Genomic DNA, 72,089 nt, shown 5'->3' on the forward strand with positions numbered 1-72,089 from the left:
GTAGGGTGAGGGTGATGTGGGAGTGAGGGTGGTGTAGGATGAGGATGGTGTAGGGTGAGGGTGGTGTAGGGTGAGGGTTGTGTGGGAGTGAGGGTGGTGTAGGGTGAGGGTGGTGTAGGGTGAGGGTGGTGTGGGAGTGAGGCTGGTGTAGAGTGAGGGTGGTGTACGGTGAGGGTGGTGTAGAGTGAGGGTGGTGTGGGAGTGAGGGTGGTGTAGAGTGTGGGTGGTGTAGGGTGAGGATGGTGTAGGGTGAGGGTGGTGTAGGGTGAGGATGGTGTAGAGTGAGGGTGGTGTAGAGTGAGGGTGGTGTAGAATGAGGGTGGTGTAGGGTGAGGATGGTGGAGGGTGAGGATGGTGTAGAGTGAGGCTGGTGTAGGGTGAGGATGGTGTAGGGTGAGGGTGGTTTGGGAGTGAGGGTGGTGTAGGGTGAGGGTTGTGTAGGGTGAGGATGGTGTAGGGTGAGGGTGGTGTAGGGTGAGGGTGGTGTAGGGTGAGGGTGGTGTAGAGTGAGGGTGGTGTAGGGTGAGGGTGGTGTAGGGTGAGGATGGTGTAGGGTGAGGGTGGTGTAGGGTGAGGGTGGTGTGGGAGTGAGGGTGGTGTAGGGTGAGGCGGTGTAGAGTGAGGGTGGTGTGGGTTGAGGGTGGTGTAGGGTGAGGATGGTGTAGGGTGAGGGTGGTGTAGAGTGAGGATGGTGTAGGGTGAGGGTGGTGTAGGGTTAGAGAGGTGTAGAGTGACGGTGGTGTAGGGTGAGGGTGGTGTAGGGTGCGGGTGGTGTAGGGTGAGGATGGTATGGGGTGAGGATGGTGTAGAGTGAGGGTGGTGTCGGTGAGAGTGGTGGAGAGTGAGGGTGGTGTAGGGTGAGGGTGGTGTAGGGTTAGGGTGGTGTAGGGTGAGGGTGGTGTAGGGTGTGGGTGGTGTAGGGTGAGGGTGGTGTAGGGTGAGGGTGGTGTAGAGTGAGGGTGGTGTAGATTGAGGGTGGTGTAGGGTGAGGGTGGTGTAGGGTGAGGGTGGTTTAGGGTGAGGGTGGTGTAGGGTGAGGGTGGTGTAGGGTGAGAGAGGTGTAGAGTGACGGTGGTGTAGGGTGAGGGTGGTGTAGGGTGCGGGTGGTGTAGGGTGAGGGTGGTGTAGGGTGAGGCTGGTGTAGGGTGAGGGTGTTGTCGAGTGACGGTGGTGCAGGGTGAGGGTGGTGTAGGGTGAGGGTGGTGTAGGGTTAGGGTGGTGTAGGGTGAGGGTGGTGTAGGGTGTGGGTGGTGTAGGGTGAGGGTGGTGTAGGGTGAGGGTGGTGTAGAGTGAGGGTGGTGTAGAGTGAGGGTGGTGTAGGGTGAGGGTGGTGTAGGGTGAGGGTGGTGTAGGGTGAGGGTGGTGTAGGGTGAGGGTGGTGTAGGGTGAGAGAGGTGTAGAGTGACGGTGGTGTAGGGTGAGGGTGGTGTAGAGTGAGGGTGGTGTAGGGTGAGGGTGGTGTAGGGTGAGGATGGTGTAGGGTGAGGGTGGTGTAGGGTGAGGGTGGTGTGGGAGTGAGGGTGGTGTAAGGTGAGGCGGTGTAGAGTGAGGGTGGTGTGGGTTGAGGGTGGTGTAGGGTGAGGATGGTATGGGGTGAGGATGGTGTAGAGTGAGGGTGGTGTCGGTGAGAGTGGTGGAGAGTGAGGGTGGTGTAGGGTGAGGGTGGTGTAGGGTTAGGGTGGTGTAGGGTGAGGGTGGTGTAGGGTGTGGGTGGTGTAGGGTGAGGGTGGTGTAGGGTGAGGGTGGTGTAGAGTGAGGGTGGTGTAGAGTGAGGGTGGTGTAGGGTGAGGGTGGTGTAGGGTGAGGGTGGTGTAGGGTGAGGGTGGTGTAGGGTGAGGGTGGTGTAGGGTGAGAGAGGTGTAGAGTGACGGTGGTGTAGGGTGAGGGTGGTGTAGGGTGCGGGTGGTGTAGGGTGAGGGTGGTGTAGGGTGAGGCTGGTGTAGGGTGAGGGTGTTGTCGAGTGACGGTGGTGCAGGGTGAGGGTGGTGTGGGAGTGAGGGTGGTGTGTGGGTGGTGGGGGTTGGCATGTGTTATCAGGAATCACAACTAAGCAAGGCCTTAGTTCCTCGCCCTCGGCCGAACTCCACCTTGACGATCTTCCTTTCCTCCGGACCGCTGACCACGCCCAAGGTCTCTGTTCTGCCCTGGTGAGGAGCCGCATGTTCAGTGGTGTCCCTTCTCCCGCTCCCGACTGTTGTGCGCGGCCTTCACACGGAGGGGGAGGGGGGGAGAAACAGAAGGCGACAGAGTTAGACGGTCCGACTCATACAGTCCAGGGGGTGGGTAGCTGGTGACCTCAGTGACTAGGCCACCCGGCTATGGCGGCTGGAATGTGTGCCGGTATATGGTGCAGGGTGGGGGTTTGGGGGCTCTCCGGGTTGGGTGGTGGGTCGGGTTACGGGTGTGTGGGACAGGGGTTAGTGCCAGCAGAACAGTGTAGACTCACCCTGGCTGCCCTGAGGAGGTTGTGCAGTTTCTTTTGGTGCTGCTGGCCGATCCGGACGGTGTTACTGAGGGCGCTCACCGCCACTGCCACTTGCGCCCAAGTACAGTGAATGGTGGTGGATGGCAGTCTCCTTCCCAGGCCGGGGTACAGGGTAATCTGTCTCTCCTCCACCATGTCCAGGAGGGACTCAAGCTCGGTGTTGATGAAGCCTGGAGCAGTTCTCCTCGCTGCCACCTTGTTGGTTGGGATGGTGTGTTTGGAGAGTGAAGTGTGTCTGTGCGACTGCAGCTTGTCAGCCTCCTGAGTGTCAATCGCGAAACCGGCGAATCCTGAACCATTTCTCATTCGAATCGATTGTGTTCCACATGGTGCCGGTGCTAGCTCCTTAACGGTAGAATCAGTCCAGGTGTGTCACCAGTTTTGCTGTTGTGAAAGTCCATAGACTCTGCGTTGGTGTCAACACTAGGCGGAAAATCGCGGAAGCCTCGGAGAATACCGGTTCAGGCCCGCTAATGATATGCCAACAGTGTTTACTATACGTGCGTTCTGGAACGCATTGACGCCACTGTCAAGGCGACGGAGAATTGCGATTTAGCGTCGACCGACGGAGAATCCTGCCCATTGAGTTTATACTTTACATATACTTATATTATCATTAAACTCACATCAGCTACAGTAAATTTTACTTTTCTGGTACATACACATGGTACATCTATGTCTACCAGGGAAACTGCAGTGACAATTATCTGAATATAACTTGAACTCCTACATTGCTTGCTGCTCACTCTTATTTAGCTGAGGTCACGTTGCCTCTGCTCTGCTCAGTGACTTCACCACAAGTACGAAAAGTATCTTTGTGTTCGAAAAGCTGTATGTTCTATGTTCATATAACTGAACATAGAACAGTACAGCACAGAACAGGCCCTTCGGCCCTCAATGTTGTGCCGAGCCATGATCACCCTACTCAAACCCACGTATCCACCCCCCCAACCTTACTTTTATTAGGATACTACGGGCAATTTAGCATGGCCAATCCACCTAACCCGCACATCTTTGGACTGTGGGAGGAAACCGGAGCACCCGGAGGAAACCCACGCACACAGGGGGAGGACGTGCAGACTCCACACAGACAGTGACCCAGCCGGGAATCGAACCTGGGACCCTGGAGCTGTGAAGCATTTATGCTAACCGCCATGCTACCCTGCTGCCCCAACAAATGACAATGATTTTATCTGTGGCTTTAAGGTAATATAGAGGGAAATTGTCATTGATAAATCAGATGAACATCACTCAGTTTATAACACAAGGCATTGGTTGAAGTACTCTGAGTAAATCACTGGCAGCTCTCTTCTGGTTTGTCAGTGATTTTCTGTGCCATTATCCTGATTCAAAAAGGTCAAATTGTTCTGAGGTTGTCGAGATGTGTTCAGCACAGATTGACTCGCCCTGTTTTCTGATTCTTTGGTGAGTCATCTCAATAACAAAGTCAATATTGCACATTTTAAATAACTTTTTATTTTGAAATTATCTCAGCACTTCTGCGTTAAATGTTATTGATAACATTTTCCAGCGAGAAACATTTGTGAATAGTAAAAGTCTGCTTATAACCGTTCTGCAGTGAATGGTGCTGCAGTTTTGGATACCCCACAGAGGGGTAAAGAAGTGGAGGATGAGGGGACATTAAGAAGTAGCAGAAGAATTAGCAGAAGTGATGGTTTAGCGAGCTGCACGTTTTGTATTACATAGAATCATTAAACCCCTACATTGCAGAAAGAGGCCATGCGGCTCATTGAGTCTGCACTGACTCTGAAGGGGCACCCTACCTGAACCTACACCCCCCCCCCCCCCACCCCGTCCAATCTCCGTGACCCCATAACCCCACCCAACCTGCTCACTTAGGGGCAATTTGATCAGGGCCAATCCACCTTAACTGCTCATTTTTGGACTGTGGGAGGAAACCGGAACACCCGGAGGAAACCCACGCAGACACGGGGGAAACATGCAGACTCCACACAGTCAGCTGAGGCTGCAATTGAAGCCAGGTCCTGAGGGCTGTGTTCAGTGGCGGACTGGGTCTAAAAATATTGGTTGCCAGGAGACAAAGGGGGCCCACCCACAACTACAATGCTATCATTTAATTTTCATAACGAATAAATAAAATTTTCCAAAAATACATATGGAAAAAAGGGTACAATTAAAATTTTTGTGGAGAAAATGTGTATTTCTTAGTAATTACATTGTACATGTACTGTACATATTACTGGCAGTAGATACCAAATGTAAATACAGAATGTTATAATTGAATTTTTTATTTATTTTTTTAATTTTAAGTAATTGGTTGATATTTTTAAATAGTTTACTGCACAATTTACACATTAACATATAGTTCAAAAGCACAATAGAGCATTGCGTGCAGTCCACTATATTAAGAGCGATCGTTTGTGTTCGCTAGATGATTGTGCGAATCTGCCAATAATTGCTTCTGTATCCAATTCATCTAACAATTCCTTTTCAATGGATAGCAACATGTATGATTCCAAATTCTCCTCAGACAGCGAATTTCTTAACCTTGTCTTTATGATCTTTAGCTTTGAAAATGTCCTCTCAGATTGGACTTGCGTAACTGATAGTGTGCAGATGACTTTATAAAGTTCATAAAGGTTATCATATGCCTTGTCATGAAGTCTGTTGGATGCCAGAATTTTTAGTACACACGATGGGCAAGTGATGCAAATTTTACAATTGTTGCAACTGGAATCCATATTCTCACCATCATTAAGCAATAGCTTTAATACATCAAAGTTTGAAGCAAAAGAAAACAATTCCAATATCACTTGATCTTTGCTGATTTGTGGAAACAGCTTAATAACACCTTCCAATGCTTCATCTTCAAGGCCCTTCTCTGCAATAGTTTTAAACTTTGCTGGGTCCAAGCAGGACAAATCTTTATACAACTGTTTGTGTTGTACAAAGCGTGATTCTAGTGACTGGACAATGCGATCCATTATTAGGTTAAACATATTTACTCAAAAATCAGCTAGAGAATCTGAGGAATTTCTTTCATCATCTATAAGCTCATCTGCCATTCTTTTCTTCTTCCTCTGCCTCTTAACTGGCAATGCTGTTTCCAACGCATCAATTTCCAATGTTTGATTTTCATCCATATTCATCTGTGAAATCCTGTCATTACATTTATTTACAAATTCCAAAGCCTTGCTGTGAACGTTATCAAATGTTCTTGTCTGTTCCTTCAACTTTGTTGTAGCTGAATCTACCAAACTCCATGCAGTAAACATATCTAAACCACTTGTCTGTAGATAACTTGATATCTGGGTTGTAGTTTCAAATATATACAAGTAAGTAAATGCTGTCAATATGGTTTCAAACTTCAGAAGACTTTGAAGTAAAACATTTGCTTCATGTTTTGTTTTTGCATCAAACTTTTCTGATTCTTGTATCATTGATAAGCATGTCAATAGATTTACGAAAGTACTGGCAGCGGCATCATCAAAATGTCCAAATATAGTTGTTGCTGCATTGGATTTTCCTGACCATCTGGTCTCACCAATTAGCTTTAATCGTTTCATTTTTTCTTGTCTAAGATGTTTTCCAACAACTTCTATCCATACAGCCATTCTCTTGTATGATGCTTTCACAAAAGTTGCTATATTCTGGAGCAAATTGAAAAAAGAAACTGCAGGCACACAACGTTTTGTTGTTTCAGTTTACACCAAATTCAAGACATGGGCATAGCACCATATATGAACATGTTGATCAGCCACATCAGCAATTTTACTTTGTAAACCATTATACTGGCCATGGTAGCTTGCAGCGCCATCTGTGCTATCAGATAAACATTTTTGGGGGTCAATTTTAAGATGCTGTAATGTTTCAATCAATAGATCAAAAAGTCCCTGTCCTGTACCATCATTACTTGGCACAACTGAAAGTAGTCGCTCACAGATAATACCTTTAAGCACATACCGAATAATAATGCTAAACTGATCGATGGATGAATTATCTTGTGTTGAATCAACCTGAATAGAATAGAATTTGCTTGAGAAACTTCATGACTAATTCTTTCTTGTATCATATTCTTCATAATTTTGATTAACATGTTTATAGTTGTTTTACTCAGGTATGTAACAAGTCCACCACGGCCTTTACTTTGAGCCTTTCCTTGTTGCTCTAATCGTTTGATTCTTTGTTTAGACTTGTTTTGCACTGCAGAAGCGTGAGCTGCCATAATGTGGTCATATTTTGCCATCAACTGCACTGTAGCTAAAAAATTGCCATGATTCAGAATCTCATTATCTAGAGTGTAGGCCGATTCATTTCTGTGACCTCGAAAAGGAAGTGCTTGCTTGCCTAACATCTTTATGATGTCTATAATCCTCATGACAATACTTCTCTGCTTCAATACTTCTTCTTTCCTTTTAATTAGTGATGCTGCAAAAAATTATCTAAGGTGCCATCATTAACCACACTGATATATTGCTGAGCATTTCTGACATGTGTTGTTGTCGATTCATGTAAAGTCAAGCTCTGGCTAATACGCCTGTAGTCACTAAAGCCACGTACAAAGGGGGATGGATTACAAGTGTTGGGAAACTCAAAGGCTAAGCAGTATGAACAATATAAGAATCTATTTTCTTTGTTATATGTTAGCCATTTTCTTGGGACTGAGTCATTCATAATTTTCCCCTCATACAAACGAGCATCAAATGGCAGATCATCAAGTGGCTGAAGTGGATGTTCAGCAAAAAACTGTTTTAGCTTTGCTCGTGATGGATATTGGAAGATTCCAGTAATTGATATTTTATTTTCTTGCGTAGGTTCATTTACAGGATGTGCTTCAGAGACCAAGTCATTTATGCTTGAAGGAATATCTGATTCCCTGTCACTAGTTGAAGCTATGTGTTCAGATGTTGCAACTACAGGCAGTACAGATACCGGAACAAGGAAGCCAGAAGAAATATTGGGCCTGGGTTGATTAGTAATGGATGCACTTGTATTTGTCTCTACATTCAAAGTAGTTCTTCTCTGTTCTTGTAACTCGCATGTCATTGCATCATCACCATGAGCACTGTTTCGTGCTTCTTGATTATTTGTTGCAGAACTGGATACTGATGTGGATTGTGCTTGTGGTATTATAAAGTCTGTAATAGGCTTGCATCGCTTGGCTGATTCCTTCCTTTCTGCTTCTTTTTGTTCTTTGCGTTTTAGTGACCCAGATATATGCTTTTTCTTTTCCATGCTGGTAGGGGTGATATTCCTGAAATAAAAACTTAATTAAAAATAGCCCACATTGGGAAAAATGAATATTGATAATTGCAAGAATAACTTGAAGGAACGCCAGATAAACCCCTACTTGATAAAAAATATAAAATAACTTACTTACACTTCAATAGGCTATGTTCATTAGTCAATACTACTGTGGCCTATGCAGCTTCAGAAGAGGAGACAGTCCACTGTCCAGTGTTCACACCAGCAAGCAACTGAGACAACTGTTGAAACTTAGAAGTTTGGTCCGACTATAGTAAGACATTAAGAATGGTCCCACGACCAAAGTTAACATGTCCAGTTTGATACCAGTGTAGTGTTACAAGTCGCAACCCTTTGAGTTTACCGATCATGGCTTATCACTTCAAGATCTTTGACCTCATGATTCACGGTCAAAGGTACCGCTTCTCCTTTTCGGTGACCTCACGACCCTATGTACTGCTTGATATCCTTTCAAGTTGCCGACCATCTCAAATCACAAACTGTAACTTTATCTTTAAATTCACAACCTCTTGCTGAAAACATGGATTTCCAACTATGTCCGACCCGGGTGAACCAGCCGCCCCCCCCCCCCCCCCCCCCATCTCCTCCACTCCTTTTCACATCCGTTTAACACTGCTTCGTTCCTTCATACACTGAGTGATTATTTGTTAGTTTCTTTATTGCATTTTTATTTGGTATTGCTCTTTTTAAAAACAATTATATTTTATTAAGTTAGAATACAAATCTCAGGAAAGAAGTTGGAGATTTATTTATCTAATTAATTATAATTTTTAAGGGCCCTTCAGAGATTCACGGGCCACTTCTTGGCTCTCCGGGCCCCGGACCGATGTACCGGCTGAACCAAGACTACTGCTTGATATCCTTTGAAGTTGCCGACCATCTCAAATCACGAATTGTAACTTTATCTTATATTCACACACTCTTGCTGAAAACATGAAATTTCCTTAATTATTCCCCTATTCCACATCCTTCCACCACCTCCCCTGCTTCGTTCCTTTTCATGCACTGCTTATTTGTGTCCTGTTCTCTTTTTTTTCTTATTCCTTTTTATTACTAAAATAGTTGTCTGTGTTTGTTTCTTTATTGCATTTTTATTTGATATAGGGGGCCCACTTCATCAGGGGCCCACTTGCCATTGGGCAAGCTGACACCCTGGCCAGTCCGCCACTGGCTGTGTTGCAGCAGTACCAATACAGTGTTACCGTTTGTCACATGTATGAACAGCAATGCAGTTGATTGAAAGCACATTAAAATACAAATTCTCACATTAGTTTCTGGTTTTCAACTAATAAATTAATAAGATAAATTAATTGAGAAGCTCATAGCTCTCTCAAAAATAGTGTTTGAGCAATATTTGGGTGCCCTGCCAGCAGACCGGAGGATCCAGTTGACAGAGAATTGCACTGCATATGCATTGTATATAGTGCTGTCACTGTACGTTCATGGTGAAGGGAATGAATGTGGATGAGATGCAACTCAAGCAACCTTCTTTGGCTTGGATGGCATCAAACTGCTTGAGTGTTGGAGCTGCACTCATTCAAGCAAGTGGAGAGTTTTCCATCATATTTCGGACTTGTGCCTTGTAGATGGCAGACAGGCTTTGGGGAGTCAGGAGATGAGTTACCCATCACAGACTTCCCAGTCTATGGCCTGCACTGTAGCCACATTATTTATAAGACTGGTCCAATTCAGTTTCCAGGTAATGGTAATCCCCAGGACTTTGACAGTGGGGTATTCAGCAATAGGAAGGCCATTGAAATTCATGGGGAGATGGTTAGTTTTTCCCTTGTTAGTGATGGTTATTGCCTGGCACTTACGTGGAGTAAATGTTACTTGCCACTTATCAACCCAAGCCTGAATATTGTCCAGGCCGTGCTGCATCTGGAGAAGGCCGTTTCAGGGTCTGAGGAATCACAAATGGTGCTGAACATTATGCAACCATCAACAAGTATCCGCACTTCTAGCCCCATGATGGAGGGAAGGTGATCGATGAGGCAGTTGAAACCTCGTGAACCTAGGACACTACCCTGAGGAACTCCTACAGCATTGTCCTGAGACGAAGATGATGGGCATTCAACAATTATAATCATTTTTCTTGATGCTAGGGATGACTCTAACCAAAGGAAAATTTTAATACTGATTCCAGTTGACCACAATTTTGCTGTCTTAATGTCAAGGGAAGTAACTCTCTTAAATTCGGCTCTTTTTCCCATGTTTGGACCAAGGCCATGTTTTTTAAAATTCAACTTCCGGGATGTGGACATTCTAGCTTAGTTGCCCTTGAGAAGGTGGTGGTGAGTTGCCTTCAAGGAACTCAAACTGAACATTGGTGAGCACATTATTGCTGGATGGGCCACTTGATATCACTGTTGATGACACCTTCCATCACTTTGCTGGTGATTGGGAGTAGTCAGAGGGAGCGGTAGTTGGTCGGGTTGGATTTACCCTGCCTGTTGTGGACGTGCCAGGACATTTCGTTACATGTCGGGTAGATACCAGCTCTGTAGCTGTTTTGGAACAGCTTGGCTAGCGATGTGGTTAGTTCTGGAGCACAAGCTGTCAGTGGTACTGATGGGATGTTGTCAGGGTGGATCCAATGCTTTCAGCCGTTACTTGATATCTTGTGAAGTGAATCACATGAATCAAGGACTAACCGGTGCAACATGCTGATATCATGGTCAAAATCTTTCAGCATTTTAAAGACCTCCATAAGGTCACCCCTCAGCCTTCCTTTCTCAAGAAAGAATACCAAGCCTGTCAATCCTTTCCTGGCTTGCAAACCCACATATTTCTGGTATCGACCATGTAAATCTTCTCTGCACCCTTTCCAATGGCTCGATATCCTCTTTATAATATGGCAATCAGAACTGTGCATAGTACTCTACGTGTGACCAACCAGCAATCCATTCTACATTTGCCTCCTCACTCCACATTCTGTGACCTTATTCATTAATCTATTATGGTACCTTATTGAAAGCCTCTTGAAAAGTCCAGATAACTTACATCTACTGTATTACCATTATCAACTCTCTCAGTTACCTCCTCAAAATCTTAATTGAGATTAAGTTTTAGATTTGTCAAGCAAGATTTTGCTTTTCAAATCCATACTGACTATTCATTATTATAATTTTGGTTTTTGGATGCTCATCTATTATCTCCTTTATAGCAATTTCATTATTTTTCCTATCGCCAATGTTTATCTAACTGGTCTATAATTCCCTTTTGTTTCCTCCTTCTGAACTGTAGGAATTGCATTAGCTCTATGTGAACCCTTCGGCACTCCACCTTTTTTCTAATGAATAATTAAACATGTGCAGTAATGCCTCTGCTACCTCTTCCCTAGATTCTTTTAAAATATGTAGATGCAATGTATCAAGACCAGGAAATTTGGCCTCTCTGAGTTTGATTAGTTTACCCAATACAACCCCTTTTACCATTTTTAAATTCACTTATGTAATTGCTTATCCCATCATTCAATGTAATGCCTGTCTATTATATCTCCCGAGTAAATACTGAATCAAATAATTGTTCAATATTTCTGTCATATCTGTATTATTAATTGAGGTATTAGCTTGTCTATCCCTGAATGGTCATATTCCCATCACAGCCTTGCTTTCTTTATTGATGTGTCTGTAAAGTATTTAATTATTTTGTTTTATGTTCCTGATCATTTAATTTCATAGTTCCTCTTTGCCTTCTGAATTGTTTCCATGAGTTCTCTTCTAATCTCCTTGTATTGTCTCTTACGAACTCCTCTGCTATCTATGTACTTAATGTAGGCCATTCTCCTATCCCTCAGTTTTATTCCCTTAGATTTTTATTCATCCATTGAGATTCATTGGTTTCAATCTGTTGTTTTCTTTTAGCAGAATATATATTTTCTTGCACTCTGTCGAACATTTTTTAAATGTTTCCCATTTTTGTTCTACACTGTTGTTTACCAATATTCTTACCTATTTTATTTTTCAAATTTTTACTCAGCCTTTCAAAATCAGCAATACTCCAATCTATTAAACTAGCTTTTCTCATCCTTATGTCCTTCTCTGTCATCATCTGAAAGTGTATTTTATTATGATCACTATTTCCCAGATGTTCCCTTACTTTTATGCATCATATCTGCACTGGACTATTACGCATCACTGGATCCAACAGCAAATCTTCCCTTTTTGTTTTTGTTTACATATTGGTTTCGAAAGCACTGTCCATATTGGAGGAATTCTTTCTTTATCCCCTTTATCTTCCTCTTCCGTCTAATTAATATCAGAGCAGTTGAAGTCCCGAATGATTACTATTCCAAAATTTTTACTAAATTCCCTAATTTATCTGCATATATCTTCCTTTCTTCCACTATTAGATGGTTTGTAGACTACGCCTATTAGTATAATTGAATGTCTGTTACCTTTTATCTCCAACAATATGTATTCTATTTTTGTTGCCAATAGTTGCATCCCTTTCTTCTGCTGCCATTATGTCATCCCTGATAAGTACAGATTCCCCCATTTCCCTTTCTCCCGCTTTATTTTTTTCTGAGTATGTTATACCCCACAAATTGCAGGGCAAAGGTGGCTAAAGGCATGGCCACCAGTGGTTGGGCCAAGACAATGGGTGTGTAAAAGCGGCCAGAATCAGTAGGGTGCAGAGCCCGGACAGGAGATTGTAGGACTGAAAGGGATGACAGGGGGAGCATCAAGGCCTGATAGGGATGCAAGTACAAGAATAAGGGGTGGGATTCTCCCATACCTAGAGGGGCGGGGGATCCCGGCGGGACAGAGTGGCGTGAACCACTCCGGCACCGGCCCGCCCCAAAGGTGCAGAATCCTCCGCACCTTCAGGAGCTCGGCCGGCTCCGGAGTGGTTTGCGCCCCGCCGGCTGGCATGGAAGTCCTTTGGCGCCACACCAGCCAGCGAGAGTCTGCGCATGCGCGGGAGTGTCAGCGGCTGCTGACGTCATCCCCGCGCATGCGCGGGGGGAGGTTCACCTACGCGTCGGCCATCGCGGAGGCTGACATGGCTGACGCGCAGGAAACGAATGCCCCCATGGCACAGGCCCACCCGCAGATCGGTGGGCCCCGATGGTGGGCCAGGCCACCGTGGGGCACCCCCCGGGCCAGATCGCCCTGCGCCTCCCCCCCAGGACCCCTGAGCCCGCGCCGCCAGGTACCGCCGGTAAGGGGCCTAGTCTAATCTATGCCGGCGGGACTGGCAAAGAACCAGCGGTTCTTCGGCCCATTGTGGTCCGGAGAAACGCCAGGGGGGCCGTGCGAGCGGCCGCTGACCGGCGCTGCGCGATTCCCGCCCCCGCCGAATCTCAAGTGCCGGAGAATTCGGCGGACGGCCCCCCGGCGATTCTCCAACCCGGCGGGGGGGGGGGATCAGAGAATCCCGCCCAAGAATTTTTAATTTGAGACCTTGGAACCATGGGAGAATGTGTAGGTCACCATGACAAGGATGTTGACAGAGCAGGCCATTGTACATGATAGAATGTGGGCAGGATAGTTTTGGAGCAGCTGAGATTTGCAAAGGGTGGAGGATGGACGGTCAAACAGGAGAGCATTAGAACAATTAAAACTAGGGTTGACAAAGGCAAGGATCAGAGTAGATGCACCAAGGAAAAGGCAGATACATGGGATGTTTCAGAGATAAAAGTAGACAGATTAATGTGATGGAAAGAAAATGGGGTGAGAAACTGAGTTCAGAGTCAAGGAGGGTGCTGAGGATGCCAATAATCTAATCCCACATGGGCAGTGACCAGGAAGGGACTGGAATCAACAGAGAAGAGTTGAAGAATCTGTGGCTGGATTGAAGACAATGGGTGCAATCTTTCCACCGCATGGCCCCATGCCACCCCCATACATTCCCGGGTGCATAGCAAGAGAGGCTAAAAACAGGATCTGCGCGGGTACCATGATACCAGGGCGAACTTCCAGGGTAACAGGGGCACTGCCAAGGCACGGGGCTTGACTGGGGCCATGCTCATGAAAGGTGGGGTTGAAGGGGGCATGAAGGGTGGGGGGTGAAGGGGGATTATGAAGGGTGGGTGGATGAAGGGGGGGGCTGAAAAGGGCAGAGGGGCTGAAAGAGGGGGCCTTAAGTTGGGGGCCCTCACCAACCCCATAGTGGGGTCTGCTTACTTGTGGATGGGGGGGGGCATACCCTGATACCTACGAGGATGGATGGGTTAAGGCAGGGTCACTCTCATGCCTGAGCGGTGGGGGTCTCACACCTTTAGTGATGGGGAAAGGTCGAGGGTGTTGCCCATGTCTGTGGGGAGGTTGAGGTGTCCTTGGATGGGGGTATGGGGTCCCTGAACCACACTTTGAGATCTGGGCATCCTTTAAAAATGGCGCCCAATCTCTGAGGGGCCGGCCTTGCTAGAGAGTTTAGTTCCCCACTGCAGCACAAAGATTTGCTGTGGGATTTATCATGAGAAACTCCCCAAGCGCAAAAATAATGACGAGGCCGGACATAGAGAGATTTCGTGCAGAAGAGATTCGGAGATTGGCGCACCATTTTATCCAGCTGCCCCGATCTTCCCTCTCTCCCATTGAGACCCCACTTTCCACTCTTTTGACCTCCCCCCACCAACCTTGGGGAGGCCCCCAGGAATAGCCCCTCACCCCATCGCTACATGGCAAGGGCCCCTCCGGCCCAACCCCAGATTGTGCCAACCTGGCACCTGGGCATCCTGGCAGTGCCACCCGAATGCACTGGCAGGGTGCCTGGACGGTACTGTCAGGGTGCCAGGATGGCAGTGCCAAGATTCCCAGTTGCCAGGGAGTGCCAGGGCACCACCCTGCCCTGTCCCCAAACATTCGCGGGTGTTGTTACATATGGTTGAGTACCAAATGGGCCCCTGGCAAGGCCTCCCAGGTGCAGCCGGTAAGTCCTGACCGCTGGGTATTTAAATGAGCCATAAATGAGTTGGGTGACTCAATGCAGAGCATGATTTGTGGCTCACAGATAATTCGCCCATTGCACCCGATCCACGCTGGATGCAACGGGGTTGCTGAATCATGCCCTTGGTTAATTTTGGAGGAGAATTGCACCCAATGGCTCTGATTATCCCAATGTTCAACTGGAGACAATTGTGGCTGATCCTAAACTGTATATTAGAATTGCTGCTTAAGAATGCAGAATCAGTGATGGAGTCAAGAGAGGCAGTGAAGGTACATAGATAGAACAGTACAGCACAGAACAGGCCCTTCGGCCCTCAATGTTGTGCCGAGCCATGATCACGCTACTCAAACCCACGTATCCCCCCTATACCCGTAACCCAACAACCCCCCCCCCTTAACCTTACTTTTATTAGGACACTACGGGCAATTTAGCATGGCCAATCCACCTAACCCACACATCTTTGAACTGTGGGAGGAAACCGGAGCACCCGGAGGAAACCCACGCACACACGGGGAGGACGCGCAGACTCCGCACAGACAGTGACCCAGCCGGGAATCGAACCTGGGACCCTGGAGCTGTGAAGCATTTATGCTAACCACCATGCCATGGTGTGGAGCTGGTTCTCTTCTGTGTTTATTGAGAAACTGGCAGCAGATGAAGACTGCACTAGGTCGATAGAAACATAGAAAACAGAAGCAGGAGGAGGCCATTCGGCCCTTCGAGCCTGCTCCACTATTCATTGTGGTCACAGCTGATCATCAGAAATGATGACGATATCCTGATCCCGCCGTCCCCTCATATCCCTTGTTCCCTTTAGCCCCAAGAGCTATATCTAATTCCTTCTTGAAATTACACAATTTCATCTCAGTCCTAAAATCTTTACCCCTTATCCTCACCTCAAACTATGACCACTACTTGTGGACTCCCCCACCATCAGGAACATTTTTTCTGAATCTACCCTGTCTAATCCTATTAGAATTTTAGACGTTTCGATGAGATCGCCTCTCATTCGTCTAAACGCCAATGAATATAATCCTAACTAACTTAGTCTCTCCTCATATGAAAAGGATAAATCTTTGTGAGCTCAGTCCTAGAATTCTGTCAGATGTGGGACCAGGCACTGCTTCCATTTCTTCTCTGCAAAGACAATGAACCTGTAATGAACTCCAATTGGCTTTATTGGTTGGCCAATTGGAGTATGAGCTCCCTCAATGATCGCTCATTGAGGGGGCCCATATAATCACCTGTGTAGGCTTTGTGAGCCAGTCTTAAGTTGACTGGACTGCTAGCAGCACTGTTTGGAGCTGCTCCTGTAATATCGTTATTGTAAATAGATATTGGTGTGGTGACGGAACTCCCGCCTCCCGTGGATTACTACAGAACCAATTCTTGTTGTAGTGGTGACTGTCCCGACAGCAGGATAGGAAGCGGGTAGGACCTTCATTTGGAAACAAGATGGCTGACCACACACAATCACTCGACAGCCTATTAATTAGCAATGCACAGTTGAGGGGCCCAGCTAGTTGTACGGCGGGAGCAGGAAGGAAGTCACCAACTCTGCCGTTACCTCACAATGGTCAAAGACCCGAGCGCCATATTTAAAAGGCACCTTGACAGGTAACCATTCCCTGCCAACTAGCAGCATCATTCGGCCTATCAGAGAAAAGGATTTAAAACATGGTCAAGCTACCCCTCCCCATCTACGACATTTGGATCTCTTAAGTTGCAAGGCATCACACTGCTCCCTCCCTCAGTCACCTTTGGCCATCCCCACATCATCCTCGAGCCACCTAACATCACCCTTGACTGACTATCTGTAGACCTAATGCTGCCCCCCTCCCTCCCATAATAATCAAGCTGCACCCCCATTGCCATCAAGCTGCATCTGGCAACCTGGACATGCTCCCCATCACCCTTGACCTGCTAACCATCATCAACAATCCTCCCTTAACCTATCCTTTGTTACTCTCAACTCTCACAACTCACCATTGACTTACCCCCAATCACTCTTGATCTCCCCTACTCTCTTCAGTAGAAATTGACCTTTCCTATGTACTCCTGTCTCTCATGACCCTTCTTAGGGTCGCGAGGACCCAACTTCACTTGGCAAGCCATGACCTGACCTCCATGGACAGCCTCCGCCTGAGCTCACTACAACAGCTCAGCCTCCTCTCCCCTGGTCCAATAAAGTTCCCTATGCAAGAAAAGCATCTCTGGCCATCAGGAAGATTAGCTCGCCTGCTGCGAGCCAGCTTTAAATAGTCATCTATCAGAACCCATGTGATTCTTGTTTGTTGGCAACTTAATTACAAAGAGCAGCACGGTCGCATAGTGATTATCACAATTGCTTCACAGCTCCAGGGTCCCAGGTTCGATTGCCGGCTTGGGTCACTGTCTGTGCGGAGTCTGCATGTTCTCCTCGTGTGTGCGTGGGTTTCTTCCGTGTGCTCCGGTTTCCTCCCACAGTCCAAAGATGTGCAGGTTGGGTGGATTGGCCATGCTAAATTGCCCTTAGTGTCCAAAATTGCCCTTAGTGTTGGATGGGGTTATTGGGTTATGGGGATAGGGTGGAGGTGTGCGGTTGGAAAGGGTGCTCTTTCCAAGAGCCGGTGCAGACTCGATGGGCCGAATGACCTCCTTCTGCACTGTAAATTTTATGAATTAATCTGACAACAATGCATTTTTAAAAAGCCGGCTGTGAATGGCTTTAAAAATGACGGCCACGACCGGCTTTAAAAATGCGGGCCCATTGCTCATGCGTGCCCACTCAGTAGTGTGCATGCCCGGTTAGAAACGGCACCACCTCCTGACGCCAGCGCGCTGACCCAGGAGAAGGTTTTTTTTAAAATTCAGTCCTGCATCTGTCTTGAATATGCTCAATGGCTGATCCTGCAGAACTCTCTTTGACAGTGAATTTCAGAGATTAAAAAGATTCACAATACTTTGATTTAAGTCATTGCTCCTCATCTATGTCTAAAATCATTGTATTATAATTTGAAGACTATATCCCCTGACTGTAAAGTTTACAGTGTAAACCACCCATCTGAGGAAAACTTACATTCCGTACCTGCTCTATAGAGTCCTCAGAGAAGAATACCTGTTTCAATTAGGTCATTTTTCATTCTTCACTACTCTAGACTATAGAATCTAAGCCCAGGCTCACCTCTCGCATTAAAGATAAGAGAAAATGTGAAGATCGGCCGGCGTGGGTGCCGAAGGTTGGCCGGCGTGGGTGCCGAAGGTCGGCCGCCATGGGTTGCGAAGGTTGGCCGGCGTGGGTGCCAAAGGTCGGCCGGCGTGGGTTCCGAAGGTTGGCCGGCGTGGGTGCCGAAGGTCGGCCGGCGTGGGTGCCGAAGGTTGGCCGGCGTGGGTGCCGAAGGTTGGCCGGCGTGGGTGCCGAAGGTTGGCCGGCGTGGGTGCCGAAGGTTGGCCGGCGTGGGTGCCGAAGGTTGGCCAGCGTGGGTGCCGAAGGTGGCCGGCGTGGTCCCGAAGGATGGCCCATTGGTAAAAATGGGTCCCGGAAAAAAAGGTTTGAAAAACACTGTGGTATGCATTAAAAATATATTTCCACTGTTTGCCATTGGGAACCTTTAATCCATCGCCAACATCTTTCCCAGTTTCTAATAAACCAGCAGGAAGCTGACATTTCACCTCTTGGACAATTAAGTACCCCCGCCTACCTTGTTTCCTCCTCCCCAGAACTTCACTAGATTCTGCCACCATTTAAAATGGTGGAACCAATGCAACGCCATCGTCTGTCAGAGTTCTCAACAGCTGCCCCAGGGCATACATGGAATTACATTTTTCAAAAATAAGAACATTAAAACAGGCTGTTCTACTCAACCTATCATATTGGTGTTTATCTTCCTCATGAGCAGCAGTGTCCCTGCAATCTCCTCCAATTTCACAACTCTCTTGATAGTGGGGGCATGGAATGCACTGCCTGTGGAAGTAGTTAAGTCGGAAACATTAGGGTCCTTCACGCGGCTATTGGATAGGTGCATGGATTACGGTAGAATGATGGGGTGCAGATTAATTTGTTCTTAATCTAGGACAAAAATTCAGCACAACATCTTGGGCCGAAGGGCCTGTTCTGTGCTTTATTTCTCTATGTTCTCCCCGTGTTCCTCTCATTTTGGCCTCTTCAGCATCTTTGATTTTAATCACTCCACCATTGGTAGCCATGCTTTCAGTTGCCTAGGAGCTAAACTCTCCACCTCCCTACCACCCTTTCCTCCTTTCATACGTCCTTTAACCTATCTCTCTGACCAAGCGTTTGATCGTCTGTAATAATACTTCATTATGTGCCTTTGTGCCATTTTTGTAAACATTCATGTTTGAGGGATGTGGGCTTCCCTGGCTAGGCCAGCATTTGTTACCCATCCCTAATTACCTCTGGGAAGGTGATGGTGATCTGCCTTCTTGAACCGTTGCAGTCTGTGTCGTGTAGGTACGCCCACTGTGCTGTTAGGGAGGGAGTGGGAGGATTCTGGCCCAGTGGCAGTGAAGGAACAACAATATATTTCCAAGTCAGGATGATGAATGACTTGGAGGGGAACTTACAGTTGGCAGGTATCTGGTGCCCTTGTCCTTCTGGATGGCAGTAGTCATGGGTTTAGAAGGTGCTGCCCAAGGAACCTTAGTGAGTTTCTGCAGTGCATCTTGTAGATGGTACACACTGCTGCTACTGTGCATTGGTGGTGGAGGGATTGACTGTTTGTGGATGGGGTGCCAATCATCTTTTCTTTTTTTTAAATGTATTTTATTACAAACGTGTATCAAAATAGGTTACAGCGAATCAACACCCCAGGAAACATACTTCCCAGCAATCAACTATACAGTCTGTACAGATTTTTCCCCTTTTTCACCACTGCCCCGCGACGAACAGCCCCTCAAACATGGTCACAAACATCATCCACCTTTCTTCAAACCCCCCTGAAGAGCCCCTTAACTCATACTTTATCTTCTCTAATCGCAGGATGTCATACAAGTCACCCAACCAAGCCGCTACCCCCCTTGGTGATGCCGACCGCCACTCCAGCAAAATGGGCCACCTTGCAATCAGAGAGGCGAAGGCCAAGACATCGTCCTCCCCCCTCTCCATAAGCTCCGGCTTCTCTGAAACCCCAAATATCAGCACAAAAGGGTTCAGATCCACCTCCTCCTCCGCTATTCTGGCTAAGACCGCAAACACCCCCGCCCAGAATCTGCCCAATTTTTTGCAACCCCAAAAGATGTGTGCGTGATTCGCTAGCCCCCGCCCACACCTCTCACATTCATCTGCTACCCCCTGAAAGTACCCACTCATTCTCGCCCGAGTCATATGCACCCTGTGCACCACCTTAAACTGTATCAGGCTTATCCTTGCACAAGAGGAGGTCCTGTTTACCCTACGCAGTGCCTTACTCCATACTCCATAATTTATCTCCCCTGCCAACTACGCTTCCTATTTCTCCTTGATCTTCACCACCCACTGGATGGGGTGCCAATCAAGCGGGATGCTTTGGCCTGGATGGTTTCAAGCTTCTTGAGTTTTGTTGGAGCTGTATTCATCCCGGCAAATAGAGAGTATTCCATCACACCCCGACTTGTGCCGTGTCGATGGTGGACAGGCCCTGGGGAGTCAGGAGGTGAGTTACTCGCTGCATCATTCTGAGTTTCTGACCTGCTCTTGATAACCACAGTGTTTATATGGCTAGTCCAGTTAAGTTTCTGGTCAATGGTAATCCCCAAGATTAGTGGGAGATTTAAGATGGTAATGCAACTGAATGTCAAGGGACGATGATTTGATTCTCTTTAATTGGAGATGGTCAATGTCTGGCACTTGTGTGGGGTGAAAGTTACTGGCCATTGTCAGCCCAAGCCTGGGTATTGTTAAGGTTTTGCTTCATTTGCACGTGGACTGCTTCAATGTCAGAGGCAATATGAATGATACTGAACATTGTGCATTCAACAGCAAACTTCTCCACATAAGATATTATGGGCGGGATTCTCCGACCCCCTGCTGGCCTACTCGCGCTGGCCGGCGGAGGCCCTTCGGTGCCAGTTGGCGCGTCGTCAACCACTCCAGTGCCGGCCTAGCCCCTGGAAGTGCGGAGGATTCCGCAATTTTTGGGCAGCCCGACGCCTGAGTGGTTCACGCCACTCTTTAGCGCCGGTACGGCCCGCCCGCCGGTTGGGGGAGAATCCTGGCCTATGTTGGAAGGAAGGTCATTGACGAAGCAGCTGACATTGGTTGGGCATCTGTAAAGCACCTTGGGTTCTTTTATTATGTTAAAGGCAATTTATAAATGTACATTGTTGTTGCTGTTTTCCTTCTGTTGCTTTAATATGATCATTTAGCAATTTATTTTACTTTATCTCCAGGCTTGACTATTCCAATTGTAGCCACCTGGGGTGACCACTTCCCAACACAAAATGGAAGATTGCAAGGAATGCAGGGAAAATGGACATGTTGTAAAGCAAGCAGCTTGCAAAGCGATTGTATATTGGGACGACTGCAGAAACCAGTTTTGACTGTTGCAGAAACCAGACAGCACTGTGAAAAGAAACCAGTTAACATACTAATGAGGCGATACCGGGCGATCCCCAGATACAATGGAAACAAGTTAAACACAGATCGATACATTCAATGGAAGGCCAGACCCTTTGGCGCCAGAGAAGCCCAAAACAATAAGTCCCAAGAACCGCCCCAGCGACCGAGGAACTGCCCCATGATTGGGGGCTTCAAACATATCGATTGGGAAGAGACCCAATCGATTCCAAGCAGGTAAAGGAGTCCGCCCAAAGGGGCACGGATCCCCTGGGACCTATAAAAGGCAGGTCCCACACATGGTTCAGTCTCCTGATCCAGCCTTCGGACAGCAGCCACCAACAAGTAAGTGCCTCCCAACGACCACTACCAGAGATAGGCACTCCTGACCCCCTTTTTAATTGATACCAACCTGAAGTCTGCAGACCAGAGCAGAGAAAGAGGCCTTGTTCCCTGACCCAGCAGTTCCTTCGAGATAAGTATTAGTTATTTAGCGGTAGGAATAAGTTTAATCCTTTTAGCGTGTGCACGGGTATAAACTCAGTTGTTTGGACTTACTAATTGGTGTACGGTTTTATTGCTTTGAACTTCACCTTGAAGCTTGTGGCGGTGTCTTAACGACACCTGGCAACTCCAGAGCTTAGAACAGAAACAGAGCCAAATTGAGTGTTCAGCACACTCACACAGAAGTCGCAACACAATGGACCCAATGGACAACTGTCCATAAACGTCAGCTCACTGAAGTCCCTGCTGCCCATTTCCTAATGTTCACTAAGTCCTGTTTACCTTTCAGTCCTATGCACAAGGACCTACACTGAGTCCCAGATTTTAAATTCTGATCCTTGTTTTCAAATTCCTCACCCCTCTCTGTAATCTCCTCCTTTTTAAACATCCTGGCTGGGATTCCCCGAGCCTCTGCACCTCAATTGCGCCTGGCGCCAGGATGGAGAATGGGCAGTCAAACCTGCAACGCCTTCCCGCGATTCTCCGACGACCGGAGAATCGCTGCCAGTCGCGTGCGGTTGGTCAGGACATCTGAAAGAGGCCCCCACGGCAATTCTCCGCGGACAACCGGCCGAGTTCCCGCTGGCGTTGTTTATGTACGGTTCCACCCAGCGTGAGCTCAGAGTCGCGCCTGCGGTGGCCGTCCTGGTGGGGGGCAGGGGCACCGTCACCAGGGGGGTGGGGCCTGTAGGACGGCCAGGCCCACAATCGAGGGCCACTGATTGGCGGCCGCGCGCGATCTGGAGTGGGGGCCTACTTTATCGCCGCCAGCCCGCTATGTGGGTCCGCCATGTTGCACTGACCTGCGGCTGGAAGTGCAGGCCATCATATCAGCAGTCAGAGCAGCATGGAGCACTCCGGGGCCCTGCAAGCCCCCTTAAAAACAGAGAATCACTCGGGGCTTTCTAGAAAAAAGTCCAGAGTCATTCGTGCCCATTTTCTTGTAGGCGTGGGGACATCGCCCTAATATTGCAGAATCCCGCCCCTACATAGAACATAGAAAAATACAGCACAGAACAGGCCCTTTGGCCCAAGATGTTGTGCCGAACTTTTGTCCTAGATTAAGAACAAATTAATCTACACCCATCATTCTACCGTAATCCATGTACCTATCCAGTAGCCGCTTGAAGGTCCCTAATGTTTCCGACTCAACTACTTCCACAGGCAGTGCATTCCATGCCCCCACTACTCTCTGGGTAAAGAACCTACCTCTGACATCCCCCCTATATCTTCCACCATTTACCTTAAATTTATGTCCCCTTGTAATGGTTTGTTCTGCCCAGGGAAAAAGTCTCTGACTGTCAATTCTATCTATTGCCCTGATCATCTTATAAACCCTTATAAAGTCACCCCTTATCCTTCTCCATTCTAATGAGAAAAGACCTAGCACCCTCAACATTTCCTCGTAAGACCTACTCTCCATTCCAGGCAACATCCTGGTAAATCTCCTTTGCGCCTTTTCCAAAGCTTCCACATCCTTCCTAAAATGAGGCGACCAGAACTGCACAGTACTCCAAATGTGGCCTTACCAAGGTTTTTAAACATCTTAAACATCTTTGCATCTCTGCCTGATTCTCTTTTTTGTCACTGCCTAAAAACTACCTCTTTAATCAAGCTTGATTCATTCTAGTTTCTTCCTGGACGAGATCCACTGGCCGGGTTGTGCCCGAAAAGCAGCGTGAGTGATAAATGCTGGGAGGTCCCTCTACTGGGATCCCGTGAGATGTCACAATGTGAATCCCGCCCATTATGAGTGGGATCACTTGGTGGCAAATCTGCAGATTAGATTGCAACAGCTAGTCTCACTCTAATATGCATTCACGAGATCTAACCAAGGTGTGGGACCTATCTCCCTCACCTTGGAGAACTCGGGCGAGTGCTGTTCAGTGTTGGTCTCCACAAATGGAGACCAGACATAATGGCACTTGTGGGAGTCTCCCAAGGGATCGGAGGCCCCCAGTTGCTGGCCCTCTAGGTAGGGTGACACCCTGGCACTCCTGATGCCACCCAGGAACCCTGGTGGTGCCAGCCTGGCACTGCCAAGGTGCCTGGGTGGCACTACCAGCTGGCAGGAGCACTGCCAGAGTGTCCCGCTAGCATTTTTCACGTGGGTCGAAGACTCCCTTATAGGTGAGTTTGGGTTTGGGAAGGCTTGAGGGTCGCGTCGGGGGGTTCCGCCAAGCGGAGCTCCTCTGTGCAGAAAACCGGGACAAAGTGCACGTTTCCCACTGTGGCCCCTGACCTACCCGAATGGCTGTTCAATAGAGTGGTGTTTCTCAGTACTCTGAGTACCGGGAAATGCCCTGCTAATCGCGTGTGCCATGAGATTCTGTTCCCACTTGGGTAGATCGTGCCCTTTTTGTGGCTAGAAGTCAAATTTTGACTGATAGCACTCCTATAAAGATACTTTGTTAAAGCTACCATATAATTGTGGTTGTTTTTATCATCACCTCCAATTGCAGACAGAAGAATATCCTTTGAACATCTTATGTTTTCATATGCTGATAGGCAAGATAATATGTAGGCTATGATCCTATATGAAGGCCATTATAATTAATGAAAGCAGATCATTTCACCATGTGAAGATCAACAATATTCTCACCTTTACTAAAGTTTTCAAAAACTGGAAATGGCCAGCCTGAGAGTGTCTATTGAAAATATTGCTGATGCCTTTGTGTAATTAGGGCACTTAGAATTTTAGTATTTATGTTTTGAGGCTGACCATAATTCCTGCCATGACAGAGCTGTGTAGAATTTGACCTATACAAAAGTAATCAAGCACTATCAGTTTTGACCAGGGACAAAACTATGGAAATTAGATATGGGTTGTATCAAATAAAACAGATCTTCTATTCATCAAAGAAACGTGGTACCTCAGAGTCATCCTCAGTTCAACGCTGTGTATTTTAGCTACAAGAGGCATCTGCAGCTTATCACCATAAGCAGATACCTTTAATTGGAAACAGTGTGGAAAACAATGTCTTCTCATATAGTGCACAACAGATGATCGTTGTTGCAATACATAAATTACTTAATGGAACCATCAAAACTAGTTCTGCAATTAAATTTTAAATAAATTTAGAAATCAAAGGGCTTCAGAAACATCAAATACACGTTATTAGGGTTTTGTGTCTTAAAGGTCCTAACAAAACTGTGCAACAGAAACAAAAACACAGAGCCGTTTGCTGCCATGAGAGTTCTTGCAACAGTTAAAAGCTTGTTTCCACTTTGTGCAACTGCTTTGCGATGCAAGGAAATGAAAGTTGGCAATGAAGTGGGTAAAATAACTCATTTGTTGTTGGGAGCTTCTTTTAAAGACTGAAGCAAGTTGTACAACCCATAAAATCAAAGGGAATCACAAAGTTCTCTGTAGATGTGGACTCTTGATAAGGGCAATAAAATAAACGCTCCTTAGAAGGAAGGACTGATGCAGTCTGGTTCTGCGAGGTCATGGTACCACTCAGAGACCTATAAACTGCAGGTCTTAAGCAAAAATAAAAATACCATTCAAACATAAGGTGAAACTGAAGAAAGATTTAGAAGTAAAAGCTAACCTATTGTAAGAAGGCACAAGCTGTCAGCATTAATGCCCTGGTATTTTAACATTTTATTTCAATTTACAACTTTATTTTCAAGCTGTGAATTTAAATGCCAAGGGTCTAAAACTGTCACTCTGAACTTTGGGTTTCTACATTCACATGTATTCTTTGATCAGTTTAAGTTTCACTGCTTTGAGACCTGTATGGAATTTTAATTCTGTTAGGTGGCAGCTAATCTACACTTCAAACAACATTCTCCCATCAGCAATTATCATCTACGAGCACAAACTAAAATTCAGCGTTGTATGAAGAAGTATTTGTATTTAGGAAATTAAAGATGCTCATGCTACATAATGTATACATTTCTCAATTTAAGCAAACGCATAACACAAAGCAAATAAATTAATTTGTACATGATGTCAAACAACACCAGATCAGAAGGTGCCCATTTAAGTATCATTTATTTTTTAAAATGAGTGGTTCCTGATGGCCCAGATAAAGCAGGAGTGTCCCTTCCGGCTCAGCAAGAGAGCCTAGGGCCTCCTTTAACAACCCATCTCACCCATGGGGCCCCTATTGCCTGGGACCGCATTTTTGTACACTATACCTTGGTCAAAGCCATTTCTGCACCCATATGATTTTCAAACAACCTCAGGAATATCTCCCCCAACTTTGGTCAGGGGTCAGTGAGAGAAATTGAAATAACATTCCGGAGTTAAAATTATCGAGCTTCCATGTTCCGGGAAAGCCAGATCAATCCCTGATTTCTGCCCTGAGCTAAAATCGTGGCTGCACCAACTATCAGAGTTTCCAATATCCCCTTAAAAATGTAATTAGAGGGCTGGAGGCAGTGATGAAAATGCACCAAGTGTTCCCAGAGCCCTCTGACTCAGTAGGGATCTACCATATTGGTAGAGGCTGGTATGCCAGCGAAGTTCAAACATATTGGCCTCTATTGGGTGAATGTTTGTCCCACTTCTGGGATCCAAGTCAAGGAAATGTCCTGGACTCTTTACAGGTAAATGGCTTAACCTTTTTATTGACTGGACCCCCGTCTAGGGGGATGTGAAGCTCACGGCCAGTCCAGTTTGGGGAGAATTGACTTTCTGGTCACATGGTGCAGGTGGATATCAGAGATGCATGCATTGTAGCACCAGTGTTCTTTTGCCTCCTGCAAAAAATAACTCTTTCCTTAATCTTGTCAACTCCAGAAAGGTCAATGCCATGACCCAAGGAATTTCACCACCAATAATTATGAACAGAGTAAGTGTTGTTATAGAATCCCTAGTGCAGAGGAGGCCATTCAGCCCATCGAGTCTGCACCGACCCTCCAAAAGAGCAGCCAATCTAGGCCCGCTCCCCCAGGCTACCCCCATAACCCTACCTATCCTATCTTTCTTTGGATATTACAGGGCAATTTAGCATGGCCAATCCACCTCACCTGCACATCTTTGGACTGTGAGAGGAAACCGGAGCACCCGGAGGAAACACACACAGATGGGGGGGGGAGAATGTGCAAAGTCCACACAGTAACCCAAGGCAGAAATTGAACCCAGGTCCCTGGTGCCGTGAGACAGCTGTACTAACCTGCACTGTGCCACTGTGCCGCCCGGTCTCTTGTGCTTCACTACACTCTTATTCTTCAGATCCAGATGTTCCTGCTGATTTACATGGAAAGAGAGTTAAGGGAAGCAATACAATTCAGGCTTTTGTTTCAGTTATTTGTTTTTACAGATACCTTCATCATCAGAAACGCAACTATCGGGTGCGATTCAGCGGAATAAATTAATAAAACTGGTGCCATTGCATGAAGCCAGCGCCATACGCTCCCATGCTGACCCCTCCCCCACCACCCACTTCCTGATCATGGCTATATTCGCTGCCCAGTAATAGTTACTAAAATTTGGCAGCACCAGCCTGCCCTCTCCCCGACTCTGTTCAAGCATTACCATCCTTACCGCGGGGTCTTGCCTGCCCAAACAAAGCCATAGGTCACTTTGTTGACCTGTTTAAAAAAGGACCGCGGAATAAAGATGGGGAGACATTGAAACACGAACAGGAACCTCGGGAGGACCGTCATTTTCACCACCTGCACCCTCCCAGCTAATGACAACGGGAGCACGTCCCATCTCCGAAAATCGTCCTTCATTTGGTCTACTAGCCGGGCCAGATTTAATTTATGCAGCCGGTCCCATTCCCGCGCCACTTGAATGCCTAGGTACCAAAAGCTTCCCCCTACTAATCTAAACGGCAGCTCCCCCAATCGCCTCTCCTGTCCCCTCGCCTGGACCGCAAACATCTAACTTTTCCCCATATTTAGCTTATACCACACAAACCGGCCAAATTCCCCAGAATCCTCATGGTTTCTTCCATCCCCTCTAATGAGTCTGATACATACAGAGGCAGGTCGTCTGCATACAGCGAGACTCTGTGCTCCACCCCCCCGGACCAACCCCTTCCAGCCCCTTGAGGCTCTCAGAGCAATTGCCAACGGCTCTATAGCCAGCGCAAACAACAGTGTGGTGAGGGGGCATCATTGTCTCGCCCCCCAGTGCAGTCTAAAATAGTGCGATGTTGTCCTATTCGTCCTTACACTTGCCACAGGAGCCTGATACAGAAACCTGACCGAGTCAATAAAGCCCTGTCCAAATCCGAACCGTCCCAGTACCTCCCACAGATAATCCCATTCTACCCGATCAAAAGCCTTTTCTGCATCCATTGCGATCATCACCTCCACCTCCCTACCTTCCGGGGGCATCATGATCACATTTACCAACCTTATTATATTGGCCACCAACTGCCTGCCCTTATCAAATCCCATCTGGTCCTCCCCAATAATGTCCAGAACACAATCCTCAATCCTAGAGCACAAAATGTTGGCCAGCAGTTTGGCGTCCCCATTCAACAGGGATATCGGCCTGTTGGACCCACACAGCTCCGGATTCTTGTCCCGCTTCAGAATCAGTGAAATCGTGGCCTGTGACATCATCGGGGGCAGCACCCCTCTCTCCCTTGCTTCATTGAACATCCTCATCAACATCGACCCCAAAATCCCAGAGAACTTTTTCTAAAACTCCACTGGGTACTCGTCCGGCCCTGGGGCTTTACCAGCCTGCATGACCTTCAGACCCTCCACTATCTCTTCCAACCCGATCGGGGCCCCCAACCCTTCTCCCAGCTCCCCGTCCACCTTTGGGAAATTCAGCTCCCCCAAGAAGTGCCTCATCCCCTCCGGCCCCGTAGGGGGTTCTGATCTATGCAGCCTACTGTAGAAATCCCTAAACACCTTATTCACCCCTGCTGAATCTCCAACCAGGTACCCATCTCCGTCATTTACTTTCCCTATCTCCCTGGCTGCCTCCCTCTTTCTAAGCTGCTGTGCAAGCATTCTGCCTGCCTTCTGTCCATGCTCATAGATCACCCCCCCCCCATCTTTCTCAGCTGCTCCACCCGCCCTCCCTGTGGTTAACAAGCCGAACTCCGCCTGTAGCCTCTGCCGTTCCCTTAAAAGCCCTGCCTCTGGGGTCTCCGCATATCTCCTATCAATCTGTAGTCTCTCATTAACTAGTCGGTCCGTCTCTGCCCTGTCCACCATCTCCCTATGGGCCCATATCGAGATCAGCTCCTGTCTGACCACCGCCTTCTGTGCTTCCCAGACCATTGCTGCTGAAATTTCCTCTGTGTCGTTCACCTGCAGGTAGTTCTGAATATATTTGCTCAGCCGCTTGCACACCCCTTCATCAGCCAAAAGTCCCACATCTAACCTCCAGTGCAGGCGCTGGTTTCTGTTTTTACTAACCTGTAGGTCAACCCAGTGCCAGGCATGGTCTGAGATTGTGATCGCCGAGTACCCAGTGTCCACCACCCCTGCCAGTAAGGCCCTGCTCAAAATGAAGAAATCGATCCAGGAGTACACTTTATGCACGTGTGAGTAGAAGGAGAACTCCTTCACCCTCAGCTGCCCAAATCTCCATGGATCCACCCCACCCATCTGCTCCATTAACCCTTTTAGTCCCTTTGCCATTGCCCAAGTCCATAACTGTGTTGAAGTCCCCTCCCATGACCAACCTGTGCGAGTCCAGGTCCGGTATCTTCCCCAGCATCCTCTTTATAAACTTCACATCATCCCAATTTGGCGTATAAACATTTACTAATACCACCTGCACCCCCTCCAGTTTCCCACTGACCATAATGTACCAACCTCCCACATCCGAGACTACTCTACCCGCCTCAAACACCATCCGCTTATTGATCAGGATCGCGACCCCTCTAGTCTTTGAATCCAGTCCCGTGTGAAAGACCTGACTGACCCAGCCTTTCCTCAATCTAATCTGGTCAGTTACTCTGAGGTGCGTCTCCTGCAACATTACCACGTCCACCTTCAGCCTTAAGATGCGCGAACACACGTGCCCTCTTGACCGGCCCATTTAACCCTCGAACATTCCAGGTAATCAGCCTAGTTGGGGGGCTCATTGCCCCCCCCCCCCCCTCAGCAATCAGACATCTCCTTTTTTGGGCCCGCCTCCAGCCCATGCTCCGCGCCTCCACCGGCCCGCCCCCATGCAGCCTCCGCCCCCAACCTCCTCTCTGCCCCTTGGCCCAAGTCCCTCCCTCGTCAGCAGAACATTCCCCCCCGCTAGTAACAACACTCTGTAACCCAGCCCCTTTGATAAACCGAACATATGCACCCCCCCTCACTGCGCGTCCGTGAGCTTGCCCTCCCAGCTAGCTTGGTGGCCCAAATCCCTGGTACCAGATAGTCTCCCACCTATTGTTCCCTCCCCCCCCCCCCCACCCCGCTCATACAAACATACTCCAACATCAAACAATCCCCACACAATTGCCCGACAGAAAAACACCAAAATCTAAACAAGCACACCTCGGCCGGGATTCTCCCCTACCCGGCGGGGCGGGGGGTCCCGGTGTAGCAGAGTGGAGCCAACCACTCCGGTGTCGGACCTCCCCAAAGGTGCGGAATTATCCGCACCTTTAGGGGCTAGGCCCGCGCAGGAGTGGTTGGCACCACGCCGACTGCCGCCAAAACCGGCGCCAACGGCCTTTGACGTCCGCCGGCCAGCGTCGAGGTTGTCCGAAAGGCCTTCGCCGGTTTGCGCATGCGCCAGTGCATCAGCGGCCGCTGACGTCACCACCGGCGCATGCGCGGTAGGGGGGGGGTCTCTTCCACCTCCGCCATGGTGGAGGCCGTGGCGGCGGTGGAAGAAAAAGAATGCCCCCACGGCACTGGCCTTCCCACCGATTGGTGGGCACCGATCGCGGGCCAGGCCACTGTGGGGGCACCCCCCGGGGTCCGATCGCCCCGCGCCCCCCCCAGGACCCCGGGGGCCCGCTCGCGCCGCCAATCCCGCCGGCACCAGAGGTGCTCCAATTCCCGCTGCCGGGAGAGGCCTGTCAGCGGCAGGACTTTGGCCCATCGCGGGCCGGAGAATCGCCGCGGGGTGCACACAGATCGGTGCGGCATGATTCCCGCTCCCGCCGATTCCCGGGTGGCGGAGAATTCCGGCCACGGCGGGGGCAGGATTTACGCCTGCTCCGGGCAATTCCCCGACCCTGCGGGTGGGGTCGGAGAATTCCTCCACTCGATCCCCCCAACAGTGCAAATGAAAACCTTAACTCACTTAGCTCTGTCACTGGTCCCAAATCAATACAGAAGGCATTACAAACAGCTTCCAGAAAACGATAAACAAGAAACTTTTTTTTTAAAGAACAGAGAAACAAAAAGAAAAAAAAGATGGACGTTGCAGCAAAGTTCAAAAGTTCTCAGTCCACCACCAGTCCTTTCCTTTTCACGAAGTCCAGCGCGCCCTCAGGCGACTCAAAATAAAAGTGCTGTTCCTCGTACGTGACCCAGAGACGGGCCAGATACAACAGTCTGAACTTCACCTTTTTCTTAAAATGGATCGACCTAATCTGGTTGAAGCCTAGGTCACTCAGGTCTTGGTAGACCCGCAGGATACTGTTGTCCCACTTACAGCTCCATGTTTGTTTGGCCCACTGTAGAATGCGCTCCTTATCCAAGTACCTGTGGAATCTCACCACCATTGCCCTCGGGGGGTCTCCCGTTCGCGGCTTCCCCATGAGTGCTCTGTGAGCCCTGTCCACCTCCAAGGGTCAGGAGAATGCCCCATCCCCCAGCAGCTTGTCAAACATATCTGTGATGTGTGCCCCAGCGTCCGTTCTTTTGGACCTCTCCGGGAGCCCAACGATTCTTACATTCTGCCGGCGGGACCTATTCCCTAAGTCCTCCACCTTCTCCAGGAGCTTCTTCTGCTGGTCTCTCAGCATCCCCACCTCCAACTCCACTGCAGTTTGATGTTCCTCCTGCTCCGCCAGCGCCTTCTCCACCTTCTGGATCGCCTGATCTTGGGCGTCCAATCTAAGCTCCAGCCGCTCAATCGACTCTATTATCGGGTCCAAGCAGGCCCGTTTCTGCTTAGCAAAGCCTTCCTGAATAACTTGCATCGGCTGCTCCATTGACCGCTGGGTTGACAAACCAGGGCCGGGATTCTCCTCTATCTGGCGGGGCAGGGGTCCCGGCGTACCGGAGTGGCAAGAACCACTCCGGCGTCAGGCCTCCCCAAAGGTGCGGAATTCTCCGCAGCTTTCGGGGCCAGGCCCGCGCCGGAGTGGCTCCCGCTCCACCAACCGGCACCAACAGCCTTAGGCGCCCCGCCAGCCGGCGCGAACGGCTAGCCGAAAGGCCTTCTCCGGTCGCCGTGAGTCCGCGCATGTGCCGGAGTGTCAGCGGCCGCTGATGTCACCCCGGCGCATGCGCGGTGGAGGGGGCTCTTCCTCCTCTGCCATGGTGGAGGCCGTGGCGGCGGCGGAAGAAAAAGAGTGCCCCCACGGCACAGGCCCGCCCGCCGATCGATGGGCCCCAATCGCGGGCCAGGCCACCGTGGGGACACCCCCCGGGGTCAGATCGCCCCATGCCCCCCCCCCCCCCCAGGACCCCGGGGTCCGCTCGCACCGCCTGCTCCCGCCGGCACCTGAGGTGCTTTAAATCACATCGTTGGGAGAGTCCTGACAGCAGTGGGACTTCGGCCCATCGCGGGCCGGAGAATCGACACGGGGGCCCGCTGACCGGCGCGGGGGGCCCGCCGACCGGCGAGGCGCACTTCCCGGTCCGCCGATTCCCGGGTGGCGGAGAATTTCGGCCATGGCGGGGGCGGTATTTACGCCGGCCCCGGGCGATTCTCCGACCCCCCGGGGTCGCCTGATGTCCGTTCCTCCGCCATGCTGTCTCCCGCTGCAACTTCTGCCCAAGCCGTCTCTGTCTTTCTGTTTCTGCCTTTACGAGCACTTCCAGTCCTTCTCTCCATGCACCGATGTGGGAATTCAGTACACAATTACCTCTGTCTTCAGTTTTACAGTTCAAGTCCGGTAGAAAATGGAGGGAAAAGGTCCAAAAGTCCGACCCGAGCGGGAGCCACCAAATGTGCGACTTACTCCTTCATAGCCACCACTGGAAGTGCCAGCCCTGGGATTGTTGACCACAGCAGTGGAAGTTTCTGAGATCAAGGTAGCTGTGAGCTGCCTTCTGAAGTTGCAGTTTTTCTGCTGCTATAGTGACTACCTGGCATTGCACGAATGTAGTCATTTTAATAAGAGATATCTGGTCAAAATGTGACATTAAGCAGAGAGAGAAGCTTCCAGGCTTCCTGCAGCTGTACATACCCCCACTGCTGGAAATTGCCTCAGCTTGCCCTGCGATCTGTTTAAGAGAAGATCTCTACCCAGCAAAGGCTCTCTGCATCTGATACTTCAGTATGTTCAAGCTAAGCAGGACAGTATCTTAGAGATTGGAACCTAAGGTTTCTGATCTATCAGTGGGAGAATTCACAATAGATTCTCCCGCTTTCTGCTTAGTGTAAATGAAAATTGTACGTTGCAGTTGAATCAATATCACCTGTTTTGCACTATCAACCAAAGTCAAATGACCCCCAAGTGATCAGTCTGAAACTCAGCAGGGAAATTGCAGTTGAGATTTGCTGTTCGTCCAACAAGACCCTATTGACCATAGTTCACCATCCACTGTACAAAACTAGTCGCTCTGAAAGTCACTGCTGTGGCTTTTTGGGTTTGCGAGGTCTCTTTCAGGAGACCTGTGACATTGAGCTGAGGTACCACAGGGATCTCCTGCAGAATTTCTGCCCAATGCTATTGGTTTATTATTATTGCATGGGTCCCCATATGAACCTTTTACTGATCATTCCTTGATGTCCTTCACCACACGTTGATTGTGTTTTCTGCTCATGCTTCACAGGGAAGTGATGCCGGTCATTATTAGCAAAATAAATAGAAATGCTCTTCCATATCATAACTTGACACACTGCTGACAGAAGCAACGTTGCCAACTCCACACTCAATCTTGCCCGAGTATTAATGGCAAGTTGATTACACAACACAAATATGAATAGCACAAGTCCTTAATAAGAATATTCACGAGAGATTTATTCTCTATCATGTTGTACAGTCACATGATTTATTGGTAACCTTTTATTTAACTAGAGCCATGATCTTACGAGGATGTTTCTATACATACATATATTGGCTCCACATATTAAGGCCTTGTGTGAGGACTCTGTAACAAAAGAAAGTAATCGTAATAAGTAGGAAATCACGCAGACGATAGTTCAGAGAATACACAATAAACAATTGTAAAAGAACACCTAATGGCCACTTTAACTAGGTATATAATTCTGCAATAAAAATATCCATAGTCTCAAAGCTTGTTGTTCCAGAAAGTGTGATTAATGTTAGCTTTGCACCTTTGAGAAAGGTGTTGTGTCCATAATAAATATAGCATGTAAAGCTGTAGCTGCTACTTATTATTTTTTCTCTGCTAATAAGAATTTATGGAAGGCCTTCGTACAGACTGAGGAAGATTGTGAATATGCCCCAAAACCTCAGTTTATGCTATATAACAGATAGGCGAATACTTTTTTTTTGCTGTTGTTTTGGATTTTGTCAGGCAGAAGATGATATGCAGATAATGATTCACTTCCAGTAGGCTTGGATCATTTGTTTTGCCATTAGAGGGCAGAAAGCTCAGCAATTTTTTTTCTCTACCTGTAATTATGTTCGTACGGATTCAGCGTTCTACAATTCATTGATGACTTTCTTTGCCTAAAATTTGCAAATGTCTCCCTTTTTTTTACGATCACCGCTGTGTAGACTTTCTTGTAATAAAACATGTGTAACCCAAAAGGTCATTATTAATTAAAACCTCAAATCAACACGGATGATGTACACGTGAGGTAATGCTTCAGTAATAGCCTTTGTCACTAAAATCCTTATTCGCCACATTGTGTGAAAAGCATTATGCAAATATAAAGCTTGCCATTAAAATTTGAAGCAAAAATTTGGACCCATTTAACTATTATCTCATGTGTCCTTTTGAATTCCCTTTTAGCTAAATTTGTCTCAGGAATAATTTGTAATTAAGAACAACTGTCAAGTGGCTTGCACAGGTTATGATGCCTTGAGATTTACATTAACAGACTGCTGAATCACTTCCCCTTTTGAGAGAGCTGGTGAAAGGAACAAGGCTAAAGCATGAGAGTGCTAATGTATTGGCTCAGATCTGTACCAGGAAGGAGCTGCAATTTTCTGTTGACTTTGATCATCCCAGTGGGGTGTGGGATAGTGCATCTCAAACTGATTTTCTCAGCAGTGAGATAATACTCAAGTCAGACATATCTCACAGAAGTTTATAAAACTCACATTCAAAGGAATGTATTGCTCATGTGAAACACTGAGTAACTCAACACAGTTTTTGTTTTCATTTGTTATTGATAAAACAGAAAAGGTTTAGCTAGTGTGTTTGTATCCTTTCGAAAGACATTTATTAAAAGCCAAACTTAGTTAAGTGTATTCTGGTTTAATTCACAAATTCTGGTTTATTGTTTAGAAATACTTTTGGGGATAGTTCATAAGTCTGAGTTGTAATATTAAGGGCATTACCTGCAACAATCCTAAATGACATACACCCCATACATGAAACTACATTATAGATTATATGACTGGAGAAAATGTTCCTGTTAAGTTTCTATATGAAATTGCAACATATGAGTCAATACAAAAAAAAGCTGGGTGGCACAGTGGTTAGCACTGTTGCCTTACAGCGCCAGACACTTGGGTTCAATTCCGGCCTTAGGTGACTGTGAGGAGTTTGCACATTCTCCCACATGGGTTTCCTCCGGGTGCTCCGGTTTCCTCCCAATGTCCAAAGATGTGTAGTTTAGGTGGATTGGCCATGCTAAATTACCCCTTAGTATCCAAAGATGTGCAGGTTATGTGGGGTCTTGGGGGTAGGGTGGGTAAGTGGGTCTAGGTAAGGGGTTATTTCAGAGGTCGGTGCAGACTCGATGGGCAAATTGGTCTCCTTCTGCACTGTAGGGATTCTATGGATTCTAAGTTAGAATGTAAGTCTATTCTTCCAATGTACTGCAGTTTCAACATGGTTTGAAATGTGAATAAACCAGTCCAGAGCAAAATTAGTTCGAAGTGTAGTACAGTGGATAAATTTAAATAATTGATCTACTTTAACTGTGCTTACAACAAAGAAGCTTCTAATTCAGTCTTGATCGTGGTTATTAAGAATTAATCTATGGTTTATTTGTATATGGTACTTTCTTAATTATCCCCCTCCATTATTTAAAAGCTTCTATTCATTTCCACTTTTACAGGATACTTGAGTTATTGTGATTATAGAGATGATACAAATTTAATTACTTTCATTCAAATTTTAGACAACAGCTAGAACAGGTGAATTACTTTCAGTTAGTAAACTGTTGCTTCACTGTAAACCACAAACTAATTCAGTTTCAAGCTTTCAGTGACATCTCAAGCCAAATAATGGCAACTTGAGAGGTTTAAACTTAAGATTGAAACACATTTATTATCACAGGAAGTGGTAGATCTTACTCATTGTTGTACGCTGAGGCAGACATGTGGTGTTTGTACGTTCTCCCTGTGTCTGGGTGAGTTTCCTCCGGGCGCTCCGGTTTCCTCCCAAGGTGTGGGGCTGGATTCTCCGTCAGCGGGATCCTCCGTTTCGCCAGCAGTGCACACACACACGCGGATTTCCCGATGGTGTGGAGGTGCCTACAATGGGAAACCTCATTGCCCGGCTGCCGGGATGGAGAATCTTGCTGTCGGCAGCAGTACGCAGCACCAGGAAACAGGTGCGGAGGGACGGAGGAACCCGTCATGCAGATTAGGTCGATTGGCCATGCTAAATTTCCCCCCCCCCCCCCAGTGTCCAAAGGTTACGGTGGGGTTATGGGATTATAGGGATAGGGCAGAGGAGTGAGCCTGGGTGGGGTGCTATTACGGAGGTTCAGTGCAGACTCGATGGAATGGCCTCCTTCTGCACTGTAGGGGTTCTATGAAAAAACATCAATTGCTAAATTGGTTTCAGGTGATTTTCAAGCATCCATGACAGCTCTGTAACATCAGCATGACTGCCTTTGCATATGCTAATGAGTTGTCTGCTGCGTGTTTTAAGTCCCCTCTGAAAAATTGAGTTGCCTGAGGGGGCAGTCAGCAAACCTTGTGGTCCAACCCCCAACAAAATGGACATGTAAAACTTGATAAAAGGTTTCAAAGCCTCCAGTGACCCCTTGATTAAAAAGTGTAATTCAAATTTCAAGATGTCACATATAATGTCAATTGTTAGGCAACCTGTCTTCAAAGAATTTGCTGCCAAATCAATTTGTAACATTTTTTTTTCAGACAAGCATTGTGAGGTGGTGCTGATGGCAATAAGTAAATCACTGTTTCTATCAGCTACTTCAGCTCCATAATACTTGTTGCAAAGATCTATGATCACTTGGGCCTAAAAAGTGGTGGCTGGTGGCAGAAGCACAGAAAATTGGCCCTTTTGTCATGTGTATATTATTGGCTATTTATAGAGGCAAATTTCAGATCTGGCTCACCAGTCACAAGGGGTGGGAGTGGAGTGGGGGAAGCAAGCCAAGCTGACAATGGAGGGATGTGATGCTGCTACAAGGCAATAGATAAATCGGGAAGGAGTGGGGAAATTGGGAGAGGAAGGCACGAGTGTTTGTCGGCAGCTGACATTGTTCCACCTGGCTGCATGTTCATGCAAATATAAAATATATACTTACATAATATTTTGGTAGCAACCGCCAGAGATCCCTTGAAGGACTGGTCTGTCTACTGTTCCACGCTTTCCCACAGATGTTGCCATTTGAGTTCATAACTTCCGTACTACCACTTTCATACTTTCTAATATTAATCACTGGTGCGATGGCTGAAGGTGCAGATTCAGATCACAAAACAGAAACACGTCAGAGAATGGCGATGAAAGTTTAGGAGTTTTACTGGAAAATGAGCAACATGGTCTTCTCTCATGGCAGCAGGAGAATAAATCACCGCAGTATTGTATGCATTTAAAAAATATTTATGACTATTGTGTTTCAATAATTAACTGGACATAAAACAAAATTTCAGTCACGAGAAATTGGATATGTGAAGTCACAAGCCATAAACAAATGGTTTCCAATGGTTTAAGGATTACATTTACAAAGACTGTCCAATTTTAAACACCGTATTTGTAAAGAGTCAATTGGAATTTCCAGTTGCCATGTTGCATGTTCATAAATGGTAACCAGAAAGTCAATAAAATAAGCTTTCTTTCTTGTTAGAATAAACAGTTTCAAAGCCAACAATTGCTCATTGTGACTCTTCCTCTTATGGCTTAACTTTGGCGCCGGAACCTGGCTTCAGTTTCCTACTGTAACTGAGGCCAGAGAAGGGTTTGATGACTAGTAAAGATAATGAGTCAAATTTTATGATGAGAAAATACTCACTGCAGCTAAAACTCCTTTTGTGTGACACTAGATGTGTTCATTGTTCCATACGGATTGCTTTATTGGTGTTTGCCTATTCAGAAAACTCTGGAAAAACCTGCACTTAGAGAACTGTGGGCGGGATGCTGCTCACTTTACTCTGCGCTGCCCTGCTGTGTTGCAAAGGTGTTGCTTCCTCATCAGTCTCTAGCAGTGGCATGCAAGTTGCAACATTTCACTAATACCACAGTTCTCGAAACCAAATGAGGTTTCGATGATGCCGCACTGAAACCAAATACTGTATGGAACAGAATTAGCATTTCCCCTCATAGACTCGTCTTCTTTGCAGCTCTAATGTGGGGCTGAGAAGTGATTACAAAAGCTAAATTTACTCAGTGATGGAGAGTTTATGACATGGTCTGTTTTGTTTGTAATTTGTTACTAATAGATGCCAATAAGCCTTTTAGCTAGGCTCCAGTTAATGGAAATTTTATGGTTTTTCCCTACAGTGCACATGACCTTTTTACAAGGATTCATGAGTCCTGATAACATGTATAAGCACAATTACCTCAAGCTCTACCACCGCAGGAAAAACCAAGAGGTTCAAAAAGAACTTTTCCCAGCCCCCTCAGGCCAGACCGCAAAACTTTGATCACTGTGTCAGGGCCAAATTTACAGTGGCATTCAGATCTTTCTTCGAGGTACATCACTCCACAGATATAATATCTAAAATCAATGGTAAGCTGTTAGGATAAAGGGAAGAGTAGCATCCACTGAGCAGTAAATTAATGATCTTTAGTGAATTAATGGTCACAGGTTTCATCGTAAAAATGGTATGAAAGATTACATATCACACAGAGCGAAACTTTTAATAACTCAACATGACTTTTCTTAATGGGTTTTATTCATTTTAATCATTATAGTGTCAATGATGATTATAGCCTTATTACATTCAAGTGATTGAAGGGCCTGTGTATGACAAGATATTGAGAGGCCCAATTGCAAAAGAAGAGAACAGTGAATTCTGTTCTAGCTTGATGTGTGACTTTATCATCAAGAGCCACGCTTGTCGGAAGAGTTCGAATTAATATTTTTGTTAAATTGCAGTGCTGTCTTCGTTGTTTCGAGTCTTGGGTGACCCTGGTCAACGATGACTCAAGGAATCTATAATGTAAACTTCTGCAAGTGATGGTAAGGAACTGCAATGAATTATTTCATAGATGTGGTGGGGGGAGGCAAAGCAAAGAAGAGCAATGGTTGAAAGATGGAATACAGAAAGTGTAAAGAATGAAGAAAGAGGCAGAGACGAATTGCAGGGAAAAGGAAAAAAACAGATGGAGAAGGGCAGGGATAAAATTAGGTACTTGGTAAACCATGCAAGGGGAAAGCTGGGAAAATTCGAAAAGAAATGAAGAGGAATGGAAGAGAGAAATATGAGGTTAATAGACAGGAAAAGAACAATATTGCAATGCACTTGAAAAATTATCGCCTTCCTCCAATAAATAAATGTGTTTCTTTAAGAATTGAATTATTTCCACGTTTGTAAATTCTGATTATTTCATTGAAAGAAAGAAATAGCAAACAAAAGCAAATTTGCCTTCTATTTGGCATATAGATCTAGAGTTATTTAATGCCATGAATGTTATGCTTCAGTTATGACAATGAAGATGAATATGAAGTTTAAAAGTTCACTCCTTTTAAATGAAGGAAGATTTAATGCCTAACAAGCCGCAGAAATTGATAGGACAAAGACCTATTTGAAAAATCTTGGGACTGGTTAAATGGCACTTACAAGAGATTTTTTATATATGAAACAATTCCCTCTGAAGACAGTGAAGAATTAAAGGATGAGTAATAAAGGCAAATAATAATGGCTGTGTCTCACCAAGCGATCGAAGCAATCAAATTACTGCAGAAATTAGAGGCAGTAAATTTTAGTGATACATGATATAAAACATTACAATGTCTTGGCAGCAAGGCAGACAAAATCTTCAGCAAATATTTGGATTTTTCCCGTTAAGGTCAGGCAGCACGTTCAATGAGCAATGGTTTTCTGAGGGGTTTGAGGGGCTTGTCTTTATTCTTTTACTATGCTAATAACTAATTGTTTCTGGTTTAAACCTTTGTCATACCTAATTGCCAGTTTATTGCTCCCACTGGACAGTTTGACTGAGGATCCTGAAAGCTTAACCTGAAATGACAAATGCTGATAAAATGTGAGGATTTCTCTGGGACAAGGCTCCCTCACAGCTGTGTGCCATTTCCTGTGGCTGTATTTAAGGTAATTAAGGAGATCTCACAAAGCGTTGATCATTGTTGCAATAACTTGCAGTAAATGTTTGCATGCATTTGTGAAGCTCGGTGTCATTATTATGACACCGTCAGCTTCTTACAACTCTGCTAAATGCTTCTTCTCGGATACTGTTCCACATAAGAAATAGTAATCTGGATCCTTCATATGATACCACATAATTTGACTTTTGATCAATTGTTTCTTAATGAGATACTTTCTGCCTTCCGAGTCAATAACTTCCCTGTAGTCAGGACCAGTGCCATTCATACTAATGATACAGATACTACAGGAAAATGGTACCAGCTGCTAGCTGAACCAAGAGAAATTGCATTTTAAATTAATTTTATTTTTTATTTCATTTGGATCCTAGTTTCCTTTTGTCATTTCCCCATTGAAGACTTTGCCACTAGGAGTTATCCTACAGGTCATCGACTCCAACACTGTCAATAAATGAACATCTAACATAACATGTATCACCACGAGCACACTATAAGGAGAAGTGACCAACTTTCCATCAGTGAATCTCATTTGTCAGGGGTACATTTTGGGATTTCTTCTCAAGTTATGCATGACTTTCCAAGCATTTAAATTAGTGGTCAGAAAATCCTCCTGAGTGTGCAACCAAATTTCTTTAAGAAACCTCTCTTGGCGAACCTCTCCACCAGAAGCAATGTTTGAAACATACACCCAAGATTTACCCTTCTGGCTCTTTCCTCCTTTGAACCCTTCTTAACATCCGCCCTCAATGCCCCGCTAATCTTTGATTCTATGGCTCGGCCTCTGCATTTCCTGATGCATCTGTGAAGTTTCCTGACATGGTTTTCTATGTTAAAGTTGTTATATAAATGCAAGTTTTCCTTCTTTCAACCGCACTTCATGGGCGAAATTCTCCGCCCCCCACGACGGGTGGGAGAATAGCGGGAGGGCCTTCCCGACATTTTTCCCGCCCTCCCGCTATTCTCCCACCCCCCCGCCGAAGTCCCGACCCGAATCGCTGCCGCCGTTTTTTTACGGCCGGCAGCGATTCACAGCTGTTAGATGGGCCAAAGTCCCAGCCCTTTCCGCCGTTTTCACGAACGGCAAACACACCTGGTCTTGCCGTTCGTAAAAACGGCGTCACCAACTCGCTTTTTATAACCATGGCACCGATTGGCACGGCAGTACCACGGCCGTGCCAAGGGTGCCATGGGCCCGCGATCGGTGGGCACCGATCGCGGGCAGCGGGCCCGATGCCCGCGCATTACTTGTCCTTCCGCCGCCCCGCAGTATCCATTCGCGGGGCGGCTGAGGGGCAACCCGGCCCGCGCATGCGCGGGTTTCGCGCAAAAACGCGATGACGTCACCCGCGCATGCGCGGGTTGGAGTCTTCCAAACTGCGCATGCGCGGCTGACGTCATATGACGCATCAGCCGCCGCTAACTCCGGTAAGCGGGCTTAACGATTTTCGTTAAGCCCGTCTTGCCGGAGCCTACGGCGTCGGGCTGCTAGCCCCGACCGGGGACCAGAATCGGTCCCCCGTCGGGAAGGGGCGCGCTGCCGTAAAACCCGCCCGGGTTTTACGGCAGCTTTACGATTTCTCCCGTTTTGGGAGAATCTCGCCCCATAGGTTTCAACTCGACAGTACTTGAAATGATGGGATGTATATCTGAAAAAAAGAGAAAATGCATGAGGCTGATGAAAGCAAGTTCTACTAAAATTCAGTAAATAGGTTACACTTTCAAACCAAAACGAGTGAGTCACTCGATAGGTCTAGAACTGTGCACATGTGGAATAGCAATTCTGATGACATTACATAAAAAATGCAAAGTTTTAAAAGTTAACATGAAAATCTAAAATACAAAAATGATTTTCCCTGATCTCCGTGTTTTCCTGACTGTACACTACACGCACACTTTTTTTAAAATTCGCATCCTTGCTTTCAAATCCCTCCATGGCCTTGCCCTCCCAATCTCTGCCATTTCCTTCATCCTCACAACGTTCCAGGATATTGATGCTCCTCTAATTCTGGCCTCTTGTACATTCCAAATTATAATTGCTCCAACATTTGGGCTATGCCATTAGTTGCCTCAGCCCCAAGCCCTGGAATTCGTTCCCAACCCTCTCTGCCTCTTTACCTCACTTTCTCCCTTTAAGACCCTTAAAATCTACACCGTTGACCACGTTTTTTGCTCATCTGAGCTTAATATCTCATATGGCTTGGTGTCATACTTTGTTTTTTAATGCTCCTGTGAAGTACTTTGGGACATTTCATTACATTAAGAATGCTAATATATGTTGCTATTGGTATAATTCCAGTTTTGCAAAGTCAGCTTTTGGTTCAGTTCTCCAGATGAACTATTAGATAGAAACATTATCCAGTGCACGTTAATTCATATAGGCTGCCAGATCGCTGGTAAAATCTCCATCATGCACTATCCAATTGTAGCCAGGGCACTGAGAATGACATTACAATCGGCTTCAGTACAGCCGGCTTATGGAGTGAAAGTATCCACTCCTGACCAAAGACCCAAGTGCAAGATTCAAATCAGCTATGATTCACTCTGTGACCAATAAGTTTACTAAACCCTCTCTGTCTAGACTTCTGAAGCAAAATGGCTACTCTGGCAAATGCTGGAGAGCTGTTGGTATCTGGGAAAAGGTGGGTGGAATTCTCCCATTTTGATACGAAGGCTGTGATTCTCCAGCCTCCTTGAGCTCTCGCTCAAGCGAAACACGGCCGGTGAATAGCGAAAGAGGCCGAAAACAAGAACTGCGGCAGGCTCCAAACAGTTTGTGATGCAATCGGCTCGCTCCCCTAGGCGAAATCGGGATCTCGCTGCACTGTGGCGAGAAACCAATTATCACCACTTAAGCCCTATTTCCGTACAATTAACGAGAGCCACCCCATATCCAAAGGCCTCCTGTCATTCAGCGGCCTCGCCAGCAAGGGATCACGCTAGCGCCGATTAGTACCCCTTTTGAAAAATGTGTACCTGGCTGAAGGGCTTCTGTGGAGAGCAGAGGAAATGAGTAGCCATCTTTGCTCACAGGCAAAGAAGTGGGGGACACTGGGCTTGCCACCCCAATGCTCAGTGGGAGGTGGGGGTCCCTCGGCTGGGGGTGGGGGACCGTCCGCAGGGGTGGACCGCCATGGGGTGCTGGTGGGGGGTGGGGGGCAACCCAGTGGCAACCATCCGCAGCACCACCATGTCACCCCCTGGATCATGTGTACCCATTCTGGAAGCAACCCTTGTCCCTACCCATCTGCCCCACCGACCACCCATAACCCTACCGAGTGCTGAGGCCTCTGGCCCTGTGGCTGAAGGCTATTGCTAATAGGGAATTGCCAATCGTGGTTAAGTGACCACGATAGGATAGGACACAGCTCCGGAGACATGTCCACGGCCAGAGGGTGGGTGGGTGCTACAGGAAAGGGTGGGGTGCCTGGAGAGATGGGCAAAGAGTCCGGAGGTCAGCATGCATTGCGGACAAAAGTGACAGAGGCATCACAATGGTTGTACACAAGGGTCTTTATCGTGTGTACCAATCCCCACTCACCCGATGATGCTGACCCTCCCCCTCACACCCCTTAACCCCTTACGTCCCTCCAACACCCCCTCATCCCTCCTCCGGTGCCCTCAGTGATCCTCGATGTGCATTGCCCTACTAGCTCTACCACGGCGCCTAGGTGTTTCCCCAGAATGCACATCTGAGGTGGAGGCAGCCAGCTGCTTACCTCGTCCCGTGGCCTTCGATGCCCCTGGCGGGTGTCGTCTGAGGGCTCTGAGGCCAGAGGGCCCAGGCTCACTTGTTGGCGGCACATGCCCAGCTGTGCCGCCCTAATCCGGGTGTTGGCTGCGAGACATGGCCGCATAAGAGGGTGAACTTGGGGAACTGGTGGCCACCTTCGCCACTCTATGCGATGGGTCTGGGTTGACCCTCAGCGCCCCCTCCTCCTGCTCAGTGCCCATAAGGCCTGGGGTTCACCTTGGGATGGAGGGGCAGCTGATTCGAGCCCTGGTTGCCCCTGCATCATGTGGCTCTGCCAGCCCTGGCGCTTCCCCATGGTCTGCACCATCGTGTCGAAACCCTTGGCAATGCTCCTCAGTGACTGGGGCATGCTCTGCATTGCCTCGGCAATGCCCACCTGCGACTGGGAAAAACTCCGCAGAATCTCGGCCATTCCCATTTGAGAGCGGGACATGTCCCGCAGAACCTCATCAAGGTCAGCCTGGTACTGGGTCACATCCCCCAGCGGGTCGGACATTCTGTCGAGACCCTCAGCCGTGGCCATCACCGACTGGACGATGCCTTGGACACCTTCACTAATGGTGCCGATATTGTGCACCAAGCTCTCCACTGTGGTCACCACCCGAGCAGTGTGCTCTGTGCCACGCATTGTCGGCGACATCTCCTGTATCCGTAGCCCCTTGGACTCCTCCAAGCAGCCATGGATATGTTAGAGTGTTACCCTCATCTCTCTCTAAATGTCCCGGCCGCTCCTTAATTTCTCCATCAGCTCCAGGAATACCGCTACCACAGGCTCAGTGTCAGGCTGGATGCTGGGATCGAGCAGACCTCCAACTGCTGCCTCGCCTGGGTGATCCTGCCTCCACCTGATGTACATCAGCAGCTTTGTGGTGCTCACCAGATTGTGCCCCAGAAGCCTGACCGCTAACATTTCCCATTGAAGTATGTGTATCTGCTTTGGTGGAGGGTGGGGATGATAGCTGTGATGGCTCACTCATGTCTTCCACGGAGCTCCCCTCTGACATGGTCTCCTGGGAGGCTGGAGAGCATGCCATCGGGATGGGCCGTCGCCATCGGCTGGAGGACCTGCGAATGGACATGTAGTCAGTGGGAGGGATGGGTCAGTCAGTAAGGCAATAGCAACTAAGTTTTGACAGTTCCTACGGGTGGAGCCCGGTGGTTCCTCACCTCTGTGGCATCTGCCAGCCTCCATGTTGGTGACCACTCTGTCCTCGGCCACCCCAGTCACCACCAGGGCCCGCTCCTCGAAGGAGGTGAGGATTCTTATGTCTGGCACCCCACTGCCAGCCTGGGCCCTCTCCTGACGGTGTGGGAGAGCTGTTCCTGAGGGCAACATTAGCCACACGCGTGGTACACAGTCGTGGAAGGGGTGTGGGAAGGAAGGGTTGGTGGGGTTTGAAGGGAGAGGGGTGTAGATGGATGCTTGCTTGGGGGCGGAAAGGTCTCGGTGGTGGTTGGGGGGGGAATCATTGGTATCGACTCATACATGCTGCCCGGTGTAGACTTTAACCTTTTTCCGGCAATGGAGGCCAGTCCTCCTGGTCAAACCCCCGGAACTCACAGCCACTGCCACCTCGTCCCAGAGAGCACTGGCTGCCCTATGGCTGACCCTCTGGGACCCTCGGGGGAACAGGACATCCCTCCTGGTCTCCATTGCGTCTAGGAGCCTGGCCTGATCTGCATGCCTCAATCTTGGGGCCGGTCTCCAGGGTGCCATTGTTGCAAGCTGGCTGGGGTTGGTTGTGCAAGAGCTGTTCAAGTGCTGCTTAACCTTGTTAGCGAGGGGGTGGTGGCGACCATGGTGCCGGTGAATCAGATGGCGAGCCTTCATTTGCAGTGAGAAGACTGTGGGGCCTTGTTAAGTGGACCAATTAAGAATGAATAGCATTGCCGGCCAGGGAGCTTGCGCAGTTCTCTCTCACTACCTCACTTAGAATCGCGCCCTAAGTGGCATTGCAGGGCTGGGAGTGTGTTCTGCTACGGAGGCTGGCGGGAAAACATGGCAAGTCTTCAGGATCCATGCACCTGTGTGTTTCATGCCATATTCAGCGGCCTGACAGGCCTGGCTGGCACACAGTCCGCCGTTGTGTCTGGGTGCCATATTAAAAAGGCCCCAACATCACTGACCCACTATTGAAGCAAGAAAATGAACCTCCTGAAAAGGAAGATGGATCTCCAGGAGCATTCTGAGGCTGGGAGAAGGAACCACTCAAGGACACATAATCTGGAAGGTCCACCTGCAGATGCAACCCTGAAACACGGCTGTGCTGTTCTGAGGTCCAGGATTGTCAGCGGGCCCCAGCCCGAACTCTGGAGGCAACCCAGGTATTGTTCAGGTGTGTCCTGAAATCTGTACGCCACATTGTAATGAGCATGTTTCGCACCGGTGTGTTTTCCCACCAGCATCACAGAGAATCTGGTGCAAACACCAGACTCTGGTGGGTTTTCTGACTCACCAACAGAAGATCCTGCCGTAAATCCACGCCAGCGTAAAACCAATTGTTGGCCCACCCGTTATATTCTTTCCCCATCCCCCACAAGCCCACTGTAGAACTGTTGGGGGGACTTGGGAGAATTCCATCCCCTATCCATGAATTGATGCATGTACCTTTTATATTAGTGTTCCTGGACACATTACTTCACATGGATGTCATTGGCTTTCCCTTGATTCAAAGTCTATTCAGTCCCGCGGGTTTCTACCATCGGTCTCCATATGACTGAACGTGTCCATTCTCGACCCACAGATCTTTGGCACAGAGAGCAGGATGTCTCACAAGGTAGTAGGGTTTGAAGTGCAAGATATGGGCCGGGATTCTCCGAAATCCTGGCCAAGTGTCAAAACCGGCACGGGCGACGCCGGCGTCAACAGGCCTCCATGCCCAGTCATTCTCCCCTTTCTCGGGGGCTAGAACGGTGCCGGAGTGCTGTCAGCTTCCCCGGCGCCAAAGGCCGGCCCTACATGGCAGGCACGGCGCGCCACTGCCGTCTCCGCGTCAGCCCTCGGGCAACATGGCGGAGCCCTACAGGTGCACGGCGCAGAGGAACACAGCTCCCCCCAGAATGAGCGCACCCACCGATTGGTAGACCCCGATCGTGGGCCTGGTCACCGTGGAGCCCCCCTGGAGTCGTCTCCCCCCACCAGGGCAGCCCATGTGGTAATATTGCAAGTTTGGAAGGGCCTTGCTGCCCATGTTTCTTCTCCTCTGGGATGTAGTGTTGTGGATTCTTGGATTCATTCCCCCCCACCCCACCCCATGATAATTTTTCCTATTCCTTGGAAAAAGGCAAAAGATCGGTATGGATCTAAACAGGAAGAGGAAGCTTGGCAGTACGTTCATCTTGATCATAGAATCATAGAATTCAAAGTGCAGAAGAAGGCCATTTGGCCCATCGAGTCTGCAACAGCCCTTGGAAAAAGCACCCTACACCAAACCCAGGCCTCCACCCTATCCCCGTAACCTGACTTAATCTTTTGGACACTAAGGGGCAATTTAGGACATAGAAAAATACAGCACAGAACAGGCCCTTCAGCCCACGATGTTGTGCTGAACATTTGTCCTAGATTAATCGTAGATTATCATAGAATTTACAGTGCAGAAGGAGGCCATTCGGCCCATCGAGTGTGCACCAACTCTTGGAAAGAGCACCCTACCCAAGGTCAACACCTCCACCCTATCCCCATACCCCAGTAACCCCAGCCAACACTAAGGGCAATTTTGGACACTAAGGGCAATTTATCATGGCCAATCCACCTAACCTGCACATCTTTGGACTGTGGGAGGAAACCGGAGCACCCGGAGGAAACCCACGCACACGGGGAGAACGTGCAGACTCCGCACAGACAGTGACCCAAGCCGGAATTGAACCTAGAACCCTGGAGCTGTGAAGCAATTGTGCTATCCACAATGCTACCGTGCTGCCCTCAAGAACAAATTAATGTACACTCCATTATTCTCCCGTAATCCATGTACCTATCCAATAGCCGCTTGAAGGTCCCTAATGTTTCCGACTCAACTACTTCCACAGGCAGTGCATTCCATGCCCCCACTACTCTCTGGGTAAAGAACCTACCTCTGACATCCTCCCTATATCTTCCACCATTCACCTTAAATTTATGTCCCCTTGTAATGGTTTGTTCCACCCGGGGAAAAAGTCTCTGACTGTCTACCCTATCTATTCCCCTGATCATCTTATAAACCTCTATTAAGACGCCCCTAATCCTTCTCCATTCTATTGAGAAAAGGCCCAGCACCCTCAACCTTTAGCATGGCCATTCCACCTAATCTGCACATCTTTGGACTATGGGAGGAAACAGGAGCATCCGGAGGAAACTCACGCAGACACGGGGAGAATGTGCAGACTCCGCACAGACAGTAACCCAAGGCTGGAATTGAACCCGGGATACTGGAGCTGTGAGGCAGCAGTGCTAACTACTGTGCCACCATGCCGCCCACCCGCTGTACCCTCCCTGCTCGGGAAAGTGGGAGTGCATACGATCTCTGTAGGTCCTTTCTAATTCCTCCACCAGATTGGTCAGATTCTACTTGTGAATCCGTGTCCAATCATGGGCTAGTTTGAATGGTAGTCCCTCCAGTTCTGTCCCTCCCCTGATCAGCTTCACCGGGAATGTTTCGCTCTTGCCCAGGTTGAGTTTGTAGCCCGAGAAAGACCCAAACTCTTCCAGGGGCTTCATGATTTCCTTCAAGCCATCCTACGGGTCTGAGATGTAGAGAAGCAGGTCAATTGCATAGACTGAGACTCAGTGTTCTGTGCCTCCTCTTCGGATGCCCTTCCAGCCTCTTGCCTTTCGCAGGGCGATCGCCAGGGGTTCCATTGCCAGGGCGAACAGGAGTGGGGACAGCGAGCATCCCTGCCTGGTGCCTCAGTGCAGCTGGAAGTATTCAGAGCTGGTGCTGTTGGTCTGATCGCTCGTCATAGGGGCATTGTACAGGAGTTTTACCGAGGTGGTGAACCCTGTCCCCAGCCCAAATCACTCCAGTACCGCTATGAGGTACTTCCATTCGACCCTGTCGAAGGCCTTTCCTGCATCCAGGGAGACGGTCACCTGTGGTTTTCTTTCCCCAGATGGTAGTTAGCTGTCTACTCTTGACAACCACTTCTGGTACCGAGTTCCCCAGTCTCTTGGCCAGGATTTTCGCGAGTACCTTCGCGTCTACGTTGAGCAGCGAAATGGGTCTGTATGATCCGCATTCCATCGGGTTTTTGTCTTTCTTGGGTATCAGCGCTATCGTGGCTTCTGTTAGCGTTAGAGGCAGAGTGACCCTTGCTGGCAAATCTGGAAACCTCTCCCATAGGTAAGGGGCCAGGGCTGGTGCGCTTTTTTCTAGAAGACCACCAGGGACCCATCAGGTCCCGGCACCTTCTCCACCTGCATGGAACTGATGCTCTCCATGACCTCTCCCAGTCCCAGCTCCCTCTGCCTATCATCCCCCACGACTGGCATGTCCAGTCCATTGAGAAACTGTTTCATCTCCGAGTGCCCATCGGGGGGCTTGGAGGTTTATTGTCCCCGGTAGAAGGCCTCAAAGGCTTCGTGGACCTTTTTTGTTTTGGCTACCAGTCCGCCTCTGGTATCTTTCACCTGTGCTATCTCCCTCATGGCTGCCTGCTTTCTCAGCTGGTGAGCCAGCAGGTGGCCAGCCTGGTCCCCATGTTCATAAAAAGTCCTCCTTGTCTGCCGGAATTGGTGCACTGCCTTACTGATGGATAGCAGGTTAAAGTGCATTTGTAGCTTTTTCCTCTCCGCCAGAAGCTCTACGGTCGGGCCCTCGGAAAATTTTCTGTCGACCTCCAGGTATTTTTACGTCGATCAGTTGTTGTCTAGTCACCCTCTCTTCCCTGACTCTACGTGCCTTGTAGGCTATAATCTCTTCCCTAATCACCACCTTCAGTGCCTCACAAAATGTTGAAGGTGAGACTTCCCCATTCTGGTTGTTGGTGATGTGCTCGCCAATGGCCTGTGATGTTTTCTGGCAGAAGACCTCGTCAGCCAAGAGGCTTGCATTGAACCTCCATTCGGGGTGTTGGATACGACCCATCTCCAACCTCACGTCCATGTAATGTGGAGCGTGGTGGGAGATGACTATCGCAGAGTATTTTGCTCATTTTCTAGAAGCACCTATTTCCCCACTGCAAACAAGGTGTATACCTTGTACACCAGCGAGAAGAACAAGAATTCCTTCTCACCGGCATGTCGGAACCGCCATGGGTCCACTGCCCCACCTGTTCCATGAATGCTCCAAATTCCCTGGCCATGGATTACCTGTAACCTCCCCCATGGACCTTCAAGCCTCCCATGCGAAGCCATGGCACTTCCATGCCTTTTCACCCTGTAGACACTCTAAAGACCATTGGACCCTAGAGTCACAATAGGATGTGCAAAGAAAATAATTTGCAAAAAATTAGTCAATGATAACTTTCTACTTTCTAAGAAAAAAATCATTTTACTATCGACCAAGAAATGTGCTAGTCATGGAGACCATTTAAGAACATAAGTACATAAGAATTAGGAGCAGGAGTAGGCTATCTGGCCTCTCGAGCCTGCTCCGCCATTCAATGAGATCATGGCTGATCTTTTTTGGACCCAGCTCCACTTTCCGGCCTGAACACCATAACATAGAACATAGAACATAGAACATAGAACAGTACAGCACAGAACAGGCCCTTCGGCCCTCGATGTTGTGCCGAGCCATGATCACCCTACTCAAACTCACGTATCCACCCTATACCCGTAACCCAACAACCCCCCCTTAACCTTACTTTTTAGGACACTACGGGCAATTTAGCATGGCCAATCCACCTAACCCGCACATCTTTGGACTGTGGGAGGAAACCGGAGCACCCGGAGGAAACCCACGCACACAGGGGGAGGACGTGCAGACTCCACACAGACAGTGACCCAGCAGGGAATCGAACCTGGGACCCTGGAGCTGTGAAGCATTGATGCTAACCACCATGCTACCCTGCTGCCCGAAGGGTAGTATCACACCCTTATCACACCCTTAATCCCTTTATTTATCAAAATAAATAATCACACCCTTATCCCTTATCACACCCTTAATCCCTTTATTTATCAAAATAAATAAATTTATTTATCAAAAAACTATCTGTCTTTATCTTAAAAACATTTAATGAAGGAACCTCAACTGCTTCACTGGGCAAGGAATTCCATAGATTCACAACCCTCTGGGTGAAGAAGTTCCTCTTAAACTCAGTCCTAAACCAATTTCTCCTTATTTTGAGGCTATGCCCCCTAGTTCTGCTTTCACCCGCCAGTGGAAACAACCTACCCATATCTATCCTATCTATTCCCTTCATAATTTTATACGTTTCGATAAGATCCCATCACATCCTTCTGAATTCCAATGAGTACAGTCCCAGTCTACTCAACCTCTCCTCGTAATCCAACCCCTTCTGCTCTGGGATTAACCTAGTGAATCTCCTCTGCACACCCTCCAGCGCCAGTACGTCCTTTCTCAGGTAAGGAGACCAAAACTGAACACAATACTCCAGGTGTGGCCTCACTACCGCATAATGTAATTGCAGCATAACCTCCCTAGTCTTAAACTCCATCCCTCTAGCAATGAAGGACAAAATTCCATTTGCCTTCTTAATCACCTGATGCACCTGTAAACCAACATTTTGCGACTCATGAACTAGCACACCCAGGTCTCTCTGCACAGCAGCATGTTTTAATATTTTATCATTCAAATAATAATCCCTTTTGCTATTATTCCTACCAAAATGGATAACCTCACATTTGTCAACATTGTATTCCATCTGCCAGACCCTAGCCCATTCACTTAACCTATCCAAATCCCTCTGCAGACTTCCGGTATCCTCTGCACATCTTGCTTTACCACTCATCTTAGTGTCGTCTGCAAACTTGGACACATTGCACTTGGTCCCCAACTCCAAATAATCTATGTAAATTGTGAACAATTGTGGGCCCAACACTGAACCCTGAGGGACACCACTAGCTACTGATTGCCAACCAGAGAAACACCCATTAATCCCCACTCTTTGCTTTCTATTAACTAAGCAATCCTCTATCCATGCTACTACATTATCCTTAATGCCATGCATCTTTATCTTATGCAGCAATCTTTTGTGTGGCACCCTGTCAAAAGCTTTCTGGAAATCCAGATATACCACATTCATTCTCCTTTATCAACCGCACTGGTAATGCCCTCAAAAAATGCCACTAAATTAGTTAGGCACGACCTGCCCTTTATGAACCCATGCTGCGTCTGCCCAATGGGACAATTTCTATCCAGATGCCTTGATATTTCTTCCTTGATGATAGCTTCCAGCATCTTCCCTACTACCGAAGTTAAGCTAACTGGCCTATAATTACCCGCTTTCTGCCTGCCTCCTTTTTTAAACAGTGGTGTCACGTTTGCTAATTTCGAATCCACCGGGACCACCCCAGAGTCTAGTGAATTTTGGCAAATTATCACCAGTGCATCTGCAATTTCCCTAGCCATCTCTTTTACCACTCTGGGATGCATTCCATCAGGGCCAGGAGACTTGTCTACCTTTAGACCCATTAGCTTGCCCATCACTACCTCCTTAGCGATAACAATCCTCTCAAGGTCCTCAGCTTGTCGTAGCCTCATTTCCATCAGTCACTGGCATGTTATTTGTGTTTTCCACTGTGAAGACCGACCCAAAAAACCTGTTCAGTTCCTCAGCCATTTCCTCATCTCCCATTATTAAATCTCCCTTTTCATTCTCTAAAGGACCAATATTTACCTTAGCCACTCTTTTTTGTTTTATATATTTGTAGAAACGTTTACTGTCTGTTTTTATATTCTGAGCAAGTTTACTCTCATAATCTATCTTACTCTTCTTTATAGCTTTTTAGTAGCTTTCTGTTGTCCCCTAAAGATTTCCCAGTCCTCTAGTCTCCCACTAATCTTTGCCACTTTGTATGCTTTTTCCTTCAATTTGATACTCTCCCTTATTTCCTTAGATTTTAGGGTCGATTTTCCCTCTTTCTACCATCCTTCCTTTTTGTTGGTATAAACCTTTGCTGAGCACTGTGAAAAGGTATCTATAGCTGTACTTATATCTAAAACAGCAAGCACTTGAAAGTTCTTTTTTTTAACATAAATAAACATTGTGCAATTGATAGAAGGAAACAGAAAGTCAGGGCTGTCGATGAAGCAATTCTTTCCCTTAGGCTAAGTTGTTTCAACAGGGTGAATGAGCATCAAGGTGCTATGGTTTGGCATGAGGGGCCATGGATGATGGCTGGCATACCTTGACATGGAGGGCATTATGAGAACCTTGTGAACTTATCTTTCATCTCTGATGTGTTGTGAACCACGGCCCCTTGAAAACCTGGTCCGACACTGAAAATTGACAAAGCCTAGGACATACGCATCCCAAGAATGGAGCCATCCAGGTTGAGAATATTAGCTGTGGGCTCATGGCCCGAACTAACTCGCACCCTTAAAAAAGTTCTTCTGAAAATCAGAATACTTGAATGCGATCAGGTTCTGGCTACCATTTTCACTCCTTCACAGAGTGTCCCTGACTCCATGACAATCCAACTCAATGTTCTTGAGACTATCATCACCATCCCTGGGTATATTCTGTCCGAACAGCAGGACAGACCCACTATGAGCTGCAGCACAGTGTCATACAATCAGGAGGAGAATTGCTGGTTTATTGTTTGAAGGCATTCCCCAGAGTGAGTTTATACAATCACGTTCTAAAAAAAAGATACATGCAATTCAGAAATGCCCTTTAATGGTCACAGGATATGTGTAGTTAGTGCCTTTACTGTCAGGGATGCCTTTTGGACTCTGATACAGACTCTGTTCAATACAAAGGGCAGATCATCTGACCTTCAGTGGCCATCTTTGTAGCACATTGCCCAGTTTGTAAAGGAAAAGTCAATTTAAAAGAGTTCACATTGAATTGAATTTGTATATTGAAAGCTAGGAATATGACATGCCATGACTGGACATCACCCTAGTGATATTCTGTAGTGAGAGTACCTTTAAGAAACGGGTGTTATTTACTGCAGTGATGCCAGAGAGTGGGTGGAGCTGGGATGTCTGTCAGCTTTTTACTTTCGCTTTAGGCTTTTTGCTGCAGGCTGGGTTTGGTTTCATTTTAATCTTGGAGAAGCTGAAATCACAGCAGGTTGTGTATGAATCTCTGCAAGCTTATGAAGGTTCATTTGCTGATTTCAATGTGGTAACTGTTCTCAATAGTGAATTTAAACCTGGTCTTTGTGTCAGAAGGGTATTTTGTCTTCTGAATGTTGTTTGGGAATTTCTTAAGGTTTACTTAGTGTTGTATTCTTTGGGGGTTGTATTTGAATTAATGGTTGCTAAGATGTTCACTGTATGTTTTAAAAATGTTAACTTGAGTTCACAGAATAAACATTGTTTGGCTTAAAAAAGTACTTTTCCATTTCTGCTGTACCACAGCTGTAGAGTGGGCCATGTGCTCCCCATACCACAATCTATCAAAAGTTGTGGGTCAGATGAACTCCATGATACACTTTGGGGTTCTCCACACCCTGGCCCATAACAAGGTAGACAAGGAAAACTCTTCCCATTAGCTGATTGTATGAGGACTTTGTGACACAGACTTCGAGTGGTAGTGACCTGGAACTCACTGCCCATGAGGGTGGTGAAACAGCAATGATTTCAAAATGAAATTGGATGGGCACTTGAAGAAAGTAAACTTGCAAGGCAGGTGTAGGAAGGTGAGACTGACTGAATTGCACTGCGGGGAGCGAGCATGGACTCAATTTGCTGAATGGCCTCCTTTTGTGTCACAAATGATTTGGGTGGAAATTTGCCATTTTTTGGCAAAGTGTCACCTCGGGCAGGAAATTTGGAGGTTTGGCTGCCGGCTGTGCTGCCGGCCTTTTACGTCGTATTTTTATACAATTTGTCAGAAAAGGTGAAGGGACGGGATGGCTTCCACAATGTCCTGTTGGTGGGACGGAGCAGGCACAATTATTAAAAGATTGGTGTGCGTTTTCAAAGGGGACACTGATGTAAAAAAGTAAAAATGGAACTCCCACCCCTTGCCCACCACAGAACTGCCCCCGTCCCAACAACCATGGAACTTCCCGTCACCCACCACAAAACTCCCCCACCCCACTCCCAACAACCACCGAACTCCCATCCCCCACAAAGGAAAACCCTCCACTCCCCAAGACAGAATTCCCATTCCCCCAACATGGAACCCCCCTCCACCCACTCACCAACGCTCCCCCCCCCCCCCCCGCCCCACTGAAACCCCCGGTGCCTCTTGCAAGGAACACCGCCTCCCCCCCACCCTCCCACCACCCCCCCTCCCAACCACACACCCCCCCCCGCCCCCCCCCCCCCGCCCCCCCCCCCCCCCCCCCCCCTCCCCCCCAGCCCTGCTCCTTGGAAGTGCCTGGGCACTGTCCCCTGGAATTGCTCTTGGTAGTGCCCAGGCATGGCCCTGGCGGGTCCTGCTTGCTCGGTGCATGCCAATGTCGGGATTTGCCCTACGTCATTGGTGGAAGGTGGGGCCAATGGATCGGGAAGTTCCCCCTGTCATAAACGCCATTTTTAAATAGAATCACAGAATCCCTACAATGCAGAAGGAGGCCATTTGGCCCATCGAGTCTGTACCGGCTCTTGGAAAGAGCACCCGACTTAAGTTTTCGAGCCTACTTGATTCTTCCCACCCCCCCCTCCACAGTTTCCAACCCCTAAAAACAGGAGCGGAAAATCACCCCTCCCATGAGGCAGCACGGTAGCATGGGCCGGCAGCACGGTAGCATGGGCCGGCAGCACAGCAGCATGGTGGTTAGCATAAATGCTTCACAGCTCCAGGGTCCCAGGTTCGGTTCCCGGCTGGGTCACTGTCTGTGTGGAGTCTGCACGTCCTCCCCGTGTGTGCGTGGGTTTCCTCCGGGTGCTCCGGTTTCCTCCCACAGTCCAAAGATGTGCGGGTTAGGTGGATTGGCCATGCTAAATTGCCCGTAGTGTCCTAAAAAAGTAAGGTTTAAGGGGGAGGGGGGGTTGTTGGGTTACGGGTATAGGGTGGATACGTGGGTTTGAGTAGGGTGATCATTGCTCGGCACAACATCGAGGGCCGAAGGGCCTGTTCTGTGCTGTACTATGTTCTATGTTCTATGAGTCTAAAAGGTCAAAGGAAAGCAACTTCCACTTAATAAAGATAGAAAAGGCACTGTACATGCTTTGTACAACTTGTAAGGTTGATGATGGAATTCCACAGCAAGGCCCCCTTGCTTTCGTCACACACTGTCTGGGGTAAGCCTGTTTAGTTGTGCCCCACTTCAGACACCACTGATGAGAAAAGACGAGTTAAATTGAAGTGTTTTTCACTAGAACAGACTACAAAGAAATCTGATAGAGATGGATTTATGAAGGATCTTGATAAAGTAAATAAGGAAAAATTATTTCCATTAGTCAGTGACTGACTAACTCAAGGGCATAAACTTGATACCAAAGGAACAAACGAAGTTCAGATTTTTTTACTCAGAGGGTTACTAGGCCATGAAATGCTTTGCCAGAAATAATGGTCGAAGTAAAGCCATAATAGTTGTTTGAAATAAAATATTTAAATAGGAACAATTTAAAACTACATAGGAAAAGGGGAAAGGGATAGGGATAGTTTCAGAGAATCAGTAAAAGCCTAATGGGGTGAATAGCTTCCAAATGTGTTGTAAAAATCTACTTATGGAGAAAATCTGACAAATAAACGTATTTGCAACATATGATGCTACCTCAAATAGAGTGCAGCCAGTAGCAGCATTTAAGATTTTCACAGATTATTTTTAGATTTGGATCATATTTGGATGTTGCTGATGGGCTGACAGGTTGGTTGTGAAGGGGTGGACATCAGCCAGCTGAGTGGCCAGCAGGTTGACGCAGGACTGGGTGGACGATTCCGAATGGGGATTGAGTGGAGGCCATCAATAGCCTACAGTATATTTGTATGGTTAATAACTCCCACTGCTCCTGGTTCCACATAAAATGTCCCAATATTGGGGGCGTTTTTCCTTTTTCTTTCTGGCAGCAATTTTGCCATGGTGGAATGGGTGACCTCTTTTTGTGATCTTCATGGTTGAAAGGATTGAATGAAGGACTGCCTGATGCACCATAAGTCGTAGAAGGTACAAAATGGGTATACGATTCTCCAAGGTCTGATGACAGAGGATGTCTCTCAAAACACTTTTCAATTAAATGGTGGCAAATGGCCCTCCCACATGCAGCCTGTCTACATGGAACACTCTGGTGCTTCCCTTGGTCCCCTCTTCATCTTCCCTGTTAATTTCCTCATTCCATGCGTGGCTCCTGAACTTGATCCTCTGATGTAAATGATGTTGGTTAATAATAATAATAATAATAATAATAATCTTTATTGTCACAAGTAGGCTTACATTAACACTGCAATGAAGCTACTGTGAAAAGCCCCTAGTCACCACATTCTGGCACCTGTTTGGGTACACAGAGGGAGAATTCAGAATGTCCAAATTACCCAACAGCACGTTTTTCTGGGCTTGTGGGCAGAAACCAGAGCACCCGGAGGAAACCCACGGAGACAAGGCTGGTCTGTCACAATTGCCAGGTAGTGGAGTATGTCGTAAGTCAGGACAAATCTGGAGAAATTCTTAGCTGAGCACGACAGACACCCTCCTGATCGATGAAGGCACCTAAACCTCCGCTTGAGGACCTGATCCCCATGATCTGCACAATTATATTCCTGATGGCAAAGAGAATTTCATTGTATGAGTGTTTATCTGGTGATGAGTGTGAGAAAACCCCAGATGTGAATCGCGCTCTCAGAGATTATTTCTTGTCATCTAGTAATCAGCCAAGCGCATTGATCTGTGGGACAGATGACTGTCTCATTATAAACACACTGTGGCAGTTCAACGAATGTCAGTGGAATCCCTTCCTGCTCTTGAACATTGCCCAAGTTTAACTGAAGGGCTTGCATTTAGCCACGAGAATGCAGTTAGTGGCTCCCTGGTCCAGGGGAAATCAGGCAATCCTAGAGCTCTCTGTCTCAGGTCTTCTTTGGCAATAGAAAATGACATATACTCATTTGTCAGAACTGCAGTGATCTGTGTAGAAGTGCACAGAGGATAGTATATGTGACTGATGTCCCCTATGGCATCCTGAAAGGCTCCAATAGCATAAGAATTACGTGCTACAGTGACCATGACTTTCACAAATACAAGAGTGGCTATGCTATGATATCCTTTGTTCCAGCAGGCCACAGATCTTGGTAAAATGTGGTTTCCTCATGCTCTGGGATCTTGTGTCACTTGGAAGTATTTTAAAAATAAATTTAGAGTACCCAATTAATATTTTCCAATTAAGGGGCAATTTAGCGTGGCCAATACTCCTACCCTGCACATCTTTGGGTTGTGGGGGCGAAACCCACGCAAACACTGGGAGAATGTGCAATCACTTGGAAGTATGAGTACTGGTTTCTGAAGACCCTGAATGGGTGGGTCAACCTGCCAAAGAGCCTCCTCTCTCTCCTGTTCTTCTCTCCAGCAGGAGCTAATGCTGCTCTGCCTGGTCTTCTTGCCTTTATCAATACCTTCTGCAGAGAATGGGGAATCCCTAACAAGCTGCCTACAGCTAAGCACCCCCTTTCTGCAGATGACTCTTATCAGGTGTTCAATAAGATAGAATAGCACAACACCTCCTTACTCTATTTTGAGGTGAAATATATCTTGGGAAAATGTGGACAGAGTGTTAAGTAGGGTCTTGATAAAGTGTTCCAGAAAGTTTCCCAATATGTCTCAAAAGCCAGAGTCTTCATCAGACATATACGGTAAGTCTATCTCAATCAGCAAGTGAACATTGAGAGCCAGCAACTGTTCAGCCTGTCGCTGTTAGGAGAGGTTGTTAAGTGAAGTGCTACTCATCAAATTGTGTGCAACCACTTTACTGAGTGCTGGCAGACAATTCAATCGACAATCAGACCCTTAACAATCCTTTGGGCCATCCCAAGGGAGATCAACTCCTTTACCAGGATGCCGCATTGTGCTAAACATGGGCTAAGCTAGGATTGCAGCTTAACACTCCATCTTGTCCACATTGGAGACTTCCTCGTCTCTAAAGTATTTGACGAACATCAGCCCTTAAATACTTGACCTGGTTGAACCTGAATGTCGGGTATATGATTTTATTCAGCCAATCTCTGTAATTATCATTGTCCTTTGGTACTATAGAGCATATCGTCAATACTATGAATTTTTGCAATAGGTAAGTTGATTCTTGTCAACTATTACACAAGTTTATCTGGCACCGAGTTCCATAACTTTGTAAAGATGTCTAATGACATCCCAATTTACACTCCTTGAGATGTGCAATAAGCATAACTTTGCACTTACCTTAAAGCACTGACTGCAGCATAACAGTGGGAGCTGACACAATTTGAATCAATGTCGGTCAGCTTAATTACAGGTGCTGGTACTTCCAGCTTTCTGTCCTTCCTTCAACTCCCAAACCAAAGCACACCTGCCAGAAATGAAAAATGAACATGTAGACAGCCTGATGAAGTGAGTAAAACACATTGAGTGCCTCAGCTGTACTTGAAACTAAGACCATCATGCTGCTCAAATGCCTGCCCACATGTATTCAAATTAAAAGTTTTGAGGAAAGTGGTGTATTAATCTGTATAAAATGGCAGGCACAAGTAAAATTTTACATAACTCGTGCTGTTAGGCAGCTGTTGAGAATATATGAGTCATGCAGAAATGATGTACTTACCAAAGGACCGAGGTATCCCATTTTAATTAAGCCCTTGCCACAGCTGATTCAACAGAACTGAAAAGTGATACATTTTCCATTTTGCAGTGGCACGTTACCTGCCAATCTCTTTCCCATGACATTGGGTACAAGATCCACAAATAGAGGTTTTCTTACACTTACATCGAAAGTTCACTTAAATCCAATAGAAGTTTCCTGAATCCAGGACATTAGAAGGATCTGTTGGATGTTAGTCAGCATCATTCTCCAGAAAGGTTTCACATTGGATGGTATCCAAAAATATTCAAAATTGAGTACCTTCCTGCCTCCAGCCCCTCCACATGTGGGAAGTCCTGCTGAATTCATTTTGTGAAGTCTGAGTGGTGTATTATATACCCAAGATACACATTTTAATGATATTCTCTTTGGTGCAGATGGAGACTGAATGTGCTGTGGTTGATATCTACTCCCACTCCTCACTGACTCAAGTCTCAATGCCTGCAGCCCTGCAGTCAGTTTGACTAGTGGCATAATAAAGGTTTAATATATACCAGACATAATCTTGGTGTCTGTGTGGTTCTTGGCAAGGCATGAGTCTAGTGCAAATTGGCTTTATTTCCAAACATCACTTTCCTCCTTTTTAGAAAGGAAATGCTGGACATAAAGTTAACTTCCATCAAACCTGTGGCTGTATAATTGAAATGTAAGTTGATTGCAGCATTTGATCCTATTGCCCAATGCTGCATCACAGACCTCACATCTTCAGTTCAGATCATTCACTATTCAAGCAATTCACTTTGGCAACATGGCAAGTTTAAAGTAAATTGCCTACTAGCCACCGAATCTGGAAACCCTAATGAGGTCAGGTGCTACTTTATGAGGGTTACCAGTTGTCATCATTTCTTACAATGTAGCTGTAGTTGGCAGCAACTCCCTCACCTAATTTCTTGTGCTTTATTACCCGATTCCTGTTCTGGGCTACCATATGTCGGAATGGGAGAGCCCACAAGTCAGAGGGACAGAGAGCAGGAGCAGGTGTAAGTCAGAGGGTCAGTAAGCAGGAGGACCTGCAAGTTGGCATGTTGGCAAGAGGAAGGGTCCGACCAATTGGATCATGAAGCAGGATGTGTGATAAGTTCGATGAAGTAGGATCAGTGTTGAGCAGGAGGTACAGTAACTAGAAAGTTATGATGGGGTGGATTCTACACCAACTGCCGCTGATAATAGGGTTCTGATCCAGCCGATAATCAACCGTCGGGCAAAAAAATGCACCGACCCCATTCCGAAGCTCCTGTCCCTTGCCAGCAGTGGCAGAGAGCTGCGCGCCCTGGGTTGGCAGGAGGATGCAAATGGTAATTTGAACCCATTTGCTTCCAATTAACAGTCTGGAAGCCCAGTTTTCCATGCCCCTGTGATGCTCCAGGCCTCTCTGTCAGGATTCACACTGGTGTGGATTGGTGCAAGTATTTTCAAGTGTGGCTCTGACACGATGGGCCCTGTCATGGGTCCAAGGGGTAGGTGTTTAATGGTGCCTCCAAATTCCATCGAACCCTCCCGCCCCACAACACAAATCCTGCCCACCAGTCCCACATCAGATCCCCCCATCAGAGACCCCATTATCAATGACCCCCATCTCAGAGACACCCCACCAGAGACCCCCACATCAGAGACCCATATATCAGAGACTCCCATATCATAGACCCCCACATCATAGACCCCATCGTCAAAGACCCCCATATCAGAGACCCCACATATCAGAGACCGCCATATCATAGACCACCTTGTCAGACACCCCCATATCATCGACCCCCACATCATAGACCCCCATATCAGAGACACCCTTACCAGAGACCCCATATTTGAGACCCATATATGAGATATCAGAGACTCCCATATCATAGACCCCCACATCATAGACCCCATCGTCAAAGACCCCCATATCAGCACGGTAGCATAGTGGTTAGCATAATTGCTTCACAGCTCCAGGGTCCCAGGTTCGATTCCCGGCTGGGTCACTGTCTGTGCGGAGTCTACACGTTCTCCCCGTGTCTGCGTGGGTTTCCTCCGGGTGCTCCGGTTTCCTCCCACAGTCCAAAGATGTGCAGGTTAGGTGGATTGGCCGTGCTAAATTGTCCTTGGTGTCCAAAAAATGTTAAGTGGGGGTATTGGGTTACGGGGATACGTAGATACGTGGGCTTCAGTAGGGTGCTCTTTGTAAGGGCAGGTGCAGACTCGATGGGCCAAATGGCCTCCTTCTGCGCTGTAAATTCTATAAATTCTATGATATCCCCATATTATAGACCCCCACATCAGAGGCCTACATATCAGAGACCCACTATCAATGACTCCCATCTCAGAGACACCCCACCAGAGACCCCCATATCAGAGACCCATTTATCAGAGACCCCCATATCATAGACCATATCATTAATTATAACAATATTAGGCGGGAACTGAAAAACCTAGATTGGGGGAGGATGTTTGAGGGTAAATAAACATCTGACATGTGAGAGGCTTTCAAATGTCAGTTGAAAGGAATTCAGGACCTGCATATTCCTGTGAGGAAGAAGGATAAATACGGCAAATTTTGGGAACCTTGGATAACGAGAGATATTGTAGGCCTCGTCAAAACAAAAAAGGAGGCGTTTGTCAGGGCTAGAAGGCTGGGAACAGACAATGCCTGTGTGGAATATAAGGAAAGTAGGAAGGAACTTAAGCAAGGAGTCAGGAGGGCTAGAAGAGGTCACGAAAAGTCATTGGCAAATAGGGTTAAGGAAAATCCCAAGGCTTTTTACACGTACATAAAAAGCAAGAGGGAAGCCAGGGAAAGGGTTGGCCCACTGAAGGATAGGCAAGGGAATCTATAGAATTTATAGAATTTACAGTGCAGAAGGAGGCCATTCGGCCCATGGAGTCCACCGGCTCTTGGAAAGAGCACCCTACCCAAGCCCACACCCCTGCCCTATCCCCATAGCCCAGTAACCCCACCCAACACTAAAGGCAATTTTGGACACTAGGGGCAATTTAGCATGGCCAATCCACCTAACCCGCACATCTTTGGACTGTGGGAGGAAACCGGAGCACCCGGAGGAAACCACGCACACACGGGGAGAACGTGCAGACTCCACACAGACAGTGACCCAAGCCGGGAATCGAACCTGGGACCCTGGAGCTGTGAAGCAATTGTGCTAACCACTATGCTACTGTGCTGCCCTATGTGTGGAGCCAGAGGATATGGGCAAGCTACTAAATGAATACTTTGCATCAGTATTCACCAAAGAGAAGGAATTGGTGGATGTTGAATCTGGAGAAGGGTGTATAGATACCCTGGGACACATTGAGATCCAAAAAGACAAGGTGTTGGGCGTCTTGAAAAACATTAAGGTAGATAAGTCCCCAGGGCCAGATGGGATCTACCCCAGAATACTGAAGGAGGCAAGAGAGGAAATTGCAGAGGACTTGACAGAAATCTTTGGATCCTCACTGTCTTCAGGTGATGTCCTGGAGGACTGGAGAATAGCCAATGTTGTTCCTTTGTTTATGAAGGGTAGCAAGGATAATCCAGGGAATTACAAGCTAGTGAGCCTTACGTCAGTGGTAGGGAAATTACTGGAGAGAATCTTCGAGACAGGATCTACTCCCATTTGGAAGCAAATTGACGTATTAGTGAGAGGCAGCATGATTTTGTGAAGGGAAGGTCGTGTCTTACTAACTTGATAGAGTTTTTCGAAGAGGTCACAAAGATGATTGATGCAGATAGAGCAGTGGATGTTGTCTATATGGACTTCAGTAAAGCCTTTGACAAGGTCCCTCATGGTAGACTGGTACAAAAGGTGAAGTCACACGGGATCAGGGGTAAGCTGGCAAGGTGGACACAGAACTGGCTAGGTCATAGAAGGCAGAGAGTAGCAATGGAAGGGTGCTTTTCTAATTGGAGGGCTGTGACTAGTGGTGTTCCACAGGGATCAGTGCTAGGACCTTTGCTGTTCGTAGTATATATAAATGATTTGGAGGAAAATGTAACTGGTTTGATTAGTAAGTTTGCAGATGACACAAAGGTAGGTGGAATTGCGGATAGCGATGAGGACTGTCAGAGGATACAGCAGGATTTAGATCGTTTGGAGACTTGGGCGGAGAGATGGCAGATGGAGTTTAATCCGGACAAATGTGAGGTAATGCATTTTGGAAGGTCTAATGCAGGTAGGGAATATACAGTCAATGGTAGAACCCTCAAGAATATTGAAAGTCAGAGAGATCTAGGTGTACAGATCCACAGGTCACTGAAAGGCGCAACACAGGTGGAGAAGGTAGTCAAGAAGGCATACGGCATGCTTGCCTTCATTGGCCGGGGCATTGAGCATAAGAATTGGCAAATCATGTTGCAGCTGTATAGAACTTTAGTTAGGCCACACTTGGAGTATAGTGTTCAATTCTGGTCGCCACACTGCCAGAAGGATGTGGAGGCTTTAGGGAGGGTGCAGAAGAGATTTACCAGGATGTTGCCTGGTATGGAGGGCATTAGCTATGAAGAGCGGTTGAATAAACTCAGTTTGTTCTCACTGGAACGATGGAGGTTGAGGGGCGACCTGATAGAGGTCGACAAAATTATGAGGGGCATAGTCAGAGTGGATAGTCAGTGGCTTTTCCCCAGGGTAGAGGGGTCAATTACTAGGGGGTATAGGTTTAAGGTGCGAGGGGCAAGGTTGAGAGGAGATGAACGAGGCAGGTTTTTTACACAAAGGGTAATGGGTGCCTGGAACTCGCTGACGGAGGAGGTGGTGGAAGCAGAGACAATAGTGACATTTAAGGGGCATCTTGACAAATACATGCGTAGGATGGGAATAGAGGGATACGGACCCAGGAAGTGTGGAAGATATTAGTTTAAATGGGCAGCATGGTCGGCACGGGCTTGGAGGGCCGAAGGGCCTGTTCCTGTGCTGTACATTTCTTTGTTCTTTGTTCTTTGTACTGCCACATCATGGCTGGGATTCTTCCCCAACCGGCGGGCGGGCTGTACTGATGCCAAAGAGTGGCGTGAACCACTCCGGTGTCCGGCCACCCGGTAGTTGCGGAATCCTCCACACTTCCGGGGGCTAGGCCGGCGCTGGAGTGGTTGTGCTGCGCCAACCGGCACCGAAGGGCCTCCACCGGCCGGCGCAAGTTGGCGCATCCGCGGGAATGCCAGCAATGTTCTGGCGCATGCGCAGAACTGCTGGCGTGATCCCTGCGCCTGCACAGGGGGTTTCTTCTCCGCGTCGGCCATGGCAGAGCTTTACAGAGGCCGGCGCAGAGGGAAAGAGTGCCCCCACAGCACACGCCCGCCCACAGATCGGTGGGCCCCAATCACGGTCCAGGCCACCGTGGGGGCCCTCCCCGGGGCCGGATCCCCCTGTGCCCTCCCGATGACCCCGCTAACTGCACTCAGAGCCAGGTCCCGCTGGTATTTCACGCCTGTGGGACCGGCTGAAAACGGGCGGCCGCTCAGCCCATCGGGGCCCAGAGAATCCCCGGGGGGGGGGGGGGGGGTATCACTGCCAATGACCACTGACCGGCGCGACGTGATCCCCGTCCCCGCAAAAAACCGGCGCCAGGGAATTCGGCAGCCAGCGTCGGAGCAGCGGGGCGGGATTCACGCCACCCCCGGCAATTCTCCGACCCGACGGGGGGTCGGAGAATCCCGCCCCATCAACCCCCTCATCAAAGACCCCCATATCAGAAACCACCCCACCAGAGACCACCATATCAGAAACCCACTTAGCAGAGACCCCCATATCATAGACAACCTTGTCAGACACCCTCTTATCAGAGACCCTCCATCAGAGACCCCCATATCAGAGTTGCCCCACCATCAATCACCCTTGCCTAGCAGCTAAAGAGCAATCAAGCCAGAAACAGTGAAAATCCCTGCTTTTTCACTTACCAGCCCCTTACACTTGCTGCCTCAGACAGATGTGTTGACAGAAACAGATGTTACTTCTTAGAAAGCCAAAACACATCACAAGGCTTTAAACCCCCTTCTGATCCTTTGACCCAAGGCTTCTATTCACTTACAAAGAGAAATAAACGTTAGTAGGCTGCAACTCACAGGTTAGTAGCTTCCAGGAAGCTCGGTGTCTGGATTGTTTATTTTAATTTCCCTTTACATTTGAATGCATCTCAAGTACCCTGTTGTGAAACTTAGCACAGTGTTTATAAATATCTATTTATGATTCACAGGTCCTTACCACATCAAAAAAAGTTAAGTGCTTTCTCTTAAGAAAAAGAAGAAGTGAATCTCCTAGATGCTTATGAACATTGTGGTTTGCTTAAAGTCATTACACTTCAAGTCTCAAATTTTAGGAACACAGTTACAACATTAAGTGAGGACTTACTGTACAACAAAGAATTGGAAACCATGTGAAACTCCTTGGGTCGGATGTACCGTAGAATATTTGATATGACATGTACATTATACATATAACCTGTGATGGCAACTGTAGTGAGGCACCTCATGGTGGATTGAAACAAATTGTTCTGCATCACACTTTATGTAATGTCAAATTTAAATCCAGCACATGAGGTGCCTCACTACAATTGCCATCAAAGGTTATAATCACGAGGGGTCATCCCCAGTGCTCAGACTTCACATCAAGTCATTCCCTGCTACTCCCCAAGGTCCAGGCAGCCACCTCCCAGCACGCCCAAAAGGTTTAAAGATTTTTCTTACCTTCACCCTCCCCCTCAACAGCCATGGCACCCAAGCCTTGCTTGTCAATACTTGAACCAATTCTCACCCGCATGACTCCCGTCTGAGACGGCTGGAGCATGCAGTGTCCAATGCACTAATGACATTCAAATCCATGCAAATAACAGACTTGCTCGGGCCCCAGGCGCGGGACGTGAACTTCATGAACACTGCCAGTGTGGGACCGGAACAACGCACGGAACTGTCATTGGACGCAAATTCTGGGGCTGGATTCTCCGACTCTGGGGCTATGTCCCCATGCTGGCATGGGAACGAGAAACTGCTACCAAACAGCCATTGATTCCCCATTTTGCTGGGGGCGACCATGCCGGGAGCGTCGAGCAGCCGTCTCTATCTGCCAATATGCCCCGGAGAATTGCCAGGTCCCTGGCCGCGCAATAGTGCCCCCCCCTTTGGCCGGCTTGCACGCCCCGGACCACCCCCCACAGTGCCGCCAGGCCTGAATAATGTCCCCCCTGCCCGCGGATTGACCCTTCCCCGACTGTGGCGGTGCTGGTGTGAGTCCGCAGCTGCAACGCTGGGTTCTCGACTGATGAGACCCACGCCGTCGGGAACTCGACCGGTTGGGGTCGGGTCATCGGGGTCAGGCCTCAGGCAATGTCCTGGCGTACTCGCTTTGGAGGGGGCGGAGCATCGCAAAAGCGGCGTCGCCCCTGATTCTGACGTAATGTTGGATTCTCCAGCTGATCGCCGAACGCAATTTCAGCATTGGTGACTGGAGAATCCAGCCCCTGATTCTTGTTTCACTCAGTATTCTCCACCCGATCGCAATTCAGCGGGCAGCAGAGAATCCAGCCATGATTTAAATGGAGGGGAGGGCACGGGGAGGGAGGGATGGAAGGGTAGCTGGAGCATCACCAAGACAGTAGGGAGCTCACGTGCAACAGATAAAGGATCGGGAAGGAGGCCATTAGCTGGGGGAGTGGGAGCGACCAGAGAGGCGGATTATCTGAACCTCCCTCGAGACACAATAGGGGAACAGGACTTCCCCCATAAGAATGAGTGCACATTTAAAGGAAATCAAGAGCCCTCTGGGGTAAAGATTCACTACCCTCTAAGAGGAGAATTTCCTCCTTATCTCTATCTTAAATGGGTGACCCCTTACTCTTTAATTATGCTCTCTGGTCCTAGACTCTTCCACAAGAGGAAACATCCCCTCAGCATCTACCCTATTGGAATGAATGTAGGAAATTAATAATAATAATCGCTTATTGTCACAAGTAGACTTTAATGAAGTTACTGTGAAAAGCCCCTAATCGCCACATTCCGGAGCCTGTTCGGGGAGGCTGGTACAGGAATTGAACCCGCGCTGCTAGCATTGTTTTGCATTACTAGCCAGCTGTTTAGCCCACTGTGCTGAACATGAACCTCAAATTGGTATATTTATTGTATTGTACGTATCTGGTGCAATAATGGGTTGGGGTGTGAATATGTGTTTTAAAAATCCTGGTTTAAAGGGAGACAGTTAGAAGTCTTACAACATCAGGCTAAAGTCCAACAGGTTTGTTTCAAATCACTAGCTTTCAGAGCACTGCTCCTTTCTCAGGTAAAGGAAGGAGCAGTGCACCGAAAGCTAGTAATTCCAAGCAAACCTGTTGGACTTTAACCTGGTATTGTAAGACTTCTTACTGTGCCCATCCTAGTCCAATGCCGACATCTCCACATCATGGCTAAAGGAAGACAGACACTATGGCTGTAAAAGGGTGCAATTAAAATGTGAAAGTAAAATCATTGTTATTTCAAACCATGTTTATGTTTAAAAGGAGGCTATTGGGTTTTGTTATGATTTCTGGGGAGTAGATAATTAGAGATATTGGGCTGGATTCTCCGCCTCACAACCAGTAGCGGAGTTCCCAATGCAGTGGAGAATCCAGTGTCGGAGAAAAAAATAGGATTTGCGCCCGACGCCATTGCTGATGCTCCGGTCCCTGCTGATGTCAGGATTGAGGTTTGTGCCCGCGCTATCAGGAGTTAAGTGAGTTAAGTGCTTTCTGTTAATTTCACTGCTGACTACTTCAAAATCACTCTAGCATGAAGGGAGATGAATGGAAAGCACTTAAAGGGCTGAATTCTCCGATCCTGCGGCTATGTCCATCATACGACCAGAAAGTCGGTGTTGCCCCCGCACCGATCCTCCGCCTGGTGGGGGACTAGCAACCACACAGCGGAAAGCCACTGGCTTTACCTGTGAATACGGCTGGAGAATGGCTGGATCCATGGCTGCGCAGGCACATGGTGGGGGTCTGCAGAGGCTGCACTGTGCAACATGATACCGGCCGCACACGGACCTGGTCTGCCAAAAACTGTCCCCCCTGTAACCAGCCTCACCACCTCCTGGACCACCTCCCACCAGTCCCCCCAGCCCCCGCCGAATCCCCCCTCTGCCAGCAGAACAGTTCCCCTCCCCAACTGTAGTAGTGCTGGAACACAGTTCGCAGCGAGGTCCCCGAATGGTGTGAGTACACGCGAGTGACGCCATCAGGGACTCGGCCCATTGGGGGCGGAGCATCAGGGCAGGGCCTCAGGTGACGTCCTGAGGCCGTTCATATGGCGTGCGGCGTACTCCCCGAGTATGCTGTTTTTGGGGGCAGAGCATCGCAAAAATGTCGCCGCTCCCGATTCCGGAGTAAACGTGGATTCTCCAGCCGAACGCCATTTCGGCGTCACCGATCGGAGAATCCAGCCCAAAGTCCTGTCTGTTTTTACAAAAAGTAACATACCCTTGAATATTTAGTTCCCAGCTTTGATCTCCTTGTAACCACATCTCTGTAATGACTATAAGATCATACCCATTAACCTCAATTTGTGCTGTTAAAATCAATGAGCTGAATACTATGTGAATTTAAGAGCCATCAATGTAGATGTTTACTGTTTTCCCCCCTTTTGATCCTGTATTTGCTGTATTTTTAATGTTTGTACACTCTGTCCCTTCCTGTCACACTCTGGGTATCATTACCTAAATAGCTGTCTTGTAATGCTGCCATATCCTTTTGTTTTGTAAGTCTGCGTGTCCCCTCTCCAGACGCACCCCCCCCCCCCCCCCCCCCCACCCCCCGCCACCCGCCCCCCACCATCTACTTCCCCAGTTACACGGTTTGCAAGGACACTGGTCCCAGCACGGTTCAGATGTAGGCCGTCCCAACAGTACAGTCCCCACTTTCCCCACCACTATGCCAGTGCCCCACGAACCAAAACCCACTTCTCTTGCACAAGCCTGTGAGCCGTGTATTCATCGCTCTAATTTTATGTACCCTATGGTAATTTGCATGTGGTTTAGGTAGTAATCCAGAGATTATAACCTTGGGGGTTCTGTTGTCAGCTCCTTCTCAATCACATTAGTGAATCTTTTTACTGCAAAGGAAACAATTATGTACTATTATACTGCCCGATCGTGAACAATCATGTAAGATTTCAAGTGTATGAATGTGCAAATGAGTTTGAGCAGAAATTTGAACTGTAAAATCAATTTGGGAAAGTACACCAATTTAAACCCAGGTTTCCAATTGGACCAAAAGCAGAAACCCTACTCCAAAATGTTTAACCCACAAATAAATTTGAGGAGAAAATGTTCACATCAGTTTTGACATCTCTTCATCGCAAATATTGAACGATTGAATTTTCTACAGCAGCTCCCCTTTGCTGTGGCGTAAATCAGATAGTCTGTATTAGAGAATAGGTAGGAGTATCATGTTGCTGCAACTCCAGCCATTTTCTGCCCTGACATGGTGTTGATGGGAGGATCAACCAGTAGTTCATGCACCCATGTCAAACTGCTGAACATTTCAGTGAAATATTAATTCAGGACATGTCCGTCCTGCACATAAATAGTAAAAAAGTGGTAAAAGGAGGAGGGATCAGTTAGGGATCAGAGAGGGGTATGTGCATGCAAGCGAAGGCATGGCAGAGGTACTAAATTAATGCTTTACATCTGTCTTTACCAAGAAACAAGTTACCCCACATGTTTTGATAAAAAGGAGGTCTGTACTTAAGGTTGATAACCAGGACCTATTGGGGTGCATTCAAGGATACTGAGGGAAGTGATGGAATATTGCAGAGGTACTGATCATAATTTTGCAATTTTCTAAGACTCGGGTGTGTACCAGAGGATTGGAGAATTGCAAACGTTAAATCGCTGTTTAAAAAAGGGTGCTAAGATAAACTCAGCAACTATAGGCCAGTCAGTTTAACCTCCGTGGTGGGAAATTTTGGGACAAAATTAATAGTCACTTGGGCAAATGAAGGTTAATTAAGGAAACACAGCACAGATTTGTTAAGGGCAAAGCATGTTTAACTGATTAGGTAACAGTACAGGTTGATGAGGGTAATGCTTTTGATGCAGTGTACATGGAGTTCCAAAAGGTATTTGATAAAATGTCGCACAGCAGAGATTTGGGCAAAGTTATACCTGATGGAATAAAAGGGATACTAATAATATTAATAATCTTTATTGTCACAAGTAGGCTTACATTAACACTACAGTGAAGTTACTGTGACGATCCCCTCGTCGCCACATTCCGGCGCTTGTTCGGGTACACAGAGGGAGAATTCAGAATGTCCAATTCATCCAACAAGCACGTCTTTCGGGACTTGTGGGAGGAAACCGGAGCACATGGAGGAAACCCACGCAGACACAGGGAGAACGTGCAGAATTCGCACAGACAGTGACCCAAGCCGGGAATCGAACGTGGGACCCTAATGCTGTGAAGCAACAGTGCTTTTTAAAAAATTTAGAGTACGCAATTATTTTTGTTCCAATTAAGGGGCAATTTAGCATGGCCAATCCACCTAACCTGCACATCTTTGGGTTGTGGGGGTGGAACCCACGCAGACACGGGCAGAATGTGCAAACTCCACACAGACAGTGAACCAGAGCCGGGATTCGAGCCCCTGTCCTCAGCGCTGCAGTCCCAGTGCTAACCACTGCACAACAGGTGCCCCGTGAAGCAACAATGCTAACCACTGTGCTACCACGCCACCCCATAGCCATATGGGTACAAAATAGTGGTGGATGATTGTTCTTCTTCCTGGAGGAAGGTTTGTAGTGGAGCTCGCCAGGAGTCAAAGTTGGGACTCTAGCCCTTCCTAATATATATTAAGGATCTAGACTTTGATTTACATAGGCTAATTTCAAAATTTACAAAATTGGAAGTATTGTGAATTGTGAGTACAATTTATAGAACTTGAAAGGACATAGATTGGTGGAATGGGAGGACAGGTGGTAGATTAAATTTAATGCAGATAAATGTGAAGTGATTCATTTTTTGGTGGGAAGAATTCTGAGAGACCATATAAACTAAAGGATACAATTCTAAGGGGTGTGCAGGAGTAGAAGGACTTGAGTGTATATGTGCATAAGTCATTGAAGATGGCAAGAGGGGCTAAGAGAGCAGTTATAAAGTGTACAGCATCCTCGGCTTTATTAACAGGGGCATAGAGTGTAAGAGCAAGGAATTTTTATTAACTCTGTACAGAACATTGGTTTTGGTCTCAACTGGAGCAT

The sequence above is a fragment of the Scyliorhinus canicula genome, chromosome 5, assembly GCF_902713615.1.
Source record: "Scyliorhinus canicula chromosome 5, sScyCan1.1, whole genome shotgun sequence".
Lineage (NCBI taxonomy): Eukaryota > Metazoa > Chordata > Chondrichthyes > Carcharhiniformes > Scyliorhinidae > Scyliorhinus > Scyliorhinus canicula.